At 41.2% G+C, this 72,089-nt stretch overlaps 2 protein-coding genes and 1 non-coding gene across 3 annotated transcripts; 2 read left to right on the top strand and 1 right to left on the bottom strand.

Moving 5' to 3' along the window:
- Positions 1 to 41,881: 41,881 nt before the first annotated feature.
- LOC121743491 lies at positions 41,882 to 46,105 on the top strand. The gene is made up of 3 exons (XM_042136797.1): positions 41,882 to 42,902; positions 44,488 to 45,030; positions 45,828 to 46,105. Exons 1-3 carry the CDS (start codon positions 42,066 to 42,068, stop codon positions 45,927 to 45,929), a joined length of 1,482 nt encoding a protein of 493 aa, XP_041992731.1. The 5' UTR covers positions 41,882 to 42,065; the 3' UTR covers positions 45,930 to 46,105.
- A 1,360-nt stretch (positions 46,106 to 47,465) lies between these two features.
- Positions 47,466 to 47,537, top strand: TRNAE-UUC. Its single transcript has one exon. It is a non-coding gene; the product is annotated as a tRNA-Glu (tRNA).
- A 16,963-nt stretch (positions 47,538 to 64,500) lies between these two features.
- LOC121745854 (lysine-specific demethylase 6B-like) lies at positions 64,501 to 65,601 on the bottom strand. Its single transcript, XM_042139801.1, has one exon. The coding sequence runs from the start codon at positions 65,599 to 65,601 to the stop codon at positions 64,501 to 64,503; it is 1,101 nt and encodes a 366-aa protein (XP_041995735.1).
- Positions 65,602 to 72,089: the final 6,488 nt, after the last annotated feature.

Below are 72,089 nucleotides of genomic sequence, written 5' to 3'. Positions count from 1 at the left end.
CTACTTATGACGCGCCTCAACCCAAACGACCTAGTGGAGGATCTAACGGAACGAAGATAGGAGGCGATACCGTTTCAGCGGAAGAACTAGGGAGGCCTATGCCTCAGATGCAGGATCCATTCTTCTTGGATGCTACACCAATTGTAGGAGATGAACCCGAAACCCTACTGACCAGGAAGGAACCTCATCGAGAGGAAGAGCCCAGAATGGAAGCCCAGACTCAGGAACTACCCCGGAAAGACTCCAAGAAGGTTGCTAAGGGACAAGTAGATGAGAAAAAAAGGGAGAAACCATTCCCATTCCGATTTGTTACAAAGAGGAAGAAAGAGAACCCGGTTGACTATTTGTCGATTTTTGGGAAGTTGGATGTCACCATACCATTTCTCCAAGCCGTGAAACTACCCCCTCTTGGGAAATTCATAAAGGACTTCATAGCCGGGAGAGCCCAGAAAGATGGCAAGATTATGGTGGAAGGGATAGCGTCAGCAATAGTGCAAGAGACGTTACCACCCAAGAGAGCCGACCCAGGTATGTTTACCTTACCAATAACTGTTGGAGATGTGAAGGTCGAACATGCAATGTGTGATTTGGGGGCGTCTATAAATGTCATGCCATTGTCTATCTACAACCGGTTGAAGGGAGTGAGGCTGTCAAGTACTAGAGTATTGATCCAACTGGCTGATAGGTCATGCATAAGTCCGGAGGGGGTTTTAGAGGATGTATTAGTTAGAGTGCATGATTTTACATACCCTGCTGATTTTTATGTGATCAAAATGAGTGAGCATGAAGCGAGGGAGTCTAGTGGAGTCTTGTTAGGAAGACCATTTTTGAGAACGGCCAAGACGATCGTGGATATGGCTGAGGGGACTATTTGCATTGATTTTCATGGGGAGAAGTTTAGCTTTGATATAAATGATGCCATGAAGAAACCTATTGATTCTGAAAATCTATGTTATGTTGATGTGATTGACCCTTTAGTCCAAGATTTTCTTGAGACCGAACTATTGCAGGAGAGACTCCAGGCTTTAGATGTTTATGAACAGGCTGACGTAGAAGCTGCTGCATGGTGTGATCTGATCAGTAGCCAGGGGTTGACCGATGAAGAAATTGAAGGAGCAATCAAGGATTTTTGTCAAAAGTCAGAGTTCATAGGAGCCGCAGGGGCTCAGCTACCAGTCAGTATAGAAGAACCATCAGAAGGAGATTTAGAAAAAGGGGAAGAGTCCGAGAAAAACCCCCTAACCGAAGACACACTTCCACCCCAAGTTGAGCTGAAGAAGTTACCCTCGAATTTGAAGTATGCCTTCCTCGGAGGTGAGGACTCCTATCCAGTGATCATCAGCAGCAGCCTTACGAAGGAACAAGAAGCTAGGCTACTGACCGTGCTGAGCAAGAACAAGAAGGCGATTGGATGGAGTCTTACAGATTTAGTTGGAATTAGCCCCGACGTCTGCATGCACCATATTAGGCTGGAAGAGGGAGCAAAGGCACATCGAGATGCCCAAAGGAAAGTAAACCCTAACATGCGAGAGGAAATATTGAAGGAAATCTTGAAGTTGTTGTCGCTAGGGATTATCTATTCAGTGCCGGACAGTGAGTGGGTCAGCCCGATCCACATGGTTCCAAAGAAGTCGGGAATCCAAGTCGTCCAAAATGAGAGGAATGAGCTGATTCCAACGAGGCTAGTCACGGGTTGGCGAATGTGCATCGATTACCGCAAGCTGAACAATGCAACAAGGAAGGATCACTTCCCTCTGCCTTTTATCGACCAGATGTTGGAGCGACTCGCTGGGAAGAAGTACTTTTGCTTCTTGGATGGGTACAGCGGATATTTCCAAATCTACGTGGATCCTGAAGACCAGGATAAGACCACCTTCACTTGCCCATTCGGAACTTATGCATACCGGCGCATGCCTTTCGGCCTATGCAACGCTCCAGGTACGTTTCAACGTTGCATGATGAGCATATTTTCTGATTTGATTGAGGATTGCATAGAGATATTCATGGATGACTTTACAGTCTACGGAGACTCGTTCGATTCTTGCCTTCATCATTTGGATATAGTTCATGAGAGATGTCAAGCGAAGAGTTTGGTTTTGAACTTTGAGAAGTGCCATTTTATGGTCGCCGAAGGGATTGTTCTGGGACACGTGGTCTCGGAAAGGGGAATCCAGGTGGATCGAGCAAAGGTGGACGTTATATCTAAATTACCGTTCCCTACTGATCAGAAGGGGATTAGGGGTTTTCTGGGGCATGCCGGATTTTATCGACGATTTATTAAGGATTTCTCCAAAATCGCCCAACCCCTTACCAGGCTACTTCAAAATGACGTGGAGTTCGTTTTTGATGAGCAATGCAAGGCTGCTTTCAATCTTCTCAAGGAAAAGCTGATATCCGCACCTATCATACGGGCTCCTGACTGGGACCATCCTTTCGAAGTAATGTGCGATGCCAGCGACTTTGCGGTAGGGGTCGTGCTGGGTCAGAAGATCGATGGGAAGAGGTACGTAATTTTTTATGCGTCCAAGACTTTGAATCAAGCCCAGCGGAATTACGATACCACTGAAAAGGAGATGCTGGCAGTGGTGTATTCTTTCGAGAAGTTCCGGCCATATGTGTTGGGATCCAAGGTCATAGTATATACTGACCATGCAGCCATTAAGTATCTGATTGCCAAGAAGGAATCCAAACCACGCTTGATCCGATGGGTACTCTTGTTACAAGAATTTGATTGGGAGGTGGAAGATAAGAGAGGAGTCGAGAACAAGGTGGCAGACCATTTGAGCAGAATAATGCAAGATGGAAACAGTGACGAAGTGCATGATAAGTTTCCAGAGGAACATTTATGTGAGGTGATTTTTGCGCCCAGGAAAATTGATTGGGAAGAAGTGTACAAACTTACTGGTCAGAATGATACAGCAAAAGGAAAGGAGAAGGTAGGGCAGGAGCCATGGTATGCGGACCTGGCCAACTACCTAGTAACTGGAGAACTTCCAGAAGCACCAAGTGTTACCAAGGCACAAAGGATGAAGATCAAGAGTGAAGCAAAATACTACTTTTGGGACGACCCCTACCTATGGAGGGTAGGATCCGATCAAGTGATAAGAAGGTGCATTCCTGACTGGGAGCAGCGGGATGTTCTAACCCACTGCCATTCGTTAGCATGCGGAGGACATTTCGGATCCAAGAAGACGGCAAGGAAGATTATGGATAGCGGCTTTTATTGGCCAACACTCAACAAAGATGCGTACGAGTTCTGCAGAAGTTGCGAGCGTTGCCAACTGACCGGTGGAATATCTGCCCGGGACGAAATGCCGCAGGTACCCATAATAGTTTGCGAGCTATTCGACATATGGGGAATGGATTTCATGGGGCCTTTTCCTTCGTCCTATGGCAATCTGTATATCCTAGTCGCGGTAGATTACGTCTCCAAATGGGTAGAAGCCAAGGCCACAAGTACGTGTGAAGCAAAGGAGGTGGCCAAGTTCTTAAAGAGTCAACCCCCATAGGCATGTCCCCTTACCGGATCGTTTTTGGGAAGATGTGCCATTTACCGGTTGGGATCGAGCATCGAGCATACTGGGCAGTACAGAAGGTGAATATGGATGCTACAGCCTGCGAAGAGGAAAGGAAGCTGCAGCTGCAGGAGCTTGAGGAACTTAGATTGGAGTCATTCGACTCAGCCATGTGGTACAAGGAGCGAACCAAACTGTGGCATGATCGAAATCTGAGAACTAAGGAGCTCCACGTTGGCCAGAAAGTACTACTCTTCCAGTCAAGATTGAAGCTCATGCCAGGGAAACTCAAGTCCAAATGGACAGGACCTTACATCATAACTGCACTCAGATCCAATGGAGCAGTAGAAATTTCAAGGAGTTTTCCTAACTCGGAACCTTTCATAGTAAATGGACATAGGTTGAAAATATTCAGGGAGAATAGCGAAGTGGGTGTAGTGGATGAAATTCCACTGCAAACACTTACATCGGTTTCATACTGATCAGTAAGATAGGAATTTGGAATTCCACATGGCTAGTTCCATTTTGATAATTTTCTGCGTATACTGGCCAAGTAGGATTCCAAATTACCCAAGAAAGGTGTAAATATTGTAAATACGTAATTAGTCTTTGCATGTCAGATAAATTCTAAGAAAATCCAAAAATATTTTCGGGCCTTAAATTTAATTTGGAGTACACATTGACCAAGAGACTACCTATTTGGTGCTATTTCAATTCTAATTTAAGAGCCCATTTGAATTATTTCCCTTATTAGGCAAGTAATGGTAGGTTTCGAGAAAAGACGAAATTTTGAATTAAGACTTATGCAGCTTTTGCAGGGTGGCAGCGGCTGGAGTGGCGTGGAGCAGAGAGATGTAGACGCGATAGCCAATCAGGGGCCAGCATTCCTAACCGCCTTCCGTCCAAGCGTCGCGACCGGCAACTCCCTATAGCCGGTTGTAACCACCTGCAACTGCTATCTCTCGCTTAAATTAAACGACCGTCCCAAACTTTATCCCTCACAAACCCTCATTTTCAAATTCCCTTTTTTTCAAGAGATATTATCCCATACTCTCTCAAGAAAGCGTAAATCACAAACCCTCATTTTCTTCCATTTTCTCCCAGATATCAAGACCAAATTCCACTCTTTACAAGCCCTAATTTTCAGCCATGGGGAAGAAAGCATTTGCTACCAAAATCAAACCGCCCTCAAAGAAAACCAGTGAGGAAGGAAACCTTGAAATACCACCACCACTAAACCCACAACGTCCCGCGCCAACACAACAAGCCCCGCCGATGGTCTCTCTGGATGCAATGGCGGAGTTTCTCCGATTGCAGGATCCGAATAGGAATTGGGCAGCGGAGCTAGAGTATTTTAACCAAGGTAGAGGGCAAGGGAGCGGAGCCGGAGCAACTCATGCGGCAACCATGCCAGTAACCACTACGCAACCCTTGACCCCTATTTCATCTACATTGCCGATTCCGTCGATGATTCCCCAAGAAAGCAACCCCCCAACTGAAGCCGAAATGACAGAGACGGAAGGAATTTTTCCGACGACCCAGGAAGTCGAACTTGAGGATCTCGAGGCCATTGCGGCTTATTATGCCTCTGATGAAGAAGAAAGAGCGGAAAGGCTGAGAAGGGAGCAACAAGACCAGGAAGGGGGAGAAGGAATTGAGGAGACGCCAGAAGTGGAAGCGGTTCGCCAAGAAGTAATTAGGGAGGAGATCGACCTGAATAAGTCGGCCCAAAAGCGCGGCCTCATGACGGAAACGGAGTTTGAATCAATAGTGGAAGAGGTGAATCGCAGGGAAGATACTGCTCTAATGGCTGAGGGTCTAGACCTCGCATCGAGGGCAGTAGGAGAGGATGAACAAGCTTTTACAGAACCCATACCGAAGGATAAGGCATCCCAGTCAGTAGGGGAAGAGGAGAGGGAAGAACAGAGTGAAGAGAAAGGGCCAGAGCCAGTTGATACCCAAGTGGAAGCAGGGGATGATCGAATGCAAGTAGATGAGGAGAGACCAACCGTAGACACTCAAGTACCGGAAGCTGTGGCGCCTCCCGTCTTAAAACCCCACCCAGTGAAGCGGCAATTGGTTCTGAAGACACGGGTATCTCAGCGATGCCTGGGCAAAAGAGCAGCCAGCAAGGCCAAGACAAACACGGCTGAGAACCCAGTAGAGATCGAGAGCGAGGAAGAACAAGCCACTCCAACGAAGGCAGGGGGTGAACCTGCACAGCCTACTGCTCAGGAGGAAGAAGCACAATATCAGCGAGCCAGAAAGAGGAAAGGGAAGGCTCCAATCCAGAAGAAAGCAGTAACAAAGAGGTCCAGGGCAGCAAACACAGGAATTGTGATTACCGAAGCTTCTCAGAGGATCCCATCGAGCCGGCAAGAGCAGAGTGATAGTGAGTATGAGATTAGTGAGGAGTCTGAATCCGATAGCGATACGACCATGGAAGATGAGGAGTACAAGAAGCAGCAACTCCCTAACGATCATCGGGAACTATTGCATCCACCTGCAGAACCACTCCGATATAAGCGTTGGACGGTGGAGCTCACAGATGACGTGGTGGAGGGGATGCAATTTTTTGACTCCAAGGAGCTCCAATCCATCTATCGCACCAAGAACGCAAAAGGCAAGAAGGTTAAGTGTGGAAAGGTAATTCATCTCCCCTCGTTAGATGAATTGAAGGTTCGGGAATCGTTTCTCGCCCTTTTCCACGAATTGGGTTTTGAATGGCTGTTAAGGAATGAGAATTTGAATGTTCCGGTCGATTTGGCCAAAGAATTTTTCGCGACCTTTCGATTCAAGGTCACAACGGATTTGGATGTAGAGTGCATCAGTTTCAGAGTATTTGGAGGAGAGATTAGGATGAATTTGATTGAATGGATCGTTCGGCTAGGGATATGCAGTTTGGAGGAGGCCATAGGCCCCGAGTGGAGAGATAGGGAGTGGGGGATTCCCCGCAGGCATGTGGACTTTGAGCCCCAGGTAGCTTGGGAAGAGCTTACTCACCCCGGGGCAGGACAGTTTCAGTCCACTATCTCCCGATCTATCCATCTCAACGATCCTAATCTACGCCTGGTTCAACTCTTCTTGGGTTACAACCTTTTAGGACAGTCGAATTCGGCAGTCCGGACATCGTTGACGGAATTGTATCTTATGTGGTGTGCCAAGAGAGGCAAGAAGTTGCACTTAGGGTTCTGGACTGCATACACATGTCACCTCATCGCTACCCACCCAGCACGGAATATTTCCCTCTGCCATATATTGGGAATCTTTGTGAGAAACAACGTCACCGTTTCAGAGGACGAAGACTTAACCCCCTTGACGATGGTGGACGCCCCAGGATTGTTTGATACCCCCCTATTCGTCCGGACGAATGCGGTATACATGAGGCAAGGCGTGCCACACTTCTACGCGATGGGAGAGGAAGCTACACCCACTGCTCGGTTGGCAGCAGCTCATGAAGCACCGGCACACGACCAGAGACAAGAGGGGATGGAAAAAGCTGTGGAGAAGATAGCGGAGGGAAGCAGACAGATAAGGGCAGAAATGATCGGATTGGCATCGGACCAGGAACAGCGTCAAGCCAGAATGGAGAAGGAAATGGATGAAGTTAGAGAGGAGAATAAACAATTGAAAGCAGAGATGGTCAAGCTAGCGGCAGTAGTGGAACGGGTGTTGAAGGAATCTGCGGGGCAGAGGATACTGACCCAGAGGCAAGCGTCTATGGAAGTGATCGTGACTAATTTAGGAGAGGAGAACCGCAAGATACAGACGGAGATGAATAGGATGTTGTCCGTGATCGACAATATCCTAGAGGAGGTGAGCCACCAGAGGGCGGCCGAAGCTATGAGAGTAAGGGGCAGTGTAGCCCAGGATACCGGACCAAGCGGCCATGCTGGCCAGGATGTTGAACCACAAGCCCCAGAGACCGTAGTGAAGGAGCAAGAGGAAGAGAAAGCCGAGGTGCCGGCAACTGCCGAGGAGCCGGCAAAGGATGATGAGAACCAAGCTGGAATGGAGACAGACCAACCGGAGGACCAACCGATAGAACGACCTGCACCACCTGCCCCACGAAGGAGCAGGAGACTCCGATAGACCCCCCCTACTGACCAAGTGAAACGAGGATTTTGTTTTAACACGTGTGCACAGAAATAGATCACTGCAAGCGCTTGGTCAAGACACCACGCTCCTTAAATCCACTAGAGCACAAGGTCTAGGAACTTAAGAGAACATAAAGTGCTTGGTCGTTGGACACACATCGACTCCCCTTCAAAAAAATATAAATCCCTCAACCCGAATACTATGAATTAGTATAGGGAAGTGGGGTCGATCCCACAGAGATGGACTCGCAAAGTAGTGCTCAGAGACTTTGGACAGACAAATGGCTGCTGCCACGCAACAAAAGGGTTGAGAATTTTAAACTAACTCTAGACCTAGGCAGAAAATGTAAATGCTAGACCTAGGACATGTTAAACTTGTAAATTCAGACTTCGACAACAAGAAACATAACCACTTCCTAGACAGTGTAAACAACTACCTAATCTAGCTAAACAGAATATGACTGAAAGTGGGGACCATAATTCCAAAAATGGCAAGTACGGAAAGAACTGCAGATTAACAAACTCTGACGCTAGCTCGCAGCAAAATGCATCCTCTCAACCGAATTAAACTTGCAGATGAACAAAACAGAGCAAAAAGCGAGATTCGACAGAATATAGAGATTTGGTCGTCGTTATCTTGCTGCAACTCGGAAAAACATCAGATCTGCGTACACTAGACGGAATGAAAGTAAAATACGTAAACTAAGCATGAAAATCAGATCGAAACTACTCAGATTCACGTCAGAATACTCGATCCACTCCGGATCCAAGACATCCGAACCCAACAACCAACAAATCCAGCAAATCCAACCAAAATTCTTCCACAATCCAACTCCAATCTCCCGGATCTGACCATTAACCTACAATAACTCAGTAAACAGCTGCGAAACGCATCCAACTCAGACAATTTAAAACTCCAAAATCTCAATAAGCGAAACGATCAAACCAGAAATCAACACAATCGCCATAACGGAAAATCAAACTTGCATTTAAACCAGAAACTATTCGGTGAAAACAGCGAACCGAGCTTCGAACAACGAAGCTCGGCAGAGTAAGTAAAATGCGGAAAGCGGAAAATAAATTGTTTCTTCGCTCCTAACAAGAGCGGTGTTACACCATATCGGAAGCTAAGATGAAACCCGAACGTGCGAACTGAGATCTCCTCAAAACTAGTATCAAGTGTGTGTGTGGGAAAGTGAACTAAGCAACAGGCTGTGTGAGGTCTCCCCCGAGAGGATCCCTCCAGCTTGCATGCTTCTGCCTTTTATAGATGCGGACATAGCCCTTGAGTCTTCGTAGAAATCCCTATTCTACCCTTCAACTCTGGAGCTTCCTCCGTCGAGCAATTCTCTTCATAATTGTTCACTAAATCGCCAGTTCCTCGACCTTGTGATTTTTTGGTCTTCTTTCCTGGACCTGGCGAATTCCTTCACACACCTGGCTTAAAACGTGCGTTAGTCCTAGTAAAATCACGAATTAAATCCCTAGACCCATGCATGAAATTAGCCTTATCAAACTGCTCACACTTAAACCATGCTTGTCCTCAAGTATGAAAGACAAGAAAAAGAAATAAGGCGAATTTCAATGCACGCCCCCCCCCCAAGTACTATTCTACAAACAAAACAGACTCCTAGACCTAGACAACTACAACACGAAACACATAAAAATCACAAAAGAAAAGAAAACACATAAGCGCATAAACTGGTATTTTCCTAGCAGCCATCCCCACAAGTTTAAGGTCAATCCAAGCGTTTACAGCCTCAGATTCCTCCCCCTCCCTTCTTCTGTCTAGTCAAGTTGTCAGTTCGTCAAGATAACCTTCTGACTTCCCAATTGTTAGATTCACTCGATCACTCATTCCTCACCAGGGATGTTAGGATCGGATCGCTCTTAAGTTAAAGTTACTCCACTGATGCATCGGGTTATGAGAGTTTCTCCTTCCTACCGTCTCCTTTTTATTCCTGGGTCTGGTTACTACTGCTTCCTGCCCTTAATTTTTTTTTTTTTTTTTTTTTTTTTTCCCTGGACTTCGTCCAGCTTATACCTCCGGTTTTATTATTTTAACTCCTCCCCTGGACTTCGTCCAGCTTATACCTCCGGTTCCTGGACTTCGTCCAGCTTATACCTCCTTTTCCTGGACTTCGTCCAGCTTATACCTCCTTTTCCTGGACTTCGTCCAGCTTATACCTCCTTTATTCTCTACTCCCTAAGCATCAAGTGGTAGCCCATTCTTTTTACAAGTTAGCTCAAAGTGTATAGGCTTATAACTCGCTCTTATAGTAGGGCTGCACAACTGGGTTATCTAAGGCATCCTCTATCGTTCTTACTTCATCCAACTGACTTTGATTTATTAAGAGAAAAGGATTCACAATTTAGCATGTATTTTCTCTTCAATTACTCTCCCTAAGGGGCTTTTTGCTATTTATTTTACCAGTTATGCAAACACGAAACCTAAAAAAAACTTCTACAAACTCCTAGACCTAACAGAATATGTACAAGACACTAACTGCACTAACTGCGTCCCCCCTCCCACTTCATTTATGCTTGTCCCCAAACAATCCGTATGAAGTGGAAAACAGGCCAGTTAGTGGCGACATGAAACGAACTCAACAAAACACAAACTTCTCACACTTAGACCAAGCATTGGGCTAAGTGGGAGAAGGAACAACATACAACACAAAACATGTTATGACATATAACCCCTTCTCACACTTAGACCAATGCTTGGTCTAAGTGGAAGGGTTCAACACATATATACAGAACCTAGCATGCTGGCAGGTAAAACAGAAATAAAACGAAAGAACTGTTAAATAAAAGAAAGAAAAAGTTACTTGGGTTTGAGGGGAAATTCAATTCGGTGTCTGGCCCCCGTGGGAGCCAAACTTTGGTGGCACCGTCGGCTGGGTCACCTTTGCTTTCTTCCTGGCCGGCATCTCCGACTTCTCTGGTCTGTCATCAGTAGGTCGGGGTATGGCTGTCCTCAGGATCACGGGTCTAGCGGAAGAGGGGGTGATGTGAGGCCTCGGGCCTTGTGATGGCTTCTGCGCGGATACACTTCCTGGACTTAGCGTTGTAATGTTGCCGCTAGACCCAGGAATAGTTTCTGATGCATCCGGGAACTTTTTGTGCAGCCATTTCAGCATGGTCGTCATCAAAGCAACACCCTCCGCCATCCTGTTGGTTTGCTCACTTGACGAAGCCACCCAATCGGTGATACGTCCCCTCAGGACTGCGGCCTCTTCCCTGCTTTTTCCGAATTCCCTTCGGATCTCAGTCATTTCCTTGCGTACCCCGTCGATTCCTTTCCTTACCTCCTCAACTTCTTTCTGAACTCCCTGAACCATCAGCCTGACTTCGTCCTCAGTGGCTTGATCCTTTACCTCCACACCATCGGGTTCCTGCTTGACTTGTGCCTCTGACTTACCGACCTCATAAAAACACACCTCCTTCCCTCGGGCGATCAGCAACCCCTTGTTGAAAAAAAAGTCGAAATTGAAGACTTCCGGGGCTGAGCACATCTTTACTACACGGTAGGCCTTGCTGATTTTAATTACAATGTTGCGCTGCAAATAGGCCCCGAGAAGATGGCACGTGTACAGATGCCTGGATGGGTTGGAGGTGACTTGATGGCAGGCTTGGGCTAACCAATAACCCAAATGAACTCGTACTCCTGTGGCCATGCACCACGTAAAGTATAGGTCGGCGGTCGTCAGGGCGTTGTTGGCAGTGCCCATCAAGTTGTAGCTAACAAAAGTTTGGGCGAATCGCAGGACCCGATTTTCTATATGGTGTGCCTTCGAAAAACTTGTTTTAAATTGACCCACTCTTGAGTGAGTCAAGAACTCCCACGCACCTTGTGCCTGAAATCCTGGCGTCAACTTCGGCGGACCAACCATTCTGTCGTTCCACAGGCCCTCATCATCTTCTGTTCTCGTTAGCAAGCCCATCCACAGCGTCCACTCCCGGATACTCATCCTATGTTCTTCATTAAAAAGCCTGAAAGCTATGGAATCCGTATCCAAATCGGCGGTGGATTTGAACCGGAAGGTGGAAAAGAATTCACGGGCCGCGTCGACTGGAACTTCGAAAGTGCTGTGCTTTAGTAACCAATCAAAACCGATTGCATCTATATACCCCCTGAACTCATCGTTAGAGCTAATATGTTTGAGTTCCGCCGGGTGGTACATTTTTCCGGACTTCGCCACCTTTCCCTCAGCACTCTTTTCCTTGTATATGGCCACACGTTTTGGATCGTCAAATCTTCTCATATCGTCTAGCAGCTCTTTTGTAATCCAAATCTCCGTCGGCTCAAAGTTCAGTACATCCTCGTCTTGCTCCTCCTCTGAATCACTGGACCTGGCAGGATTCTCGGGCTCTGTGGCGTATGGTACCTTGGCGGGTGGAGGAAGTGGGGATTCAGTAGATTTCCCCCTCTCCTTCTCGGTCGAGGAGGAAGCAATTTGTTTCCCTTTCCTCTTCTTAGCCCTCGCGCGGCGCCCCTCTTCGTCACTCTCCCTTCCACTCGGCCTGGGGGAGTCTTCCTGCGCAGACACGGCTGTCGCTAGGTCCAGCGTATCCTTTTCCTTTTGTTGGGCAGATACGTCAATGTCATCAAGAATACTCCGACGTGTCCGTCTCCTTGTTTCCCTTAGATTAAGCTGCGAATCGGCCTCCTCAGAGACCTCAGTTAAATCCACTATCATGTTGAGTCCTGCATCGACAGTTTCTTGAGCACCCTCAGAATCGAGTGCTCCACTTTCCTCTGCTAACAATGGGGTTGCCCCCGTGATATAAACAGGGGTTTCTAACCCCGTAAGATTTCCTTCAGGTTGGGCTTCAGTGCCCACAGATTTGTCGGGAGTCCTTCCCGCATCAACATCTTCCTCAGTAAATTGGGCTTCATCGCCCCCAACTACGTCTAGGGTTTCCTTTTCTACATCCTTCTCAGAATTTAGGGCTTCTCCGCCCACTTGAACATCATCATCATCAACAACGGCATCCCTCTCAACAGACGCCTCCAGAACAGGGGTTTCCCCCTCAACCCTACTAACAGTAATAGCGGTGTCCTCAACTACCGCAACAAGAGCATCTACCCCCCCAACAACACTCTCCACCAAATTCACAGCAGAAATATCAAGGTTTACTCCCTCTGAAACACCATCACCTCCAAACTTTAAAACAGGGGTTTCCTTCTGAGAATCAGAACCTAACCTGGGTTCACTTACGGCCAATAACGTCAGTCCCGCGGCCAGATCTGTCTCTACTTCGCGAATCTCCGCAATGGGTGATCCTGGAACGGCGGGCACTGCATCGTCCTCCGGCCTGGTGGCGGTTTCTGGGACTGTGTCCTGGGCAGAGGTGGTTTCTTCTGGAATAATGGTAGCAGCCTCCGGTGCGGTTTCTTGTACAGCAGTGGGTGGTGTCTCGACAACCTCCGGTTGTGTCACGGTGGTTGTTGGAACGGCTGGCATGGGTTGTCCCATTGCAAACATCGCGAACGCTTGCATCGCTTTATCGGCCCCTCCGAACTTCTGAAATAGTTCATTCATGAACTCCGCCGCACTCTTCTCGGCGGATCCAGAAGCGCTGCTGGTTCCTTGTTGGTTATCCATGGTATTCTGCAGAAAATTTTGAAAAGAACTTGGGCGAAATTTTCAGATTAGGGTTAGAGAGAGATTGAAATTTGGGGTTTTTGATTTGGGAGAGAGAATATTTGGAGAGAGAATGAGTAATGAAAAAAATAAAGAAGGCCAAAACCGATCATAGTGTAGGCATTGGAGAGGACAGTTTCCCTTTGCAGGCGGGTGCAGGTGGTGACGCTAGCGATTCCCCATAAAGTGCTCTTTGAAATCCGGACCGGTGCCAACTCCCTCCAAAACTCTTTTACCCCACAATTCCTTGCTCAAGTAAATTCCTTCTGCCAAAACACACTAAAAGAAAACATCAAACTAAAAAAACAAATATGAAACGCCAAACTCCCCGGGTCTAGGATATGACAGCATCAAAAACATTCCCGATGGGTCTGGTGTTTCGAAAATATTTTTGGAAGAATAAAATTTTTTATTTGTTTGGATTTTTCTTGATTTAAAGAAAGCAATTAAATATTTACAAAATTGTTGTCAAGTGTTCTCAAAATTTCCTGGATCAGGGTATGGTCAAACTTTTAATTACTAGACCCAGGAGATATTTTAAAAACACTTCCTTCCTAGACTGGTTAGGTGATATCAAAGAGTGCGCGTAGTGGCACTTCATCCACTACACACAACTCTGAGCTATCCCTAAAGACCTTTATCCTATGTCCATTGACAAGAAAAGGTATGGAATTTGGTGCACTTCCCTGGATTTCAACTGCTCCGTTTGCTCGAAGTCCCATGATGATGTAAGGCCCAATCCATTTAGACTTTAACTTTCCAGGCATCAACTTGAGCTTGGATTGAAACAAAAGGACTTTCTGTCCTACCCTGAGTTCCTTGACCCGGAGATTTTTATCATGCCAAAGCTTAGTTTTTTCCTTATACCACATGGCAGATTCATAAGACTCAAGCCGTAACTCTTCCAGTTCCTGGAGCTGCATCTTCCTCTCTTCTTCACAAGCCTGCGGATTCATGTTGATCTCTTTGACCGCCCAGTATGCTCTGTGTTCGATTCCCACGGGTAAGTGGCACATTTTTCCGAATACCAACCTATATGGTGACATACCAATAGGTGTCTTATAAGCTGTCCTATAAGCCCATAATGCATCATCCAGTCTCTTACTCCAATCCTTCCTAGACGGGTTCACCGTTTTTTCGAGAATGGCCTTTATCTCCCTATTTGATATTTCTGCCTGGCCGTTGGACTGAGGATGATAAGGTGTAGACAACCTATGGTGGACTCCGTATTTCTTCATGAGAGCCTCTATTGTACGGTTCTTAAAATGGGTTCCTTGGTCTGAGATGACAGCCCTAGGGATCTCGTACCTGTTGAAAATGTTAGACCGCAGAAATTTGGCTACTTCCACAGCTTCGCAGGAGGTCGTAGCTTTTGCCTCTATCCATTTCGAAACGTAGTCCACCGCCACAAGTATGTATGTATTCCCATATGAAGATGGAAATGGACCCATAAAGTCCATACCCCAAACATCGAAAATCTCACAAACAATCACCGGAACTTGTGGCATTTCGTCCCTTCTAGAAATTCCTCCAATCTGCTGACACCTTTCGCAATTCTGGCAGAATTCGAATGCATCCTTATGTAATGTAGGCCAGTAGAAACCACTGTCTAGAACCTTCCTTGCAGTCTTCCTAGGTCCAAAGTGACCCCCACAAGCTAAAGCATGGCAATGATTCAGCACATCCCTTTGCTCCCACTCCGGAATGCATCTCCTAATTACCTGGTCAGCTCCCATTTTCCACAAATACGGATCGTCCCAAAAGTAGTATTTGGCTTCACTTTTTAATTTCATCTTCTGGGCCCGGGAAATTTCGTCGGAACTGGGCACTTCTCTAGTGACCAAGTAATTTGCTAGATCAGCGAACCATGGCTCTGCATTCGCCTGGCATTTCCTTTTTTCAGCATCTCCTGGACCTGTTGCTGCCATTACTTCTTCCCAATTGATAGGTCTAGGAGAATCGTTAAAATAATAAAGATGTTCTTCCGGGAACGCATCAGGTATTGCTTCATCCGTCTCACCTTGGTAAATGCGACTCAGGTGATCAGCCACCTTGTTCTCCGTCCCCTTCTTGTCTCTGACTTCCCAGTTAAACTCCTGTAACAGTAACACCCATCGGATCAACCTTGGCTTAGACTCCTTCTTTGCCAGTAAGTACTTTATCGCAGCGTGATCTGTGAAGACTATCACCCTCGACCCGAGCAGATATGGTCGGAATTTTTCAAAAGAGTACACGACTGCCAACATTTCCTTCTCCGTGGTGTCGTAATTTTTCTGGGCTTGATTTAGCGTTTTTGACGCATAGAAAATCACGTAACTTTTTCCGTCAACTCTTTGACCTAGCACCGCCCCTACTGCATAGTCACTCGCATCGCACATGATTTCAAACGGCAAACCCCAATCAGGTGCTCTGATGATGGGGGCAGATACTAATCTGTCCTTCAGCAGCTGAAAAGCCTTAATGCACCCCTCATTAAAAACAAACTCAACATCGTTATGCAACAGATGAGTGAGTGGCTGAGCAATTTTGGCAAAATCCTTTATAAATCTCCTGTAGAATCCTGCGTGACCTAGGTATCCCCTCACTTCCTTTTGATTTGTCGGGTGGGGCAGTTTTGATATCACGTCCACTTTTGCTTGGTCCACCTGTATGCCCCTTTCCGATACTACATGCCCCAGGACAATTCCTTCAGGGACCATGAAGTGGCATTTCTCGAAATTCAAAACCAAGTGCTTCTCTTGACATCTTCTCAGCACTACATCCAAGCTCGCCAGACATGAATCAAATGAATCCCCGTATACAGTGAAGTCGTCCATAAAGATCTCGATGCAATCTTCCAGCAGGTCTGAGAAAATACTCATCATACATCGTTGAAAAGTGCCTGGTGCATTGCAAAGGCCAAACGGCATTCTCCGATATGCATACGTTCCGAACGGACACGTGAAAGTTGTCTTCTCCTGGTCCTCGGGGTCCACGTAAATTTGGAAATACCCACTATATCCGTCCAAGAAACAGAAATATTGCTTGCCTGCTAATCTCTCCAGCATCTGGTCAATGAACGGAAGGGGAAAATGGTCTTTCTTGGTTGCCTCATTCAATTTTCTGTAGTCAATGCACATCCTCCAACCGGTGACTAGCCTGGTCGGTACCAACTCATTCTTGTCGTTCTTGACAACCTGGATTCCCGACTTTTTGGGTACCATGTGTACTGGGCTAACCCATTCACTGTCTGGTATGGAATAAATGATTCCTAGGGATAACAACTTCAATACCTCCTTCAATACCTCTTCCCTCATATTGGGATTCAATTTGCGTTGAGGGTCTCTGCAGGGTTTCGCTCCTTCATTTAATCGAATGTGATGCATGCACAGATCAGGGCTAATCCCTACCAAGTCAGAAAGTGTCCAACCAATAGCGTTCTTGTTCCTTCGGATGACTTTCAGCAGCTCCTCTTCCTGTTCCTTGATCAAGTTGCTGTTGATAATCACCGGAAAAGTCTCATTCGCCTCAAGGTAAGCATACTTTAGGCCTGGCGGAAGTGTTTTCAACTCCTTCTTGGGAACATCTTTTTCCTGGGGCAGGGGGTTCTTTTCTGCTGCTCCAGTCGTCATCCCCTTAGTCGATCCAGGAAGATCTTCCTTGCTTGCCCCATAAAGTGTCTCCCTCGATCTGGCTAGCTCGGGCTTGGTGCAAAATTCCAGAATTGCTTCTGCTAGCTCTTCATCTGACAACTTGCTCGTATTCATTGCTTGGCACCAACTGGCCACCTCCCTATCAACAGCATGACTCATCTCTGAGTTCTCAATCTGTCCCTGCATTAATTCAGTCTCGAGGTATTCCTGGACCAAGGGGTTAATGATATCTACAGAATGCAAATTTTCAACATCAAGTGGCTTCTTCATTGCCTCATCTATGCTGAATGTATATTTATCCCCATTGTAATCGAGACAGATAGTACCATCAAAGACATCAATGATAGTCTTAGCAGTTCGCAGGAAAGGTCTCCCCAATAATACTCCGCCAGACTCTACAGACTCATTATCGCTCATCTTAATCACATGGAAGTCAGCCGGGTACAGGAAGTCGTGTACCTTGACTATTACGTTCTCGAGCACTCCTTCAGGGCAGATGCATGACCTGTCCGCCAATTGGATCACAACCTTCGTATCCACCATACCTACTCCCACTAACCTCTTGTATATGGACAGGGGTAACACATTTATGGATGCTCCCAAGTCACATATAGCATGCTCAATTTTTACATCGCCGATGGAAATAGGCAAGGTGAACATACCTGGGTCATTGCATTTCGAAGGCATCCTCCGCTTCTGAATTACCGCGGACACATTCTCGCCTATCAAGATTTTTCCACTAGGTCTAGCCTTCCCAGCTATAAACTCTTTGATGAACTTGCTGAAAACTGGCATTTTCAAAGCCTGTAAGAAGGGTAGATTTATCTCCAGTTTCCCGAAAATATCCATAAGATCCACTGGCTCATCCTTCTTTTTCTTTGCCTCTCCTCGGTTTGGGAAAGGTTTTGGTCGTTTCCCGGTTCCGGAACATTCACCTGCTGAAGATTCATCGACTCCTTTTTTCTCTACCAATTCCGGTTCTGGATCTAGGAAAAATGGTTCGATTGTCCTGGGCAGCCGTTTCTCTAAATCTCCTGCCTGAAGTTCATCTCTAACTGCAGGGTTGCTTTCAACCGAGTTTCTTGATTCAGTGGTTTTTTCCTCTGTTTCCTTATCCTTAATGGGGGTCGTGACCTCTCTGTACCTCATGACCGGCCCTTCGTACTCCTTCCCAGATCTCAGCGTGATCTGGCTAATATTGGCTTTGTCAGGTGGTCTTACCGATGCAGGAATCTTGCCCTCGTTTCCCCGCATATCACTCAAGGAAGTAGCTATTTGAGACAACTGTTTGGCCAACATATCCATTGCCGCCTTCTGTTCTTGCTGCGCATCCTGAAGCTTGTGGACCACATCATTGTTCGACTGTAAATTGTTCTGAATGTGCTGCTGGGAACTAACGAGGTCGTGAACCATCTCATCAAGGTTCCTTGATCTAGAGCTTGGGTGGGGGATAGGGAGTGGGGGATTCCCCGCAGGCATGTGGACTTTGAGCCCCAGGTAGCTTGGGAAGAGCTTACTCACCCCGGGGCAGGACAGTTTCAGTCCACTATCTCCCGATCTATCCATCTCAACGATCCTAATCTACGCCTGGTTCAACTCTTCTTGGGTTACAACCTTTTAGGACAGTCGAATTCGGCAGTCCGGACATCGTTGACGGAATTGTATCTTATGTGGTGTGCCAAGAGAGGCAAGAAGTTGCACTTAGGGTTCTGGACTGCATACACATGTCACCTCATCGCTACCCACCCAGCACGGAATATTTCCCTCTGCCATATATTGGGAATCTTTGTGAGAAACAACGTCACCGTTTCAGAGGACGAAGACTTAACCCCCTTGACGATGGTGGACGCCCCAGGATTGTTTGATACCCCCCTATTCGTCCGGACGAATGCGGTATACATGAGGCAAGGCGTGCCACACTTCTACGCGATGGGAGAGGAAGCTACACCCACTGCTCGGTTGGCAGCAGCTCATGAAGCACCGGCACACGACCAGAGACAAGAGGGGATGGAAAAAGCTGTGGAGAAGATAGCGGAGGGAAGCAGACAGATAAGGGCAGAAATGATCGGATTGGCATCGGACCAGGAACAGCGTCAAGCCAGAATGGAGAAGGAAATGGATGAAGTTAGAGAGGAGAATAAACAATTGAAAGCAGAGATGGTCAAGCTAGCGGCAGTAGTGGAACGGGTGTTGAAGGAATCTGCGGGGCAGAGGATACTGACCCAGAGGCAAGCGTCTATGGAAGTGATCGTGACTAATTTAGGAGAGGAGAACCGCAAGATACAGACGGAGATGAATAGGATGTTGTCCGTGATCGACAATATCCTAGAGGAGGTGAGCCACCAGAGGGCGGCCGAAGCTATGAGAGTAAGGGGCAGTGTAGCCCAGGATACCGGACCAAGCGGCCATGCTGGCCAGGATGTTGAACCACAAGCCCCAGAGACCGTAGTGAAGGAGCAAGAGGAAGAGAAAGCCGAGGTGCCGGCAACTGCCGAGGAGCCGGCAAAGGATGATGAGAACCAAGCTGGAATGGAGACAGACCAACCGGAGGACCAACCGATAGAACGACCTGCACCACCTGCCCCACGAAGGAGCAGGAGACTCCGATAGACCCCCCCTACTGACCAAGTGAAACGAGGATTTTGTTTTAACACGTGTGCACAGAAATAGATCACTGCAAGCGCTTGGTCAAGACACCACGCTCCTTAAATCCACTAGAGCACAAGGTCTAGGAACTTAAGAGAACATAAAGTGCTTGGTCGTTGGACACACATCGACTCCCCTTCAAAAAAATATAAATCCCTCAACCCGAATACTATGAATTAGTATAGGGAAGTGGGGTCGATCCCACAGAGATGGACTCGCAAAGTAGTGCTCAGAGACTTTGGACAGACAAATGGCTGCTGCCACGCAACAAAAGGGTTGAGAATTTTAAACTAACTCTAGACCTAGGCAGAAAATGTAAATGCTAGACCTAGGACATGTTAAACTTGTAAATTCAGACTTCGACAACAAGAAACATAACCACTTCCTAGACAGTGTAAACAACTACCTAATCTAGCTAAACAGAATATGACTGAAAGTGGGGACCATAATTCCAAAAATGGCAAGTACGGAAAGAACTGCAGATTAACAAACTCTGACGCTAGCTCGCAGCAAAATGCATCCTCTCAACCGAATTAAACTTGCAGATGAACAAAACAGAGCAAAAAGCGAGATTCGACAGAATATAGAGATTTGGTCGTCGTTATCTTGCTGCAACTCGGAAAAACATCAGATCTGCGTACACTAGACGGAATGAAAGTAAAATACGTAAACTAAGCATGAAAATCAGATCGAAACTACTCAGATTCACGTCAGAATACTCGATCCACTCCGGATCCAAGACATCCGAACCCAACAACCAACAAATCCAGCAAATCCAACCAAAATTCTTCCACAATCCAACTCCAATCTCCCGGATCTGACCATTAACCTACAATAACTCAGTAAACAGCTGCGAAACGCATCCAACTCAGACAATTTAAAACTCCAAAATCTCAATAAGCGAAACGATCAAACCAGAAATCAACACAATCGCCATAACGGAAAATCAAACTTGCATTTAAACCAGAAACTATTCGGTGAAAACAGCGAACCGAGCTTCGAACAACGAAGCTCGGCAGAGTAAGTAAAATGCGGAAAGCGGAAAATAAATTGTTTCTTCGCTCCTAACAAGAGCGGTGTTACACCATATCGGAAGCTAAGATGAAACCCGAACGTGCGAACTGAGATCTCCTCAAAACTAGTATCAAGTGTGTGTGTGGGAAAGTGAACTAAGCAACAGGCTGTGGTGAGGTCTCCCCCGAGAGGATCCCTCCAGCTTGCATGCTTCTGCCTTTTATAGATGCGGACATAGCCCTTGAGTCTTCGTAGAAATCCCTATTCTACCCTTCAACTCTGGAGCTTCCTCCGTCGAGCAATTTTCTTCATAATTGTTCACTAAATCGCCAGTTCCTCGACCTTGTGATTTTTTGGTCTTCTTTCCTGGACCTGGCGAATTCCTTCACACACCTGGCTTAAAACGTGCGTTAGTCCTAGTAAAATCACGAATTAAATCCCTAGACCCATGCATGAAATTAGCCTTATCACCAAGTTAGTTTTTTTTTTCAGTTTCAGTTTTTTCTTTTAACTTTTCGTATTGTTGTTTTGAGTTGGTTTTTGTTTAGGTAGTATAATTTGTGTTTGCGCGCAAACCCCACTTCATAACACTTAGCCTATTCCATAGTCTAAGTGTGAGAAGTTAAGGGTTTGTTTCTTTAGAGCATGTTTTCTTTGTTTTGATGTCGCGTGCATGTTAGCTCACACTTAGCCCATTGCATGGTCTAAGTGTGAGGAGTTTGTATATATGTGTTTGTGGTTATGTTTTGTTGATCTCTGTATAGGTGATAAAACCTCTCTCACTTAACCTATTCCATAGGCTAAGCGTGAGAAGTTTTTGTTTTAGTTTTGCTGTTTGTTGTCTGTGTGCCATCGTACTGGCCATTACCTTTTCCACTTCACAGCCTTATCTGAGGGTAGACACTTGTGAAGTGAGAGGGGGGACGCAATGGCCAGTAGGATGTATGTATATATGTGTAGTCTTTGTGTTCGTGCTTTTGTTCTGTTTTGTTAGGTCTAGTTTTATGTTGTGTGTGATTGGGCTTAAAACTCAACCGTCTTGAGCTGAAGGTGAGGGGAATTGAGGGAGATAGGACATGCTGGAAAACCTAAACCATCCCCGTTAGTACCTCCTAGTCAGGATAGATGAGGTGAGTATGAGAGAAAAGCCCATACTTAGAGCCAAACACGAAAGCCCTCTAAAAATGTGAGTTATAAGCCTTAAAGTGGAACCACTTTCCACATATATTGGAAAGAAAAGAGAGGCTGCCACAATTCGCCTAGGGTGAAGTGATCACGGGTAGCAAATACTGAAGGCAGTAGGAGCCCCCCCCGTTTAAAAAAAAAAAAAAAAAAAAAAAACCGCCTTTAGAACCCTTTCTTCTTAACCTTTTATATACCCAGATAAACACCCCAGCCGACAGGGACTGTGTAAGGCATGAAACAAATGGAGCTTACTGGCCAGGAAGAAGTGCGGAAAAGCAGAAACCAGCTGGGCGAAAAAGTTAGAAGAAAATCGACCAGGGAGTCATTCCCAGTCCAAAAAAGAGAAGAAGGAATAAGGGTGGCGAAGCCACGAAATAAAAAAAGAAAAGAAAAGAGGGAACCGAGAAAATGAAGAAAATGGTCAGAAAGATTTGACCACAAAAAAAGAGATGAATGAAGGAATAAGGGTGGCGAAGCCACAAGATGCTACTGACCAGTGGAGACCAAAGCCAGAAGCGCCAACTAAAGAAAGCAACTGATCAGAAGCCTAATATACACAGTTTCCCCCCGCATAAATAGAAATTTTGAACCTTAGAGCCTTAGGAACATCCACCGAAAACATTACAAGCCAACAACCCCGTTACAAGCCTATAAGTCCTTCAGTAGCCGCTCGTGGAATCTAAGTCCGAAGCAATTGTGGTGAGCATAATGAGAGAATGCAGTCCTAACATTCCTGGTGAGGTATGAGAGACTGAGCGAACCTAGTGTTGGGCCGAGAGTGTGGGCGATCTTGACAAACAGATATACTGACTGGAAGAGAAAAGGGGGGTGGCAGAAGTTCAAGGCTGTCTAAGGCCGGATTGCACCTGATCCAGAGGGGAGGGATGGTTGAAAATATAGCCCGATCTATGTGTTTTCAGTCTTTTATGTGTTTATGTTTCTCTGTGTTTGTTTGTGTTTTCTTTGCGTCATAGTTTAGAGTCTAAGTTAGGTAGAGTCGGTCAGGGGAGTAACCAGGCTAGAATTCGACTTATTCTTTTCTTTGTTTGTTCTTCACGCTTGAGGACAAGCCTGTGGTAAGTGTGAGCAGTTTGATAAGTCGTATTCTAGGCCTTGGTTACGGGTCAGTATGATGTGCTTAATTGATTATATTTGCAAAACAGTTGTTTAAAGTGTGCAGGTTAAGCATTCTAGCCAGTAGGGAAGTTTCGGAATGTTCAGGTGAAGGAGGCGCCAGCATGATCTCATACTGATCAGTATTCGTGCTAAAACGGCTTGAGATGGAGAAGACGGATAGCTGGGACGGATTACCCACAATTAAGGGCAAAGAAGTCAAATTGCAACGAGGATTTACCCTAAAATCAAGGGTAGCCTCCCTATAAAAGGAAGCCAAATTGGAGAGAGAGGAGATTCACATAGACACATTCACTCATTCACCACCATCTTTAGGTAGAAAGTTTTCTCGGTAGTTTCAGTCTTTCAGCCGTGTCCCGCTTCTTGCCTCGCCGTAGCCATGATCACTTGACGTGCAGATGTTCCCAGAATTCCAGTCATCGTCCATTCCAGCCAGCAAAATCGTAGTTTAGAGTCTCATCGCCCGGAGTGGCAAAACACTTTTACATTGCTTTCGTAGTTTTAAATTTCTCGCTTTCCTTACGTTGGATCTTGTTTGCCTTTGGATATTTTCTGCTTTTGAAGTACTTTGTTGAAGATCCGAACGTGTTTATGCTATGAAGTTGATTTCCGTTTCGTTTATTGTGGTGTTTCTTTATTCCCTTGCCTAGTTAGCTTAGATCTAAAGTTTCTCGGTGTTTAAAGTGCTGAATCTCTCAATTCCGTTTACGTAACAAATTTCTTTAGGATAGATAAACAAGTACTGTTTGATCGGAAAGTAGATCGTTGCATGCAAAGCTTAGTTTTAATTTCTGATTCGTTCTTTCATGTTGACCAGTATGCAGAAGTCCACTTTCAGTGTTTGATTTCAGATTTGATTTCTTAGTTTTGGATCTGTGTTTGTGAGTTGTTAATCTGAGTTTTCCGTGTTGAATCTGGAATTGTTATCTGAATTTTGGAAGTGTTTGTTGAAGAAGATGATGTCTATTTCAATTGGAGGGGACCACTTACTTTTCGAGATGCTTTTGCTTTTGTCCTTCACTTTTAGTTGAGCCATGTCGCCTAGTCATCAAACTTCCACTACACTCTGAATATTCTGTTTAGCCCAAAATAGAAACCCGTACCTTCCAAATATTTTCTGTTACAAAATTGTCTCCCCATTCCACGTACACAGTTACATTCCAAATGTTTTCCTTACCGTCTGACCAGTAGAACACCTCCTTTAAGTTCCAGCCTAGGTAGAAACTCAACCCAAGCGTGGTAGCTAACCAAATCTTCCAAATTGTCACCGCGGTAGTTTAAGAACGCACCATCTCTGTGGGATTCGACCCTTACCACCACTATACTGATCAGTAGAAGTGGGTTGAGGAATCTTTGAAACCAAGGTCTAGGTTAGTTAGGATCTCTATCCTGATCAGTAGGATATATCCTTGCTTGAACGACACCTACGCACCTTAGGTCCTTTCAATTTCCTTCGTTGCTCTGAATATGTTATAGGGTGAATTGTGGATACTTTGATGATTTTTACGGTTTAATTTATGTGTGATTCTTGTTTATGAATTGTTTAATCATTCTACTAATCGTGAGACGACTAGATAGGTAGAATTTTGTAGCCATTATTCTATTGCCTCTTTAGCATAGATTTTGGTCGTACACATATGCAAGGAACTCGAGATTTGATACTTGTTCAGAGAGATAATCTCGAGTGGATCGATAGTTTTCATCTATAAATTTGGTTTGGTGTCTGTTGCGCTTCCGCGTGGGCATTAAGTTAAAATGAGTTAATTATCGTGTTTGACAATTGAAGAAACTAATCTAAAGCTTGCTACGCGACCTAGTGGTGGTGATAGGTTAGTGAGTAGAACTTGGGAGACGTGTTCAACTTATCCTAGGTATACAATTCTCTTGAAGTGTTCAGCGGATAGGGAGCGTAAAACAAACTTAATCCTCTTAAGCATAGTCTTGATCGTAATAATCCATCGAAGTATCCCAATTCGTATGCCCGAGACATATAGGAGCAATGCTTTCTTCTTATCTTATTTTCTAAATTTTGTATTTTGTTTATCGTTGTGTGATTTATCATCTCTTTATCATATTTTATTTTATCAATCTCGAATTAAATAACCTACGCCTCCCTGTGGTTCGACACTCTTTTACTACAACTACATCTGTACTCTTGCAGATAGGTTGTAATTTTAGAGTCAATTTATTAAACTTGTGTGAACTGTACCATTAATATAAAAGCTCGAAAATTACACATCAAGGAGGTTGTTAACGGAAATTGGCTACCCACCTACGAGGAAAAGTCAATTATTTTGCGACAACAAAGCAGCAATCAGCATCTCAGAAAATCCGGTGCAACATGACAGAACTAAACATGTGGAAGTTGACTGCCACTTCATTAAAGAAAATCTCGAGGCAGGTACCATTGAGTTCCCATTTGTACGATCAGAAGAACAGTTGGCAGACATCTTGACCAAGGCAGTGTTGGGGTTTGGAGCCCCTTGCACAGCGAAAGTTATGCATTCACAAACAAATCATAATTAAAGATCTATTTGACCGATTATGGGATCAATTAACTACATGTTAAACACAGAATTGCATCCAAAAACGCACATAATTCATGTACAAGGAATTAAAACCTAAAACATGAATTTCTACGGTTTAGAATTACCGATCTGATTCTCCAAAGAATCATCGATTGCTTGCACCTTCTCCACGTGATGTTCTTCGTACTCAACCACGAACCTTCTAATCTGTATCCCGAACTCAGATAATGACCTTTGGGTGGGCAAAGCTTGTCAGAATCGAAAAGGACTTGATTAGAAATAGGACAAAATATCAGTTTTGTCAAAAATTGATTTTTCGTCCACTCCCACAGGGGAGCACGAAAATTAACACTTAATTTTTCAATAATCTCCTTTCTAATCTCCTTTTATATAGAGTTATGATGGGCCAGATTAGGGATCCATGGAGGTTGGACTTGGGCCAAACCTGTTGGACTTTTACTAATTAAATTGAGCCCCAATTTAATACAAGTCCAATAGAATATTATTATCATCCACTATAGTATAATAATATTGACTGCCCGTCCAATCCCAAATTACGAGTAATCCGGGCTTTACCTCTTTAACTTATTATTTCCCGTGTTTAAGATATAAATATCCATTAATTAATTTAAGTCTGCTATTTGACTTTAATTAATTAATATCTTTTTCCAAGAGTTGTCTAGTTCAAAATATTTATTTATTATTCTGGAATAAATTCCAACCGGCCGGGTTTCTGAATAATAAAACCTTTTTCGAACACCTCTTGAGGATATTATCAAACTGGACTCACCCAGCACACGATTCATTGCAATAACAATACTAGCACCTCTAGACATTAATCACCACTACCCAAGATATCAGGATTCTTGGATTGCGAAAAATCCGCACCATTTGATAAATCAAAGTAGTGCATAATCAATATCGTATGCTCAATGTTATATCAACAATGATTAAGAAATAACAATCACCGAGACCTCGTCTTTCAGTAAATAGCAAGAAAGACTTATCTCAACTGTTAGATCCTTCAGTGCTATACCACACCAGTGTCATTTATTTCCTAAGGTAAGGAAAAATGCGGACTGACACTGCAACCTTTCACGATATGTAGCCAAAGCCTATCTGGGTTGTGAAATTCTATTTCTCTTCTACAAAGGACCGACTGCGTCACCTTCTGTGAACGTCGTTCACGACCAGTCTACTATGCAGAAGAATTAGACTTATTTGCTTCTTATACATTTAAATGTTTGAGAACATCTTATAAATGCATAAGCAAACACCAATGCGATAAAATTAATTATTCTCGCCTTGGGTTAAAAGTGGATTGTAGAGTTTATTGTATACAAGCAATTCTATCCGTGCAACATGCTCGAAATATGCTTTTCAGTATACCAATCCTAACAATCTCCCACTTATACTCAAAATCATGCTTTCGAGTATACCCACAGCCAAAACTCTCCCACTTATACTCTAAGCAGGTCTCGGGCCATGATACATCGAACTACCGTACTTTTCACCTCATGTGTAAAACATGTTGCCATATAGGCATTTTGTGAAAAGTTCTGCCAGGTTGTTCTCTGATGATATCTTGGAAACCATAACGTCTTGCTGCGCACTTAATCCTTAATTAATTTCATACTTCATCTCTATGTGATTACTTAGCTTTATCAGATCGTGTTTCCCTCGAGTTAGACATATGACTAGAGCAATTATAAAAAAATATAATACTCATACACATACTCAGAATCACGGTCAAAGCTATTAGGATGTTACTAAGATGAACAACTACCTTAGTAGTTTCCGATGAAACCACACTTGTAATTTTCATGATGGAGTCTATGATTTGATCAACACTCCTTCATGTCTCAGTATTCAACTCCTAAAGTGAACACATAGTCAGAGGATGACTCGATCACCGATCAATTATAAAATCGAGTCGATGTAACCTAAAGGACATAACATGGATGTCTGGCAAACTAGAGCATACTGTTTAGTCTTCTTCAAGTACTATAGTATATTCTTTACCCAATCCAATGTCCTTGGCCATGGTTAAAATGATATCATGCTTCTATGCCAACGGCAAACCTAATATCTAACTTAATACACTTCATAGCATATATAAGACTTCCAATTATGGAACTTGTCTCATTCTTCTTGATCTCATTCAATGTCGAAAAACACTTGACTAGAGACAAAATAATTCCGTCTAGAAAAGAAAAACTTTTTCTTGGAATTTTCAATGCTAAAGTGTCTAAGTATTGTGTAGACGTAGGATTCTTTAAGAAAACATACATTCTTTTTCTAGCAATCTAATGACACAGATGCTTAGAATGTAACTAGATTATCTTAAATCCATCATCCTTAAACTGGGTAGACGACCAGTTTCCTACGCTAGATAACCCTCTTAGTTGTTTATCAACTTTTATAGATGTCATCATCGTAGAGTACCAAGAATATTAAATATAGTGCACTTTCAACTTTCTTGCCCTGTATTACATAACCATTAAGATGTTCCATGCAGATGACCTCCTCAAGACTTCTACTTAAAGAAAACTGTCTTGACAATCATAGTACATACATCCTAATTTATGTAGGCTACAATAGACAATATACAGATCGACTTAGGCAAAAATGGCAGGCGAGAATATAATTCTCTCTGGGTATAACCCTTTGCCATTTTTCTAGCCTTCTGAGATCCATGCTTACACTTGCAGGTCCACTAGCTCCCACTGACTGAAATAGTCTATGGGTAGTATCGCAAGTCTTGCAAACATTCTTGTCTATTTAAGATTGTTATTCAGAATCTATCATCTTATCAAGAATGATTATCTGAATAAGTCATTGCGTCCTTGTAGTTACAGGGATTAAGTTCAAGTTGATCTAAGACTAAGTCTTAAGACTCTTTTAGACCCATGAACTTATTATGTTCGCAAAGAACGCTCCCACTACGACACGACTCTTACAACCTTAGGTACAAACGTTGATTTTCTTAGTGCATAAGTTTCTAATGGTATGACTTCTTGGTTAAGATGGAAAATAGATATTCTCATTATCTTGAGAATTATCATGTTTGTTAGGCTTGTAGTTCTCCTCATAATCTTCATCAAGGAATCTAGTATTCGTGTAAACAAACACATATCTTGCCGTGAAGATTATAGAACTTGTACCTTTTCTATCATTTGGGACAAGCTTAAAACATACCTCGTTCACAACTCCAATTACATGGATACCTTTTCCAAAACATGTGTTGGAATAACTCCACACCTTGAGATGTGCTGGACTAAACTTGCCTCTAGTCCACAACTCGTGTGTTGTAGAAGGTACTGATGTTATGATAGTTTCTTTAAGGTATAACTCGTTGTTTCCAACGTATATCCCATCAATGATAAGGTGTTATTGAGTAAAATTGTTCACTTATCGAACTTGTCTTCGATAGACTTCGATATCTTCTTATATGACTATCCCATTCTTTAGAAGAATGCTTGGAGTAGTCAACTAGGATTTAACTCCCACTACTGATCTTAACTCATTTGCTCGTCTCCTATGGTGTAAAGCATTGAGACTTACTAGTCTTTCTATGTTGCATAGTATTCTGAATCCTTTGAACCACCAAAGGATTCTAACTTATAGTGCATCAACCAGACTTACTTGACCTTCAAGCTATTTAACAAACAAGTTGTTAAAATCTCGATAGTCACTTGAGTTAGACAAAATCAGTTTGAACAATTACTAAGTACTTTCTTGGCCTTATGATTAAGTACCATAAATACTTTATCATTCATTGTTTAAGAAGTTGAACTGTGGTGTTAAACTCAATCTTTTTGCAATTATATTGTTTAGATACTATGATGTATAATTTGTTTTTCTATGGTACCATGATAGATATTCGATCCACATTTCTCAATGATGCAAGCATTATCAAATGACATCGAACATCATTTAATCATTAACACGTTTAGAAACTGAAACTGAATTCTTTTCAAACTAAACTGTACCAATAAAACAAAGTCTACATCAAAACAAAACAATAAAGTGAGCATAAAAAATAGCTCCCACTGCAACAACTGCCCAACTGGATCTAGATCTCTCTTTTAGAAATTGCATTGTTATCTAAGTCATTGTCCTTCTGTAGAAGAGGTCAATCCGACTCACAATGCATCTTCTCTTTTGCTTTTTCACCCAATTTTTCGTGCCTTTATAGCTTTCATTGATTGCAATTCAGCTCTTTCCTCTTTCCATTGCTAGTCTTCTGTTCGATTGAACTAAGACATAGGAAAGATGCAGCCTTGATGAATTCGTCAGCTATCATGTTATCTTTCTCCAATAGTAATTAAGTGAATATAATGCTTAAGGTTTCCAACTTTTCAGTAACAACCTTCATATAATCACTTCCTATTACATTTGGCGATGAACTGAGTGTAGAAAATATTTGAGTAACTGAATCAGAAGATTCCTCAAAACATTCTATCTCTTGTGGATATTCCAATAGAATCTGGACAACGTCCTTATTGGATATCTCATTATCATCAATAAAAACCAAGACTTGTCTCACTACTTAAAAGAAAGTAGTTTGATCTTCTTCCTCAAAGAACTTGTCAAGTACATGCATAAAATGCATTCTCAAACTTTCTTTGTGGAATTTTGTCGAGGAAATGGAGGACATGAATTGGTGAGTACAAACTTTAAGTTTTCAGCAATGAGAATCTTATTCATTTACATTTCCAGTCTACATAATTTTGGCCTTTGAGTTTGATTTCATTAAGGTTCGCAGACATTATTAAGAATTTGGCTGAGAAGAAATAAAACTATTTATCACATACTATGCTTGATACATAATTGCAAACAACCACAAAACAATGTATGTATCTCGCAACTGTCAAAACCAAAATAAGTACGCCTCTAGGGAGGTCATACAAATTCGGATTCCAACAATTTCCTGGTCACAATACCGACGGATAGTCCAGAGACCACTAAGGTGGCATGGCCGCCAAATATTGCCCAAGCATTTACCATAAATATTTGCATCTAGGAATTTCATTTCTGTTCATACTCCTTCTAGGGAAAGTCGTACGCCACTAACAAAATTCCATAGCTATCTTATAAATATGTTTAAACACATGAACTTGCAATTTCACAGGATTATGGCTCCCACTAGGGTGGGTCGCGATAATATTAGAAACTCGATTCTAGTTTAAACAATTTACTATTAAGAAGTCTAATCTTATGAACTTGCTATTTCGTAGGATTATTGCTCCCACTAAGGCGAGTCGCGATAATATTAGAAACTGCTTCATATATAGACCAATTTATGGAGACCATATACAACACACTGTTGTAATTATCGCTTAGTCATTTTAAACATGGTTTTTGCATAATTATCACATAAGTAGAAAGGACAGATAATCCACTTAAACCAGATTAACACCAAATAAACAGATAAATCTATTTACTTCATGGTAATTAATCACACTGGATAATTATTGAAATTATTTAATAAATCTAGGGAGATTTAAATAAATAATTAATTCCTTATCTTATCCAAAATATGAATTTCGGATTTGATAAATTTATCTTGGATAATGACTATCCAAATTAATTTAGGATTTATCTAGATAGAGTTGAATCTATCTAAATCCTTTTTGGGATTATTCTAGATTTTATAAGAATAAAATCAAATCCTTAAATTCAAGATAAGAATGATCTTAGATTATCATTATCAAAATTGTACTAGGATATTTCAGGATAGAAACAAATCTATCCAAATCCATAAGATAAAATCCAATCACTCTAAGATTTAAGAAAATCTTAAATTATTTAGAATAAGAAACTAGAATATATCATATCTATTAGGATTTATTCTAGATAAAATTAACTTTATCAAAATCCAATTAGATTAGGATTATCTTGTATTATCTTTATCCAAATTTATCTAGGATATTTTCTAAATAGAAATAAATCTATTTATATCCATAAAATTAGGATAAACTAGAATTAATATTAATTAATTCAACTAGAATTTAACTAGATATAACTAAATCTATCTTAAATCCAAAAGATAATACAATACTGGATTAATAATTATCTAAATCTACTTAGATATATTCTAGATAGATATGAATCTATCAATATCTATAAGATATAGATAAACTTAATTATCTAAATCACAGGGATATTTTCTTAATAGAATTAAATCTATAAATATCCACAAGATAAAGATAAACATGGATTTTAATATCCAAATCTACTAAGATGTATTCTAGATAGATATAAATCTATCAATATCAACAAGATACGGATAAACTTAATTAAAATTTATCTTAGTCTATCTAGGATTTATTCACATAGAATTAAATCTATATAAATCCATAAGACAAAATAAAATTAATTATTATCCAAATATATCTAGGATTTATCTAGATAGAATCAAATCTATCCAAGTCCATAAAATAAGGATAAAATCCAAACATAATTAATTATTTATCTAGTCTATCTTGGATTTATTTACATAGAATTAAATCCTACAAAAATCCATAAGACAAAATAAAATAAAATTAATTATTATTATCCTAATTTATCTAGGATTTATCTAGATAGAATTTAATCTATACAAATCCATAAATCCATAAAATAAGGATAAATATCTCATTAATCCATACTTTAATTAAAAAAATTAAATTTTAGATAATCCAATCAAATTGATATTATTCAAAACTTATTCTAAATTTTATCTTGAAATTAACTCTAAAATTAGTTCCAAAGGTTAGGAAACCCTAACTAATTTCAAAATTTTCTCCAAATTAGTTCCTAGGATTAGGGAAACCCTAACTAATTTGGAAAGCTGCGCTGCCACAAGCCCCGAAACGCCACCGACGAGCTCCCACTCGGACCGCAGCTGCTGTCACAGCAGCCGCTGCTGTAACGACGCTATGGTTGCATCTTCACCGCAGCCATCTTGCTGCTTAACTGAGTCATCGGACTCCCATTGATTGGCGTACTGCCGTGTTCAAATTGAGCAGCCTCTGCTGCACGTCTTGCCGCAATTGATTCATGAACCACCGACAACAATTATCGCGGTGCGAAATGATTTGGTTTCAACATCCAAAGATTACATCGCAAGATTCTTGAAAGCAATCATTACATAAAACCATACATATGCAATCAAATAATCCATGAATCAAAATTTCATGCAGCATCGATTACAAAAAGATGATTATTATATGTAATCATCACATATTAAAATTGACTCAACTACAAAAAGTCGCGCTATGAACCATGGAAAAAAAATTTCTCCATACGATCAAATTAGGTGGATCGCGACTTCAAGAACTCAATCAATTAAATAAAAACAATCATTATAACTAATGATTTCAGCGTGAAACAATTCTCCGTTGTTGCTCATATCACCCTCGAAACATTCGACGCAAGTAACAACACAAAAACGAAGAAACATATGCATCAAGCAACCAATTCACATAGCATGAAATTAATCCACATAATCAGAGCCAAAAATTGGCTCTGATACCAATTGTTGGGGTTTGGAGCCCCTTGCACAGCGAAAGTTATGCATTCACAAACAAATCATAATTAAAGATCTATTTGACCGATTATGGGATCAATTAACTACGTGTTAAACCTAGAATTGCATCCAAAAACGCACATAATTCATGTAAAAGGAATTAAAACCTAAAACATGAATTTCTACGGTTTAGAATTACCGATCTGATTCTCCAAAGAATCATCGATTGCTTGCACCTTCTCCACGTGATGTTCTTCGTACTCAACCACGAACCTTCTAATCTGTATCCCGAACTCAGATAATGACCTTTGGGTGGGCAAAGCTTGTCAGAATCGAAAAGGACTTGATTAGAAAGAAGACAAAATATCAGTTTTGTCAAAAATCGATTTTTCGTCCACTCCCACAGGGGAGCACGAAAATTAACACTTAATTTTTCAATAATCTCCTTTCTAATCTCCCTTTTATATAGAGTTATGATGGGCCAGATTAGGGATCCATGGAGGTTGGACTTGGGCCAAACCTGTTGGACTTTTACTAATTAAATTGAGCCCCAATTTAATACAAGTCCAATTGAATATTATTATCATCCACTATAGTATAATAATATTGACTGCCCGTCCAATCCCAAATTACGAGTAATCCGGGCTTTACCTCTTTAACTTATTATTTCCCGTGTTTAAGATATAAATATCCATTAATTAATTTAAGTCTGCTATTTGACTTTAATTAATTAATATCTTTTTCCAAGAGTTGTCTAGTTCAAAATATTTATTTATTATTCTGGAATAAATTCCAACCGGCCGGGTTTCTGAATAATAAAACCTTTTTCGAACACCTCTTGAGGATATTATGAAACTGGACTCACCCAGCACACGATTCATTGCAATAACAATACTAGCACCTCTAGACATTAATCACCACTACCCAAGATATCAGGATTCTTGGATTGCGAAAAATCCGCACCATTTGATAAATCAAAGTAGTGCATAATCAATATCGTATGCTCAATGTTATATCAACAATGATTAAGAAATAACAATCACCGAGACCTCGTCTTTCAGTAAATAGCAAGAAAGACTTATCTCAACTGTTAGATCCTTCAGTGCTATACCACACCAGTGTCATTTATTTCCTAAGGTAAGGAAACATGCGGACTGACACTGCAACCTTTCACGATATGTAGCCAAAGCCTATCTGGGTTGTGAAATTCTATTTCTCTTCTACAAAGGACCGACTGCGTCACCTTCTGTGAACGTCGTTCACGACCAGTCTACTATGCAGAAGAATTAGACTTATTTGCTTCTTATACATTTAAATGTTTGAGAACATCTTATAAATGCATAAGCAAACACCAATGCGATAAAATTAATTATTCTCGCCTTGGGTTAAAAGTGGATTGTAGAGTTTATTGTATACAAGCAATTCTATCCGTGCAACATGCTCGAAATATGTTTTTCAGTATACCAATCCTAACAGGCAGTTCATCCGAAAGCTTTCAAGGAGATTTTAGGCAAGTTGAGTATCGGAGATACCGTTTCTCAACTTGAGGGGGAGTGTCAAACCATATCAAAAGAGAATATCCCACAAAGATAGAAGATTACACAAAATCAGTGATAGACTAGCATTGATTACATTGTATTAATTCCTAGAATAGATTGATTACAATTTATTGTAATTAGCATAGATAGGGAAATAACTTCCCTATAAATCAAGGGGCTGTAAATCATTGATTCATCAAACAATACAAGATAATCTTCTACTCCCAATTCCTTTCGCCAATATACAAATCATCTCCTCTCTCGATAACCATCTCTAAGAATGTGTAGGTTAACTGCGTGTATTCTTAGTATTCGTAAGAGTTTAATAAAGTAGTTAAATAATGGGTAAATATCCATTTAAATCACTAGGTTTGGTCAAATCCGGTCTATCCCATAAAGTTTGAAATCCGCTAATTAAATCACGATGTTTCAATTTTTCTAGTTTATCCCATGAGTCGAATTTTAGGTGGAATTTTTGTTGACGTGGACAGAGATTTCAAGATGGATTGGGATTTAAATCACGAAAAAGATGCTTGTGTAATCCAAACTGTAATCACATGGAGCTTGATCTTAAAGTTGGATTGAGATTTCAAGATGGATTTTAAACTTTGTGGGATAAACTAAAAAAAATGAAACTTCGTGATTTAATTATTAGATTTTAAACTTTGTGGGATAGACCAGATTTTTGACCAAATTTGGTGATTTAAATGGCTATTTACCCTTAAATAATTACATGTGTAGGTTAACTGCATTTTTTTCTTTCAATTCCGCAATGAGAATAATAAAATAGTTATGTAATACTCCTTTCGTCCTAAAAAAATAGACCAGTTTCATCATTTTGTATCGTTCCGCAAAATTAGACCAAATGTAAATATAGAAAGTTTTTAACCAAATACACACTACTAATAATATGAATTTCACGATCCAACTAAAACTACTTCCATTACTTTTTCTCATCTCTTTTTTACTTTATAAATTGCATATTAAATCTATGTTATATAGTAGTAATATGTTTAGCTATTTTAAGGGGACATGGAAGTAAAAATTACAAGTCTCCCGAGTGAAGAAAATCCAAGAAAATCCAACTCTCCTATTAGGTTTCTCATTTAAATATTTGTAAAATTCGACCCATTAAAATCAACGTGACTCTCATTAAATTTTTATAAAACTCAACCCATTAAAATCAACGTGACTTTTGATTAGGATATGAGCATTTAGATTTTCCATTGTCACACTATAATTCACCACCACATTATCATTTTTTTTCTACGTAGGTCACAATTTGCACAATTGTATGATTCTCCCCATGCCCTTTACCACCTCTCACACTACTTTGATCTATCTATCAAAATACATATAATTCACAGCTCTCACACTAATTTTATCTATCTATAAAAATACATAATATAATAAATTGGTAACTAATAATATTATAGCAATTAAATTTACAATTCCAATAAGAAATGCATAATTAATACGGACAATTATTATTATTTATAAAATTAATGATTATAATACTTGAAATTAAAAATGAATTTTAATTGTTTATACAACTTAGATTTTCTAATGTGCAATTTTACACGGGTGGTTCAGTTTTGGTTTGCTATAAGTATTAACGGTTATTTATACACTGGTTCATATATATATATAGGGAGGGATGTATTCGTTTCCTTTTTGTATCTTTTGTTCTTTGTTCTTTTTAATCTCAGCCCCACGATTTTATCATCCGACGGTTAGATTGGTGTCACGTGTCATTTAATAATGCAGATTTTCAATTGAATAATCCACACCGACTAATAATACACCATTATTGTGTAATAATGCAGATCATCTGGACCGTTGATGAATGAGATCTAACGGCCCATATTAAGAAGAATAAAGGATCTAAGGGATGAATAGGAGAATAACGTTCCCCATAGGGATATATATATATCTATAGGGATATATATATATATATATAGGTTAGCGATAAAGATATAACTAATTTTAAGTGTATAACTAGAGAACAAATCTCACCCACACATCTTAATGGAACAAATATTATTTATTTTAATTATATAAAATAGACCAAGGGTATTTTTGAAAATTACATTATGAGATTTAAATCAATTAAGCGGTTTCCTTTCCTTCTCCTTCCAAATCTGCGACCAAGTGCGGCGAGGGAGGTGAGGAACATGGCGGCGCGGCGCGGTTTCCTTTCCTTCTACTTCCAAATCTGCGACCAAGTGCGGCGAGGGAGGTGAGGAACACGGCGGCGGCGGCGCGGTTTCCTTTCCTTCTCCTTCCAAATCTGCGACTAAGTGCGGCGAGGGAGGTGAGGAACACGGCGGCGGCAGCACGGAGGTGGAGTCGTTGGGAAACCCCCATTTCTTTAATTATATAAAATAGACCAAGGAATTTTAGATCCAAATACCTGATCAACATCATCAAGCAGTTTCTGTGCCTATGAAAGGGACGAGTTTAAAGCAGAGTTTGGAGAAATTGAGGGTTTCTGAGAAGATGAATTTGAAAAAATTGAGCGAAGAAGTGGATGGGGCGGAGAGTGATTCGAGTTCGGATCTGTTTGATTTGCCTAATCATGAATTGGATTTCTTTTCGAGTAGCTTGCCTGTTTACGAGACTAATCATATGGAAAGTATTAGAATTGGAATGCCTATTTCCAGCGCAACATAAAGGAGTAGAATCTTTTTGGGAAATGTGAACCATGCATGAATCATTTTTAGCATCACTCTTAACATGATTTTACTTCACTGTTGTTTACAAAACACATCACTCTTAGCATGATTTTACTTCACTGTTGTTTACAAAACACATCACTCTTAGCATGATTTTACTTCACTCTTGTTTACAAAACACATCACTCCTAGCATGATTTTACTTCACTCTTGTTTACAAAACACATCACTCTTAGCATGATTTTACTTCACTCTTGTTTACAAAACACATCACTCTTAGCATGATTTTACTTCATTGTTATTTACAAAACACATCACTCTTATTATGATTTTACTTCACTGATGTTTACAAAACACATCACTCTTATTATGATTTTACTTCACTGTTGTTTACAAAACACATCACTCTTATTATGATTTTACTTCACTGATGTTTACAAAACACATCACTCTTATTATGATTTTACTTCACTGTTGTTTACAAAACACATCACTCTTAGCATGATTTTACTTCACTATTGTTTACAAAACACATCACTCTTAGCATGGTTTTACTTCACTGTTATTTACAAAACACATCACTCTTATTATGATTTTACTTCACTGATGTTTACAAAACACATCACTATTATTATGATTTTACTTCACTGTTGTTTACAAAACACATCACTCTTAGTATGATTTTACTTCACTCTTGTTTACAAAACACATCACTCTTAGCATGATTTTACTTCACTCTTGTTTACAAAACACATCACTCTTAGCATGATTTTACTTCACTCTTGTTTAGAAAACACATCACTCTTAGCATGATTTTACTTCACTGTTATTTACAAAACACGTCACTCTTATTATGATTTTACTTCACTGTTGTTTACAAAACACATCACTCTTATTATGATTTTACTGCACTGATGTTTACAAAACACATCACTCTTATTATGATTTTACTTCACTGTTGTTTACAAAACACATCACTCTTAGTATGTTGTTTACAAAACACATCATTGTTGTTGGGAGTCCATCTCAAATCATTACTCCCATTTCAATTTTCACTCCAATTCCATTGAAGCTCTTAAATAAAGAAGAAGTAGAATTAAATAAAGAAGCAAGTCGTCCATTACAGTAGTACTAATATTTAGTGAAATTACATTAAGCAATTTTCACAGAAATTTTGACAAGGCAGGAACAATTTATAATTTGATAGAGCACAAGTGATGATGTCAAAAAGGCTGTGAAAAGCGAGTGCATAAGTAAGAGAGACTAGGCGAAGAGGGAATAGAGGGCGTTCCAGATGTTGGTGAAGGCGCGGACAATGGTGTCGTGATAGTAAGGGTAATTAAAGTGTAGGAAGCAGTTGAGGAGGTGCTTCAGCTCCTCTTTCGCGTAAATCTCCTTCTCCAGAATCATTTGCAGTATCGACTGCCGGAATCCAGATACGGATCGTCCGATTCCTTCGCCCAACAGCATGCTCCCCTCCACCTCCTTCAGCGAGTTTTAATTTTCCAGAACAGAGAAGAGGTGAAGAAAGAAGAAGAAATTGCGGTTGTTTTTCAAATGAAATCAATTTGGCGACCGAACCTGATTTTGGTATCAAGCTTTTACAAAATTACCATAATACCCCCGCCTTGTTATTATGGAGTAAATTTGTGATTGAGAGAGCTAATTTATCCTTAAATTAGAAAATTACATGTATTAATATCAGCCCTTGATTTTCTTGATCTTGTGGCTATGATTTGTTCTCTAATTATAGATTTAAGGGGCTCTTGCCCTAGATCACTACTCTATCTCTCTCAATATATATATAACCTTGGGTCTGTTTGATAGAAGCCTACTTGATAGTACTAGTTTATATCAATACTAAAAAAAACTTCTTATCCAAAATTGTAAATTGACCCACTTTTATAATTTAACAAGTTTTTATCTTTTATAAGATTTATTCTCTACTAACAATATTTTATCACTTTTAATTATTTCTTAAATATTTTAATTTGACATTAGAACCCTATTGTCTCCAAAATTTCTACTTCTAAACTTTCTTCATGTTTTTACTATGCTAACTGCTAGACTATTTATTTGGCATTAAGGTTCTTGAGAACGGAAAAATTAAGCAAGAAATCTGTATGGCAGATAATATCTAGACAACTTTGATTTTTTTTGTCAACCAAATAGGTGAAAGTAATTAAAGAGCCCTAACAACACGTTCAATTCAATGTTTCAAGGGCACTAATATCTCAATTAAATTTGAGAAAGGTAAGTTTTGACTACTGAACAATTACTTGCAAACCATTTAAACAATTCCATGAATAATCTTTAATGGGTCTTTTACTATTTAATTCTAAACCATTTAAATCATCCCACGTATCATGAATCTTCTCTTCAGTTTATCTTTTACGATTTAATTATGAAACAGTAAAATCTATGTATACTTTGATGTAATCAAACCATTACTTTTAGCCACTATTATTATCTAAAAAGAATATGACTGATACCTAAATACATACTATTTAGTATTTTAAATCTTCGGTTCGTAAAAACATCGGAATTCATTTCCGATAATCCAGGACCCACTTTAGAGACATAATACAAATATAACATCATATATTTTAGAAATAATTCAAAATAAACTCTGAATCTTTGAATGATATTGTAATTTGTAGTAATGAATATCGGTCCAAATTTGGAAAAGATTCAAAAAAGATCCAACTTGATACTAGTAGCAAATCAAAACTACGTACATCTTTTGATTGTCACGTTAATTCAAATTTTGCCATGTTAGATTCAAAATGAAATTTAATCGTGTGATTTTCATAATTAGAGGCTAAGAGCATTTTCAACTATTTACACTAAAACTCATCTTATTTTAGTGTAAATGTTATATGATTTTTTTTAAATTTTATTTTATATCATTTTCAATTATTTATACTCCCTCCGTTCATCACTAGGAGTCTTCATTTAAGTCCCGCACGGGATTTATAAAAATATAAAGGAAAATAGATGAAAAAAAAGGGGAATGTGTGACCCATTTTCATATATTAGTTTTTATAATAATAAAATTTGAGTAGAATGACTTAGTGGAATGTATGGTCTACTTACCATTTATAGGAAAAGTGAACCGAAACTTCTAATAGCAGACGCACTAAAACGGTAAATTGGGAATTCTAATAGCATGGAGGGAGTACTAAATTCAAAACCATTTCAATGTAATTGTCATATCAAGTAATTTTACTCAAAATATTTACACCAATTTCATATTAGAAACAATATTTTTTATCCACCAAATTCTTATACTCACAAAATCTCAAAAAGTGATTTGGATATGTTAGTGCAAACGCAAAATAAAAATAAAAACTCCTTGTAACATCCCAACATGTAATGGACTTTGAGATGTCATTGGAGCTGTTTCTAACTTTGTTGAATTTTCAAATATTATTGCATTATTATTTTACTCCAATAACTAATATTCCATATATTTCTTGTTAATAGAGACATTTCTTTTTAACATGATGTTTAAGAATAGTGTGTTAAATGGATGGTGAAAAAAGTAAGAGAGAATAAAGTAAAAGAGATAAATATGAAACAAAGTAAAAGGGATAATTATTTTTACCAAAAAATAGAAAATGATTTAATTAACTTGGAACTTTTCAAAATAGAAAAATGACTCAATTGACTTGAGATAGATTTTGTTGCAAATCTAAAAAGAAAGGTGTATTTTTTTCATAAACATAAAATGAGATAGATTTCGTAATAGTTTAAGTCGAATCAGAATTGCTGAATTTTTGTTCCCTAAGAGCATCCGCAATGTCGCCCGTCCCGACGGACGTCCGACCGGCTTGCCGGACGTCCGCCATTAGGCGAGAGAGGCACGGATACGGACGTCCGTTGCGGACACCGGAGTTCCGCGGCGTTCCCGGGACGTCCGTGCGGACGTCCGCCATTGCGTTGACACGACGGACGTCCCGATTTTTTATTTAAAAAAAAACTCTATATATGTTAGGGAGATTTTTAAGGAGTTTCGAACATTGTAAATCAGTTCTTCGACTATCAGAAATTATATTTTCGGATGAATTTTCTACACAACAACTTTAATGGAAATAAAATATTTCCAAGGGGCAGAGCCCCTTGGACCCCGCTACTCAGGGGCGCTGCCCCCGAACCCCCCGTCTAATCATAATGAATTCAAACAAGCGTGCACTCCGCACTTCCAAACTTATATGATGTCTCATTATGACAATATTGATAAATCAAGTTAATCCAATTACACTAAAAAAGCCAACAATATATACAACTCGTTGAACTATGTATTTTTGTTTTAACTATGTATTTTTTTTAGAAATTATGTATGTTTTTTTTAATAATTATGTAATTTTTTTTAAAATAAAGTGGTTGTTTTTTCTCCGTATTCTTGTTAAAAATTTAATTTTGTAAATTATTTAATTTGGTGAATTTGTGAATTTTTATTATTGTGGGAAGTCTGTCGGAATGTCCTTGGGGATGTCCGCCACTGTGCAGTGAGAAGTCCTTATGACGTGGCAGTGCAGTGGAATGTCCTTATGAAGTGGTAGGAGGTGTTTTTGGGATGTCCGCGGGGATGTACGCGGGGACATCCGCACCACTGCGGACGCCGTTAGGTAATAAGTATAGCTCTAAATTTCAAGAAATTTGAATAAAAAAAAGACTAGATTCGCGTTTAGAAGAATATAAGAAATGAAAATGAAGTCGATAAGAAAGTGATACACAATACCTTAATCTTGGTTAAATGCGTCAATCAAGTCAACTCCACTACTCCACTGCGGTCCTGCCAAACTCCATCTCTCTCTCACTCTCTCTCTAAATTTAAACACGCCATGTGAAAATCCACTCAAAACCGACCTCCCCAAACGCAATAAATCACTCTTGGTTTTTTTTGGTTGTGAATTTTTTTTCCAATTCAAGCGATGTCGCCGGAGTCGAATATTCCGGGTCATGACCCGTTTAAAGCCCTCAAACTCATCATACCCAAAGACAAAACCCGCGACGCCCTCACCATATCCCTGAAGGCGGCGATGGCCACAATCCTAATCCTCTCCATCTCCCTCGCCGCATTCTCCGCCGTCTACAGCCAGACCCAACCCGACTTCTTCACCTGGCCCGAACCCGACACCGACCTGTACACGGCCCTCTTCGACTCTGACGACTCCCCCACCAACGTGAGCCACCTCGCCTTCGGCATCGGCGGTTCCACCGCCACGTGGCCGAAACGCGCGCGCTATTCCGACCTCTGGTGGGAGGCCGGCGCCACGCGCGGCTACGTCTTCCTGGAGAAGGACCCGGGAGGGTCCGGGTCGGGTCGACCCGGGATTGGGAACCGGGTCTCGTCGGAGTGGCGGCGGTTCCGGCGGAAGGTGGGGTCGGAGGCGGCGGTGAGGATCGCGCGGGTCGGGTCGGATCTGTTCCGGGTCGGGCTGCCGGGGGTAAGGTGGTTCGTGATGGGGGACGACGACACGGTGTTCTTCCCGGAAAACCTGGCGGCGGTGCTGGGGAGGCACGATCACCGGCGGATGGTGTACGTGGGCGGGAACTCGGAGAGCGTGGAGCAGGATGTGATGCATGGCTACGACATGGCGTTCGGCGGCGGGGGATTCGCCGTGAGCTACCCACTCGCGGCGGAGCTCGCCGCGGCTATGGACGGATGCCTCAATCGCTACCACTACTTCTACGGGTCGGATCAGCGGGTTTGGGCCTGCATCGGCGAACTCGGAGTCGGGCTGACCCGCGAACCCGGTTTTCACCAGGTATTTTCCTAATTTAGTTTATTTTAATTTAAAGCAATTGTGAGACCAGGCGTTCTGGATGACACGTGTCTACAAATAGAATTGGAACAATTTTGTTAGGTGCTTCCTATAAGTAACTAAGCCCTGCTCTCTACCTATGTTTTTTTCTGGGATTAGTGTCTGTTTACAGTGATTTAATTGTCATTTAAGAAATCTGAATATTTGAGTAGAAGGTCAAATTATGATGACTTTATGAACATTGAAAAGGGGAATTAGCCGTAAACTTGGTTGCAGAATATTGGTGGTGACAAAGACACGTGGCTGAATTTGGAAGGCTGTAACCTGCCACGTATATTCTCTTTCTTTAACTGGCCGGCTTTTACGGCTGGCCTTGTGTTGTTTGTTAGCTTTTGACATAAAAATGAACGCAACTTAATTATACTCCCTCCGTCCCCCAATTTGAGTCACTCTTTGACTCGGCACGAGTTTTAAGGAAAAGTTTGAATGTGTGGTGTAATAAATGGAACCAGGTAGTGAAATGTGGGGCCCCTTTGACTTTTGGTGTAATGAAGGGTAATTTTGATGTCCAAAAATGGTAAGTGGGAAGAGTGACTCTTATTGGGGGACGGCCCAAAATGGAAAATAGTGACTCAAATTGGGGGACGGAGGGAGTATTTCTTTGCTATTACTATTTCAATACATAGTCTGTATAGGTTATTAAATTTTCTATATACTTTAAAACAATGTATTCTAATTTTAAAGGTACAAATGGAGTGATTAGGTAGAGATGGTGGTGGGAACTTGAATTGGTTAATCACTTTGCTGAATAGTGTGTTTGGTAAATGTATAGGCCATAGGTCCTATGTGTCGAAAACGTGATGTGTTTTACCGCACTTAAAATTTCGTAAACATGCGGTTTCATGTACTTTATTTGTTCTTATTCTTGACATTAAAATATATGATCCCTCCATCCATTTAAAATAGTCCGGTGGACGCCACATATTTAAAATGAAATTGGTATAATATGAATGAGAAACAGATGAAATGGATAAAATATGAGAGATAAAGATAAAAAGTGATAACTTTTCATTTTTTGTATGTGAAATGAGACTATTTTTGTTATGTTTTCAACTCTAAAAGAATGAATGAATACTACATTTTCCATTTTGGTCCGTCTCATAAAAATATCCATTTTCTATTTTTGGTATCATAAAAATAGCCATTTTCTATTTTTGGTAACTTTTTTCTCTCTAATAAGGTTAGTCCTATTATCCGCTAACAATACTCTAATTACTTTTTCTTTCTATCTCTTTTACTTTATTAATTGTGCATTAAAACTCGTATTGCCCCAAATGTCCTTATTTATTTGTATTGGATGGAGGGAGTATACAAACTTAAATCACAAACTCTAATGATTTTGGGAAAAGTTGAAATGGCATTGGAATGGTCACTTCCTTCTTGATCTCCAGTTCATTGCAGACTCCGGTATGGTATAAGAAAACCGGATCGATATCTGGTTGTCGAGTTTCCTGATCATTGAACATCTATTGCTGTTATATTGCTTGGACAGTAGATGTGAACTCTTCCAATTCTATGATTCTTTCAGATTGACATCAGAGGGGATGCTTTCGGGATCCTAGCAGCACATCCGTTGGCGCCTCTGGTTTCTCTTCACCATCTCGACTCTGTCAACTCCTTGTTCCCGAACCAGACTCAGCTCGAGTCCGTTAGCACCCTGATGAAAGCCTACAAGGCCGATCCTCCCAGAATCCTGCAGCAATGCTTTTGCTACCATCGCAAATACAAATGGTCCGTCTCAGTCTCGTGGGGCTATGCAGTGCAGATATTCCCCGCTACGCTCACAGCCAAAGAGTTGGAAACGCCTCAACGGACTTTCAAAACGTGGAGGTCTTGGAGCGACGGGCCCTTCACTTTCAACACGCGGCCTGTGAGCAGTGACCCCTGCCAACGGCCCGTTGTCTTCTTTCTGAACTCTGTTGAGGAGGAGGGAACGGAGAAAACAGTCACGACTTACAGAAAGGTCAAGCCTCAGGCCGTGAATAAATGTAACAAGGACTACGCTCGTGCTGTGGCCATTGAAAACGTCGTGGTCTTGGCGACCAAAATGGAGCAGCGGGAGTGGGATCTGGTTAGTACGTCTTGTCTTCTTCTTGAATTTTAGTCGATTGCTATCGTTTGCTCCCTCCGTCCGCCATTAGGAGTCCCGGTTTACCATTTTAGTCTGTTCACCATTAAGTGTCCCGGTTTACTTTTACTATAAATGGTAGGTAGACCTCATTTTCCACTCACATTCTATTATAAAACTAATATAAAAAATGGACCCCACATTTCACTTTCAGTGCTTACTCACTTTACTTTACATTTATTAAAACCCATGATGAACTCACTCAAATGATACTCTTAACGCGGACAAAGGGAGTACTATATTAGTGCTGATTATGGATCATAGTTATTATAAAAATGAGCTTCTTTTATTGAAAGTATTCTTCATTATGTGTTGAAAGTGCTCTAAGTGTGTTGTAGCTATCAGTAATGAGTCGTTCCCATTTAAAAACTAATGATTTTTTTGGAGAAATCACATACCACTAGATAATGGGCTTTGACACATTGCTGCTAAAATTCTTAGTTGGTGATGGGATTTTATAATCTATAACTAAAAATTATAATCTAAAATTAAAGTATAGTTAAATATTAATTAGTTTATTTTATTTTGAGCTTGTATGTCCCATAAAACAATGCTATGTTTATAATTGTTGGGATTGTAATTAAGATTGAAAATTTGTGTATAAAACTCTATTGTCATAAATTCAATGAGCATCATGATTGAAGTTATCTAGGAGTACTACTTATTTTAATACTTGAATGGTTTGGTTGTATTTTTGCGGTCTGATTTGGTTAGTGATGAAGCAATTTGTGAATTTGCAGAGCCCAAGGAGGCAGTGTTGCGACATTGATGGAAATTTAGGACATCGAACGATGAGAATTAGGATTAGAAGATGTAGACATTCGGAGACTATAACGATATGAGGTTAGCTTAGCATCCAAAATAATTAGCATACACTTTGTAAATAATTGGCAGACAAGGGTCACCATTTTATAATTTCTGTATAATAGATTTATAGATATATATAGATAGATTAAGTACTTTGGAGCAGGGAGAAAGTGAGTTTCTTTTAATATATGTTTTTATGATCTAGAATTTATACCGCATCTTAAGGAAATGATTATTCAGGAGTATTAATTAACTAGGTTTGTAAATCCAATTCTTTGGTGACTGGAAGAGAAACATTTACTATTTCAGTTTACTCAGTTCTAATTTTGGGCAGTCTACTAAAATTAGTTTTTTTTTTCTTCTGTTTATGGTAAATTTATTTCTCTAATGAGGATAATCTAATTTTTTTACTACTTCTTTCTTTTCCTTAAAATAGATTTTTTTTCAGTTTTGGTTCGTTTCCTTAAAATAGAAACTCTCCATTTTAGAAAAGCCCCTACAATCTACTTATATTAATTCTACTATCTTTTCTCATCATTTCTCCTACTTTATTTTAATTTTCTCATTCTCCTTCTCACTTCTTACTTAACCAATTTGAATCAAAATGTGTATTATTACCAAAGTTCTTATTTTAAAGAAATAGAACAAAAAATAGAAGGAATATATCCTTTTCTTATTTTATCAATTTATAAAAATTCATGTTGTCCACCTGATGTAATATTTACAACAAATTGAGAAGTGAAAGGAATTCCGTAACATTTTTAACCTAGAATTAATAATACAAAATGAATGACGTTAACTAATATTTCATCCATCCCATAAGAATATGTATATTTTTCTTTTTAGAACATTCACAATGGATGCCCTAGTGGTTGTCATATCAGCATGTCTCTTCTTTCTGTAATGGTGAGGTTCTAGTGGAAGCCCTATCAAAAATTTGCATTTAAATTTTAATATTATTTTTTATGTTTATACATTATAAATAGCAAAATTAGACACTAAACTAAAGAACTAGCAAAAAAATACATTACTTAATTTAAAAAAAATTACAACGAAAATACTTAAAAAGAGGTACAATTTCAACGACCACTACGTGTCCAAACTTCTTCAACCATGTCGTTCATGAGTTGAAGATAAGCTTGTTGGTTGCGCATGTTCTCCCGAGCTTGCAATCTCTCACTGACTCCATATGGTAAACCTCGAATGACCGGCGGGGTTGCATGACCTGCGATCGATTCAGCTTAATCGTCGGACCAATTTACAGCTCTTGCACCTTCATTGTGAATAATCATGTTGTGCAAGATGATGCACGCGTACATGACATTGGAGATATGATGCCTGTACCAGGAACGAGTCGGGCCTTTCACTATTGCCCAACGTGCTTGAAGCACACCGAATCCTCGCTCCACGTCCTTCCGTGCAGACTCTTGCTGTTGTGCAAAAAGGGCTCTCTTCGCATCCGTTGGGCAGGAGATCGTCTTCAAGAAAACTGGCCATCTCGGGTATAAGCCGTCGGCTAAGTAGTACCCCATGTGATGCTGTCGTCCGTTGGCAGTGAACCCGATAACCGGACCGTTGTCGTCCAGCGGTTAGGATATCTGGCTTTCACCCAGGAGACCCGGGTTCGATCCCCGACAACGGCGCCAAAAACTTGATGCACTTTTTATTAGCACTATAAATACCTACAAGTATACAGAGTAGGAATTGTATAGCTAAAGGTCAGTACCGGGATATCGAACATATGGAATATAATTGCAACTGACTATCATGTACTAAACGTCAAATATTATCTAGAGAAACAAGAGTTTTGGGGATTTTTTTTTACAAATAAAACAAGTAAAAGCAAGTAACCAACTAATTGCAAATAAATGACCAAGATAAAAGATAAGAGATAAGAGAATTCCAGGGATGTGCGTTCACTGTTATGGTTATACAAATTCCAACTACAACACCCTATCACAGTTCTTACTTTGATAGAACAAGTCACCTACCTTATGCTCATGCGATGCAAACGTTGATTACAAACATTAGGTTTGTCAATCCTAGATACGTAACTCCTAAAAGCTCCTAAAACCCTTGAAAAGTCCTCGCTCTCAATTAACAGTGCCGTTTTTAAGGAAGCTAATTGTAGTGTCTATTAAATGGATCTAACTCGCCAACCTTCTCTCACGATTATGTAGCAAGCTATATTAAATCATCACCGAATGTGTCACTCAAACGTGAAGTATTATGGAACAACTTAAGGAAGAAACAAAGTAAGAACAAACGGATGTTAAATAGAAATAGGAATTGTATAAACCAATAAAAGTTACTAACACATCCCTAGAATCCTATGAGTTTAGTTACACATAATTGAATAAACTAAAAACATAGATTGAAGGGAAGACAATGAAAGCATAAGAACTAAAGCAAATAAAACCTGAAGGTTGATCCCTTTTAGCCTTGATGATCTTCTTGAATGCTTCTCCAACCCCTTGCACAATGAAGTACTCTTAACTTTTGAACTCTTGAAATAATAGGCAAAGAGAAGGTCTAGATGAAGGATTAGGGTTGGAAGAGTAGCCTTGGGGGGCCCAATTTTGGAGGCTATGAATTTGTGAATATTATGAATGAGGTTATGAGGTATATATAGGCTTGAAAAAGGTTTAAACATGGTAAAAGGTGTCCTCCAAGTAATAGAGAAGATGAAATTTTCGTGCCTCATAGGTTAAGGAAAAGATTTGGCTTAACAAGGTAATAGTTTCTTTCCTTCCTTAAATTCCCGCCAGCACTTGACATCATTGCGCAGTCTTCGTAGAATAGCCATAACATTCTCCATAGAACTCCGATTGAGATGATCTTAGTACCATCGCGAAGCTCTTTCAAAGAAGAAGAGAATGGTATGTAGCACGCCCTGATAGGACTTCAGAATAGCCAGAAAAATGAATTTGAACACAGGATATTGTGCGGGACTGGGCCCAGCGGGCAGCTGGACAGCTCCAGAACTCTGTGGAATGGTTGCAGTGACCGCTGCATTGGGTGCGGCGGGCCGCTGGGTTGCGCTTCAGTTCCAACTTCCGAATTTTGACCTTTTTATGCTATTTTTCTGCTTTATTTTGCATATTTCTCACAAAACACGTCAAAATACCAAAATGGATAAAATATGCAAATAATGGACATGTAATGCAATTTTAATACTCAAAACGAACCAAATAATTGCCTTAAAACAATGCAAAATCCGAGCATATCAATCGTCTTCAAGAAAACTGGCCATCTCAGGTATATGCCGTCGGCTAAGTAGTACCCCATATGATACTGTCGTCCGTTGGCAGTGAACCTGATAATCGGACCGTTGCCATTGCATTGCTTGGTGAAGAGATTCAACGTGTTCAGCACGTTGATGTCGTTGTTTGACCCCACCACGCCAAAGTGAGCATGCCAGATCCAAAGACGGTGGTCAAAGATGGCTTCAAGGATCATCGTCGGGTGTGCACCCACTGTTGAATTGTCCTCTTCATGCTACCGTACAATTCTTCCACTCCCAGTGCATACAATCAGTGCTCCCTAACATTCCAGGAAAGTCGTGCACCCTATCGTGCATACTCATCAGGAACTGACAAAAATTTTTGCAAATATGTGGCGCCGAAGGAGTCAATCACGCCCTCACAAAATTTTGTCACACCCCCGGCCCGTTGTATCTACGACGTGAAGATACTCGTCGAACATGTCGGTCGTGGTGCCGTAGGCCAACTGACGAAGCGCAACAGTGCACTTCGTAAGCGGGGATAGACCGATTCTGTTGGCCGCATCGTGCCGCTGCTGGAAGTACTCATCGTGCGCCTCCATCGCGTGAACAATTCGGAGAAATAGTTCTCGCCGCATCCTAAACTGTTGGCGAAAAACCGTCGGTCCCCACCGGGCTCATCGGCAAAGTAGTCCTTGAACAGACGTTGATGAGCTAGGCCATGCTCTCGACGAACAGATGTTCGGTGGCGGATGGACCTCGGGACCTGCTCTTCGGCTTGCTCTTGCTCTTGTATTGCACGAATACCTGCGAGAATCTTGTTCCTGAAAGCAAACATTGCGCATTTCATAGCCCGATTTATATTTTCTCCGAGATTCATTTTGGAAAAGTGAGTGAAAGAGAGATGTTTGATTGGAGAGATGTTGTGTGAGGGTTGAGAGATGTGTGAGAAATGATTGAAAATAAGGTATATTTATAGATAGAAATTTTATAAAAAAATTGGAAAGGTGAAATCGGGCTCGGACGCGGCTCTGCAATGGGCGTCTGATGGATCGGGCGCCAGTGTGGGACCACCGTTCTTTCGGTCGAGATACTCGGGCGCCTGCAATGGATGCCTGATGGCGCCTGAGCCCGATCTCGCGCGATCGGGCGTCAGATCGGACATCCATTGTGGATGTTCTTAGTCTTTCCCACAAGAATATGTACTTTCTAATTTTGAAAACTCTTTTCTCTCTAGTGAGGTGAGACTCATTCTTCACTAACAATACTTTAATTACTTTTTCTCTCTACCTCTCTCTTACTTTATTAATTTTACATTTGAACCCGTACCGAACTCAAAGTGCATATTCTCGTGGGACGGAGGGAGTACTATAATGAAATATGAGTGATATTGATTGTTTTAAAAATTATTTGTTGATTATGTAGCTTTTTTTTTGATAAAAAATACTCCGTACTCAAAATAATTTAAGGATGGTGAGCAAAGAAAACAATGTACTCCTTCCGTTCCTTTATAGTTGAGTCATTTCCAAATATCTCTTACTTTATTTTTTCTCCACTTTGACTATTTATTATTATTTTTCCAAAACGAGTGCAGAAAATGAACTTTTTTCTCTCTTACTTTATTTTCTCTACTTTATTCACTTTTTACTTTATTCTATCCACCTTTTACACTCTCTTACTTTTTTATCTATTTATTTAATACAATCAACATCTCTTTCTTAAACTCCGTGTTGAAAAGTTTTGCCTCAACTATGGGGCAACGGAAGGAGTATTCTAGAGTACAGCACAACAACAAAGATACAAAAAATAAATGCAAATCAAACTGACAAGTTCAAGAGGGACAACTAATATGAATTTTTTAGGGATTCAAGAAACATTTGTTGCTCCGGACTTGTTCTTGCAGAAATACCAACAATCTAAACAAGAACCTTTTATTTTATATGAAATTGATCAAGGCAATGAAACAATAAAAAAGGTGGAAAAGAAGAAGATGGAACCCAATAGCTACTTTTATTTAAACAATAACCTAATTGCTCTACAAAACTAACAATACAAGAACTAGTAAAACATACCTTAACATTCAACCTAAGCCCGACAATAGATTAAAATGCAACTATAATAAATTATCTAAGATGAAGATGAGTGCTCTCAAATGGAGTCTTTGTTCTTATAAAATTTATTAAAGTTGCCCAAGAACAAACCCTAGGGTAGTATTTATACTAGGGTGGGAAAATAGTTTAGAAAAGCTAAAAACACAAGCCAAACTGCGTCTCCGGACAAGTATGGTGGGTCGCCGGGTTGGCATGGTCGCGAATCGAGACCCGCTGGTGAACTGCTTCAAAAATGTCGCACACATCTAGCGGGTCGCTAGGTTTGCATGCCTAGTGATGAGCATGCAGATGTGCAGGTGTCGTGTAAAGCAAGGGTGTATCCTACTGATCAGGATAGAAGCCCCAGCTAAGTCTGAACCTGGCTATCAAGAAATTCCTCAACCCACTTCTACTGATTAGTATAGTGGAGGTAAGGGTCGAATCCCACAGAGATGATGCGTTTGGGTAATTGTGGTGATATTCTGGAAGGGTTTGGTTATCTACCACGCTTGGGTTGAGATTCTACCTAGACAGGAATTAAAGGGTGTACTCTACTGACTGGGTGGTGTGAAAGTGAACGACATGTGGCTGTGTAGGTGAGAGTGGGGGACAAGGTGTTTAAGGGACATGTGGAAAGTAGATGGTTACTATAAAAGGCTAAACGGAATATCAGAGAATAACGGGCAGTTAGGTGGCTATTCTGTCAGATCTGTAGGGTACCAACATAAAAAGCAAAGGACAAAAGCAAAAAGTAACTAAAAAGCAAAGTGGTCCAAACTTGGATGTGAATCTTATCTTCTTCAACAAGAATGCAGAAATCAAACAAACTCAGATTCCATGAGTAACATTTTTCAGATTAACAACTTCACAACTCAGATCCACAAATTAGCGCTCTAAAACTTGAAAATCAAACGAACGAAATCAAGAACTACTCATACTGGATGACATGCAAGGTGGCAGAATAACGTAACTTAGATCTCACACTTAAACACTTCGGGAATTAAATCTAAACAACAAACTTAACTAACAACTCAGATCGAACAACTCCAAATGAAATCATGTTTTCAATACTTAGAAATTACTGCAACACTAGATCTGAGCTACCTAGGCAGAATGAAACAAATTCAAACAGAAAGAGATGCATAAAAACAACTTCATTGCATAAAACGTTTGGATCTCAACAAAACACTTCATAAGATTATAAGTACTGAAAATGCAGCAGATCCCACGAAAGAAAACAAGTAAAGGTTAATTAAAAAAATGAATAAAGATTGTTTTGCCACTCCGGGCGATGAAACTGCTACGACTACGAAATAGACTGGCTGGAACGATGGAAGGCAAATCTCCGGTGAACTGATGGAACTTCAGGTGACCATGGCTGTGGCGAGGAACGAGATGATGTAGGACAATGCTGAAGAAAACTGATCTACCGAGAGAAAATATTCTAACTAAGAGTGAAGTGTGTCGATCCTGTTTTCTCTCTCCAAGTGGCTTCCTTTTATAGGGAGGCCTGCCCTTCATTTTTAGGGTAGACTCTCTTCATGAAATGACTCTTTTGCCCTCGTTTGTGTTTGATCCTGTTAGGGTTTGTATACTAGAAATCACCTTTCGAGTGATTGAATACTGTAAAACTCTAATAATTATTTTCCAATGAATGCAACAGATTAATTTTGTCATAATGTTGTTATGTTTTACATTTAATCGATGTTTATTGCATATTTAAATGTATAAGCGAACATAACATAAGTCTAAGTCTTTGTTCTAGTAGACCGGTTGTGGGTTGCGCTCAATTTAAGGTACGCGGTCAGTTCTGAACAAAGAAAAATAAGAATTTCACAACCCAGATAGACCTAGACTACCTATCGTGAAAGGTTGCAATGTCAGTCCGATTATTTCGAAGCCTTATTGAAATATGATGACGTTGGTGTGGTATAGCACTGAATGGATCTAACAGCAAGACGAGTCTTTATGCTATCTACTGAAAGACGAGATCTTGATAATTAATTTCTTAATCAATGTACATTAGCATTGAGCATACGATATTGAGTATCTACTACTTTGACTTACCAAAGGTGCGGGTTTTTCGTCACCCAACGATCCAGATATATTGGGTAGTGGTGATCATTGTCTAGCGGTGCTAAGATTGCTATTATGTTGAATCGTGCGGTAGGAGAGTCTCGTTTGATAACATCCACAAGAGGAGCTCGAAACGAGGTTTTATTATTCGGAACCTAACTAGTTGGAGTTTAATTACTCTATGAATAATAAATAATAGTTTCTTGCTAAGTCCACTCTTGGAGAATAAAATATGTTAATTAATTAAGTCCATAGCAGACATTAATTAATTAATGGATGTTTCTATCTTAAGCGCGGGAAATGAATTAAACAAATAAAAGTAAACCCAGAATACTTGTAATTTCGGATTTGGAAAGGCAGTGCAATATTAATTCTGTAGTAGCTGCTTGTAATATTCCAATATAAGCTTATATTAAATTGTGGGTTCAATTTAATTAGTAAAAACCTAATTGGGTGAGGCCATGTCCAATTTCTTCCTTAGATCCCTGACTAGGCCCAATATGTGACTTTATAAATAAGAGAATAAAAGAGATAGAAAAAATAATTAAAAAAGCAAGAATTTTCGTCCCCTCTAGATAGAGAGAGAATTCGAAAATTGCTCCCTCAATGAGCTGAGTTCTGTCTTCATTATTCGAGTCCTAGTATTCTGGTGAGATTTGCCCACACAAATATCAGCATACAGTCCGGGACACCATCATCGATTCTTGATTGAATCAACGAGGTAAATTGGCTAATTCCGTAGTGAGCATGTTTTAGGGATTTTATTTGCTAAAGCATGTTTTAATTCAAGTTATGAGCATGATACATGTGATAATTACGCAAATAGAATTTGTCTAAATAATCAGCTGAATAGATCAAATTTATGTGATCAGATCTCATGGACGCTTCCGCTGCCAACCCCGTTAATTGGTATCAGAGCCAGTCTTTGGCTCTGATTATTTGGATTTAAATTTCACGAAATTCATGTATGCATATATTATTTGATTTCGAAGCATGTTCTTGGTGTTTTGTTTAATTTATTATGTATGATGAACTCAAAGAACTATCGAATCAAAGAACTTGAATTACTCGATCATACGAGACTTGTGATCCGTCGGCGCTCGCACCTAGACAAATTGCACCACGCGCGATCGTGAAATAGGGTTGTCGATTGAGTGGGAGCCAAGGGATCGCGATCACGGGGTGAAGCGCAGTCGAGCGTGGGCTCAAGCGCGACTCTGGCCGAGACCGCAAACCCCAGTCGGCCCCCGTGCCAAGACCGACGTGAAGGCTGGCATAGAGTGGTGGTTCGTCCGAGAACCACCGAGACACCAGGCGCCGAGAGCTGGAACCCTAGGCGGAAGGAAAGGGGGTCGGAGCTGGCCGAGAGTGGGCGTGCCACCGTGCGTGCCGCTGGCCGAGAGCTCACACTACCCCGACGGCTCGGATGGCCGAGACGGGCGTCTAGACGCTGGCCGAGAGGCGCGCGCCTGGCCGAGAAGCGTCGACACCCGACGGATCGACGCGCCGAGATGGGCGGGGGGCACATGGCCGAGAGGATGCGACACCCGATGAGCCAGGCAGCCGAGACACTGGCGCGCCACGGCCGAGACGCTTCATGCGTCGTGATCCGACGACGAGCTCGTCAGATTTTCGTCGTTCATCGTTCGTGCGAATCTCGTGCGATGAGATAACGGTGAAGGATTATTTTTATGATTATTTAATTATTTTATTAAAAGATATCATTAAAATATTATTATTTAATGGAAATAAAATCTTTTTGGAAGATTTACCTAGATTTTAGGAATATTTTTATTATTATCTATATCTATGGAAATAAATAATTTTATTTTATTCCTAGATGATATGGATGAGAAACATTTAATAGTGTCCTAATATTTTTCTAGATTTTAGGAATATTTTTATTATTATCTATATCTATGGTAATATATAATATTATTTTATTCCTAGATGATATGGATGAGAATAATTTAATAGTTTCCTAATACTTATATATCTAGAATCCTAATTAGGATAGATATGTATGAATACATTAAATAATAAATCTTCTCTTCCTAATCTTAAACGTGGAAATAATTTGAATTTAATTTTTCATGGCTTATTAAGAATTAAATAATTTAATTATTTTAGATATATCTTATAGTAGACATGAATAAGAATTAAATACTGGAACATTATTTTCTTAATGGAAGACGCCAACTATAAATAAAGGATTCAATTATCCAGCATATTAAATTCCAACAGAATTTAATTAAGCCTTAATCTGCCTCAAGGCTAAGGATAATTGAATAAAAACCATAACCCAAAATATCTAAGCTATAATTACGAACTCAACGTTTGTATATGGTCTCCACCAATTGATCTGTAATTTATGAAGCTGTTTCCAATATTATCGTCACCTGCACTGTGGGGACAATAATCCTAGGAAATAGCGAGTTCATAAGGCGGACTTCTCAAATGTAAATAGTATGAACTAGAATGTGGTTTCCAATATTATCGCCACCTGCACTGTGGAGACAATAATCATAAGAAACTACGAGATTCAGAAGTTCACACAGAATTTATGGGATAGCTTGATCTTGTTAGCAGCACACGAGCATTGTTATGGAAGTGTGTTGTAGAAAAGAGACTAAAGAGGTGGTCTTGCTTAGCCAACATTAGGCGACCATGCCACTCTGTGGTGTCTGGACTATTCGTCGGTGTTGTGACCAGTAAAAATTGTAAGATTTTAATGCGTATTAACTTTCTCTATAGGATACAAAATTTTAATTTTACTGTTGTAAGATTTTGAAAAGTTTTATGGTTAATCTAATCAAACTTCTTACATAAGTTTATGACAAATGGTAAATATTCTGTGTTGCAGTGCAAATCAAATCGTCAATATGTCGTTCAATCCTGTTTCTGCAATACTTAAGAAAAACAAACTCGAGGACCAAAATTACATAGAATGGAAACAAAATTTGAACATCGTTCTCACAGCAGATGAGTACATCTTTATACTCACAACCCCGCGACCTCCAGTGCCACCAGCTAACGCCGCGGCAGGAGTCAGAGATGCACAGACGGTGGCATAAGGCGGATGAGATGGCTAAGTGCTATATGTTGGCATCTATGTCATCAGTACTCAAGCATCAGCATTCAGCCATGGAAACTGCCGCCGAGATCATGGAGAATCTCAAGAATCTTTTTGGTACTCAGAATCGAACGGCTAAGTCTCAAGCCTTTCGGAGTATCATGTCGAAGACTATGAAGGAAGGCTCGTCTGTGAGGGACCATGTCCTCGAGATGATGGGCCACCTCAACCAAATTGAGGTCTTGGGAGGGACGATCGATCCCGACTCCCAGGTGACTATTATCCTTCAAAGTCTTCCCCCTAGCTTCCAGCAGTTCAAGCTCAACTTCGAGATGAACAAAAGGAACTACACCTTGGCAAAGCTGTTGACTGAACTTCAGTCGGCAGAGGACCTTATGGTCCAGGCTAAGGCGGCCATGATGACTTCGGCGCCTCGTTCCTCTGGCTTCAAGCCTAGCGCAGGAAAAAGGCAGGCACCGAATTCAGGATCGTCCAAGATAGCTAAGGGAAAGAAGAAGAAGAGGGCAAACAAGAAGCCCACGAGGAAGTGTTTCAAGTGCGGAGAGAAGAGGCATTGGAAGCCAGATTGTCCTAAAAAGGGCAAGGCTACAGGTATGCACCAAGCTTTAGTAGTCGAGTCATGTTTGGCTTCGAAGTCTACTTACACTTGGGTTATTGACACTGGAGCCACTGATCATATTTGTTTTGATCCTGACTTAATGCAGGTGACAAGACGGCTACGTGATCGTGAGATCGAGGTCCAGCTGGGCGACGCTACAAAAGTGGCGGCCGTAGCAGTGGGAGACATTTATTTGCGTATTGGTAATGATAGATTTTTTATTTTGAAGAATGTTTTGTTGATACCTTCTTTTAGAAGAAATTTAATTTCAGTTTCTAAATTAGTTTTTGATGGATACTCGATTTCTTTTAATGACAATTGCATTATTAAGAAAGATGGCTCTTATATCTGTCGTGGTATCATGGAAAACAATCTGTACACAATCACATCTACACAGTTTAATAATCGTAAATCAGAACTCAATACAACATCGAAAATTTCAAAGAAACGAAAGGAACCTTTAAGTTCAATGAACGAAACGTACTTATGGCACCTTAGACTTGGTCATGCCAATGAAAGGATGATCCATTCTCTTGTTCAACAAGATCTTATTAGAGATCTAGAGGAGGAACCTTTTCATAAGTGTGAGTCATGCTTAGAAGGCAAGATGACCAAGAGGCCTTTTCAGGCTAAGGACAATAGGGCCAAGGAAGTACTTGAGCTCGTTCATTCCGATGTATGTGGTCCAATTTCTACTGAGGCAAGAGGTGGTTTTCGATACTTCATCACATTTATTGATGACTTCTTAAAAATTGGATACGTCTATTTGATGCGCCACAAGTCAGAGTCTTTTGATAAGTTCAAGGACTTTAAGACTCTTGTGGAGAAGTATCATGGTAAGAGTATCAAAAGCCTACGATCTGATCGTGGAGGCGAGTACCTCAGTGCTGAGTTTTTGGACTACTTGTCGGAGTCGGGAATTGAATCCCAACTGACTGCGCCGGGCACGCCCCAGCAGAACGGCGTGGCTGAAAGAAGGAACATGACCTTATTGAACATGGTCCGATCGATGATGAGTTATGCATGGCTACCTACTTCGTTTTGGGGACATGCCTTGCTTTCTGCAAGCCATATTTTAGACAATTTACCATCAAAATCCGTACATACTACTCCTTATGAGTTGTGGACTGGGTGCAAGCCCAATCTAGCACATCTCAAGATTTGGGGTTGCCCGGCTCATGTATTGGAAAAAGATCCAACTAAGCTAGGATCAAGGACGGAGGTATGTTTGTTTATAGGGTACCCCAGAGGAACGAAAGCTTATGAATTCTTTAGTCTCCGAGATAAGAAAGTTATTGTGAGCACTCACGCCACATTCTTAGAGGAAGACTATGTAATGAATCATAAACCCAGCGGTTGATGAACTAACTTCTGTCACAAATTCCATTAACCAAGAAAGAGTACCAAGTGTACAAACAATTCCAGAAACTTCAACTTCTATTCCGAGAATTGTAGTGCCGCGCCGCAGTGGGAGGGTCTCACATGAGCCCGAAAGATACATTGGTTTGGGGGAATCTATGGATCACTCCTCAGACAGCAATGTATTAGATCCCTGGAACTTTGCGGAAGCGCAGGCAGATGTCGATCATTGCGAATGGGTGAAAGCAATGGATTCGGAACTACAATCTATGATAGACAAAGACATCTACGATTTGTCCGTCCTACCCGAAGGCTGTACTGCCATTGGGAGCAAGTGGATATATAAACGTAAACGTGGACCCGATGGACGAGTTAAAGTCTTCAAGGCAAGACTAGTGGCTAAGGGGTATACCCAAAAGGAAGGTGTCGATTACGACGAGACTTTCTCCCCAGTGGCCATGCTCAAATCGATCTGGATACTATTGTCTATAGTAGCTTATATGGATTAGGATGTATGGCAGATGGACGTTAAGACTGCGTTTCTAAATGGCGGTCTTGAGGAGACCATCTACATGGAACCACCCGAAGGTTATGCCATAAAGGGCAAGGAACACATGGTTTGGAAGCTTAAGAAGGCCATTTATGGCCTTAAGCAAGCATCTAGATCATGGAACTAGTGTTTCGATCAAACTGCTTGCAAATTTGGATTCGAAAAATGCCCAAGTGAAAGCTGTGTGTACAAGAAGGTTGAAAAGGGGAATGTAGTGTTCTTAGTTTTATATGTAGATGACATTCTTCTAATTGGAAACAATAAAAAGATGTTGTCATCAGTATGAATATGGTTGTCAAACCAGTTCGAGATGAAGGATATGGGAGACGCGGGACACATCCTCGGGATCAAGGTTCTTAGGAATCGAGAAAAGAAGATGTTGTGCTTATCTCAAGAACCTTACATCGAAACAATACTTAGTCGCTTTAGCATGCAGGATGCCAAGAAAGGTTTCTTACCTTTTAGACATGGCATCCATCTATCTCAAGAGATGTGCCCCAAAACGTCGTCTGAGATACAAGCAATGAGAAGGATTCCATATGCTTCGGCAGTTGGAAGTCTCATGTATGCTATGCTTCGTACGAGGCCTGATATTTGCTTTGTTGTTGGCATGGTGGCAAGATATCAGTCGAATCCGGGCCAAGGACATTGGACTGCTATAAAGAACACACTCAAGTACCTTAAACGGACTAAGGACTATGCTCTAGTTTACAATGCAGCCGAGCTATGTCCTTTGGGATATACTGACTCGGACTTTCAAGCTGATCAGAACTCGAGAAAATCTACTTCAGGATATGTGTTCACCTTAGGAGGTGGAGCCGTAATTTGGAAGAGTGTGAATCAGAAATGCATCGCGGACTCGACCATGGAAGCCGAGTATGTGGCCGCTTCGGAGGCTGCAAAAGAGGCGGTATGGTTCAAGAACTTCCTTATGGATCTAGGTGTGGTTGCGAATCTGCCCACGAGCATCACGGTTTATTGTGACAATTCTGGTGCTGTGGCAAATTCGAAGGAACCAAGAGCTCACAAAGCGAGCAAACACATAGAGCGGAAGTATCATATCATAAGGGATATAGTGCAGAGAGGAGATATACAAGTGGTCAAGATTGCGTCAGAGAACAACCTGGCAGATCCTTTTACAAAGGCATTGGCGGTAAAACCGTTCGAGGGCCACGTTGAAGGGATGGTAGTTCGACTCATTCAAGACCTCAACTCGCTTTCAGTATAAGTGGGAGAAATTTGATGTGTGCACACTATTTTGTATACTCGAAAGGTGTTTTGAGTATAAGTGGGAGATTGTTAGGGTTTGTATACTAGAAATCACCTTTCGAGTGATTGAATACTGTAAAACTCTAATAATTATTTTCCAATGAATGCAACAGATTAATTTTGTCATAATGTTGTTATGTTTTACATTTAATGGATGTTTATGGCATATTTAAATGTATAAGCAAACATAACATAAGTCTAAGTCTTTGTTCTAGTAGACCGGTTGTGGGCTGTGCTCAATTTAAGGTACGCGGTCAGTTCTGAACAAAGAAAAATAAGAATTTCACAACCCAGATAGACCTAGACTACCTATCGTGAAAGGTTGCAATGTCAGTCCGATTATTTCTAAGCCTTATTAAAATATGATGACGTTGGTGTGGTATAGCACTGAATGGATCTAACAGCAAGACGAGTCTTTATGCTATCTACTGAAAGACGAGGTCTGGATAATTAATTTCTTAATCAATGTACATTAGCATTGAGCATACGATATTGAGTATCTACTACTTTGACTTACCAAAGGTGTGGATTTTTCGTCACCCAACGATCCAGGTATATTGGGTAGTGGTGATCATTGTCTAGCGGGTTTTATTATTCGGAACCTAACTAGTTGGAGTTTAATTACTCTATGAATAATAAATAAGGGTTTTTGCTAAGTCCACTCTTGGAGAATAAAATATGTTAATTAATTAAGTCCATAACAGACATTAATTAATTAATGGATGTTTCTATCTTAAGCGCGGGAAATGAATTAAACAAATAAAAGGAAACCCGAAATACTTGTAATTTCGGATTTGGAAAGGCATTGCAATATTACTTCTGTAGTAGCTGCTTGTAATATTCCAATATAAGCTTATATTAAATTGTGGGTTTAATTTAATTAGTAAAAAGCTAATTGGGTGAGGCCATGTCCAAATTCTTCCTTAGATCCCTGACTGGGCCCAATATGTGACTTTATAAATCGGAGAATAAAAGAGACATAAAAAATAATTAAAAAAGCAAGAATTTTCGTCCCCCTCTAGATAGAGAGAGAATTCGAAAATTGCTTCCTCCGTGAGCTGAGTCCTGTCTTCATTATTCGAGTCCTAGTATTCTGGTGAGATTTGCCCACACAAATATCAGCATATAGTCCGGGACACCAGTCAGAAGATCAGAGGTCGAGTACTGAAGATCTTCACGTGGAGACGGAGCAAGCCATCATCGATTCTTGATTGAATCAACGAGGTAAATTGGCTAATTCCGTAGTGAGCATGTTTTAGGGATTTTATTTGCTAAAGCATGTTTTAATTCAAGTTATGAGCATGATACATGTGATAATTACGCGAATAGAATTTGTCTAAATAATCTGCTGAATAGATCAAATTTATGTGATCGGATCTCATGGACGCTTCCACTGCCAACCCCGTCAGATCCGTCCTAGCAATCCTTCTTCTCCATCTCGAGCCTTTTCTGGCATGCATACTGATCAGTATTGCACCCTTCTGGCGCTCTTTTCACCTGAGTTATCCGAAACCCTTCCTACTGACTGGAACCCTTTCTCTGCACACTTTAGCAACTGTTTTGCAGATATAATCCAATTATGCACGTATACTGACCAGTAACCAAGGCCTAGAATGCGACTTATCAAACTGCTCACACTTATCTCATGTTTGTCCTCAAGCGTGAAGAACAAACAAAAAGAAATAAGTCGAATTCTAGCTTGGTTACACCCCTGACCGACTCTATCTTAAACTAGACTCTAAACTTTGACGCAAAGAAAAACACATACATGACGGATGAACACATAAACACAAACACTAAACACTTAAACACATTGATCGGGTTCCATTTTCAACCATCCCTCCCCTTGGGATTAGGTGCAATCCGGCCTTAGACAACCTTGAACTTCTGCCGCCTCCCTTTTCCTTCCCAGTCCGTATATCTGCTTGTCAAGATCACCCAAACTCTCGGCCAAACAACAGATTCACTTAGTCACTCATTCCTCACCGGGGATGTTAGGACTGTTTTCTCTCAAAATGCTGAACCACAGATGCTTCAGACTCAGATCTCCCTCAATTCCCCTCACCGCTAGTTCGAGGCAGTTGAGTTTTAAGCCCAATCAACACGTATAAAAAAAACTTGACCTAGACAAACACTGACACGTATAGTTAACACAGATCACGCATATATACATGTCATACTGGCCATTGTATCCCCCCTCCCACTTCACAAGTGTCTGCCCTCGGATACGGCTGTGAAGTGGAAAATTGGAATGGCTAGTATGACCGACTTATAGACACAAAAACAAAACAAGAACAAAACATATTTAGGCTAAACTTCTCACACTTAGACTATGCAATAGGCTAAGTGTGAGTTAACATGCATACGACAAGTAAACAAACACATACTCATGCGCCAAAGTAGCAAACCCTGTACTTCTCACACTTAGACTATTGAATAGTCTAAGTATTGTGAATGGGGTTTGCAACACACATACTACACAAAAGTACTCTACCTAAAACAACAAATAAAACTGAAACTGAAAAAGATAAAGAAAAACTAACTGGTCAGTGGGGTGGGTGGTCATATAATTCTCTTGCTCCTCCGCGGGGCAGGGCTGGGTGCAAGAGGTTCTTCTGGTTCCTCCTCTTCGGTATCAGACTGGTCTCCCTCAGATCTCGCTGGTTCATTGGCACCTTCGTCCTCTGGTTTCTCTCCTTCCTTCTCGGTACCCTGTGGTGCATCGTCCTAGCCTCCATGGCTGCTTGTTCCAGTTCCCTTAACTGTCTTCCCTTTCTCTAACTCCTTCAGAATTTTTTATATCACTTTGGTCAGACGTGCCAATTCCGTTCTGGCTTGCCGGTTTTCCTCCGCTAACTCTGTCACTACTTTTTCCAAATTTGCTTGCCTTTGAGCTCGCATCTGTTCTCCCCGGCCTGCTGTCGCCCGCCCGGTAGAGATAGTCTCTTCTCCCATAGCGTAGAAACGCGGGACTCCCTCCCTGATGTAGACAGTATTTGTTCGGACGAAGAAGGGTGTATCAAACGGGCCAAGAGGATCCACCATATTCGAGGGGACAAATCGTCAGCCTCCACAATGGTGATGTTGTTCCTCACAAAGACTCCCAGCAGGTGGCACAGGGAAAGATTTCTAGCAGGATATGTAGTGATGAGATGGCACTGATAGGTTGTCCAAAAACCCAAATGTAATCTCCTTCCGCACTTGGCGCACCAAAGGAGGTAAAGTTCTGTCATCGACATCCGGAACGGCTGAATTTGACTGCCCTAGCAGATTGAAATCAAGATAGAGCTGAACCAGGCTCAGGATGGGGTTGTTGAAATGGATGGAGCGGGATATGGTGGATGAAAATTTCCCCGCATCTGGGTGAGTTAGTTCCACCCAAGCCTCCTGTTCAAAGTCGATATGGCGTCTAGGAATTCCCCTCTCTCTATTCCTCCAGTCCGACCCTATGGCCTCTTCCAAACTACACATCCCCAATCTGACCGTCCATTCAACCAAACTCATGCTCACCTCTTCTCCGAACAACCTAAAGCGTATTGACTCCTCGTTCAAATCGGTAGTAACCTTGAATCTGAAAGTTGTGAAAAATTCCTTCGCTAGCCTAACAGGGATATTCGTATCCCTATTCTCCAATAACCAATCAAATCCCAACGCACGTACATAAGATAGAAAAGGTTCACGGGCATCCAACTCATCGAGGGAAAGAAAATGGAGTACCTTTCCATACTTAACTTGCTTGCTTTCGTCATCCTTATCATCTAAAGCATCTTGGAGCTTTTTGGAGTTGAACAACTTCATCTCTTCCACCAGCTCATCTGTGAGTTCCACTGCCCGGCGCCTGTATCTCAGCCTGTCCACCGGAGGGTGTGTCAACTCCCGATGGTCATGTGGGAGATGCTTCTCGCTAAGTTCCTCATCTTCTAACGAGATGTCGCTTTCTGACCCTGACTCCTCACTGGCTATGTACTCGCTGTCACTTGTCTCCTGACGGTGTTGTGGGATTCCTTGCTCTGGCTCTCTGATCTCAATGCCGGTGTTACTCGTGCGTTGTTTCTTACCTCTTGGCCTGGTTGTCACAGGGGCTTTCCCCTTCCTTTTCCTTTCTTTACGGTATCTGTCCTCATCTTCGTTTTCATTCTTTTCTAGTTGCTCTTCTGCGGTTTGTGTTGAAGGCTTGTCCTGGGCAGTAGGCTGGGTCTCTACGCAGATATGGGTACTGTCATCTCTTGGCTCGTCATGACCTACTGACTCAGATGCGAGGTCCAGACCCTCAGCCATCTTATCAGTCTCCTCTCTCTGGTCACTCGGTGTGGGGGTGACCACTTCGGTTGCCGTCGAAGCATCTTCCTAGTTAGTAGTTGATAAGGATTCCTCCCCAGGTTTTGTAGGAGTAGTCCTTTCTTCTTCACTTGAAACCTCCACTGCATCCGCTGCTGTGTTTGCTTTCGCCTTGCTGGATGTCCATTTCCCTAGGCATCTTTGCGACACTCTCTTCGGCTTCGGCCGTTCCGCCTTAGGATCGCTCTTCAACACCAATTTCCTCTTAACTGCCTTCGGTTTCGACACCGGAGGTGCCACAGGCTCTGGCCCCTCTGTTCGTACTACGGTCTCATCCTTCTCGATGTGTGTATCACTCTCCCCTGCTTCTGGCTGGGGAGTCACTGACTTTGGCTCTTCTTCTCTGGTCTGCCTCTCTTCCACCTCGTCTTCTGGCTGGTGGGCTAGGCCTTCTGGGTCATTCCTTGTACTAGCTTCTTCACCATCTCCTACTGCCTCCGATGCGAGGTCCAGACCCTCAGCCATCTTGGCAGTGCCATCTTCCATCCTGGTCACCTTGTTCAAAAGCTCCTCAAACTCCTCATCAGTCATCAGGCCTTGCTTTCTGGCCGTTTCGTTCAGATCTATCTCCTCCCTTCCCATTCTTTGGGATACGGTTTCCACTACCGGTGTTCTCTCTGATTCATCTCCTTCCTCCCGACTCCTCTTCTCTTCGCCTTTTTTCCCTTCGGTCACTGCTGGATCTGAGTCATAATAGGCGCAAAGGGAGTCAAAATCCATTGGTTCAATATGAGGGAAGGGTTCCGAGTATTCTGAAGGTGCGGTCGTCGAGGGAGATCTCTTTTCTGGTGGAATTGTTGATGAAGGTGGAATGGAGGTTGGTGGGGTTGGTACTACCGGGGTTTCTGCGGTCAAGCTTGATTGGCCTCCGATTTGGCTAAAACCTGCCAACGCAGCCGCCCAATCTTTATTCGGGTCCTGCTGTCTGAGGAACTCCGCCAGTGCGTTCAAAGAAACCATCGTCGGAGCCTGTGGTGATGGTGGTCGCGGCTGTGGTTGTGGGTTTGGTGGCTGCTCTGTAATAGGCGGTGGTGTTTTGGGGGTTTCTTTACGGACGGTGGAAGTGAATTTACCGGAGGCTTGTTTGTGAGCCATTTTCTTCTTCCCCATGGTTGAACAGTGGTGGTTATCGGAGATGGGTTGTTTGGGTGTTGATTTCAGGGGAGATGGTGAATGCTTTGGGTGAGAGAATGTAGGTAAGGGTTTATGAGGTGAAGAGGAATGGGCGGTGGCTTTTTTTAGAGTAGAATGGAGCAGTTAAGGGTTTATAATCGGCTATAGGCGGTTTCTAGGTCACGCCGCTTCGTGTGGGAGACGGTTGGGAGCGCTGCCTCCTGATTGGACGTCGTCTGTCTTCCCTGCAAAAGCTGCGCCAAACACAAATTCAAATTTCGCCTTATCCTTTTCAACTTTCTCCCTTAAGCTTTTTCCCCCTATTTTCCAGAATGGTAACAAAGTAAAAAGGACACTTAAATACAATTGGGAGTTTCACCAAATTGAAATTCTGGTGGTCAGTACGTACTCCAAATTAATATTTAAGGTCCAAAAATATTTTTGGATTAAATTTTTTTTTAAGTTGCAAGCTGAAATTTAACTATTAACTACTACGTATTTACAATATTTACATTTTACTCTAGATAATTTGTAATTCTACTTGGCCAGCATATGCAAACTTCGCTTAAAAGAAAAACTAGCCCAGTGGAACTCTAAATTCACATCCCACTGGTCAGTATGCAACTTTAGTGTGTGGTTGCAGTGGAATCTCATCCACTACACCCACATCACTATTATCCCTAAACACCTTCAGCCTATGTCCATTCACGATAAAAGGTTTAGAGTTAGGAATACTCCCTGAAATCTCCACTGCTCCATTAGCAAGGAGTGCGGTTATGACATAAGGCCTTGTCCACTTCGATTTGAGCTTCCCAGGCATTAGCTTCAATCTCGACTGGAAGAGTAGTACTTTCTGGCCAACATGGAAGTCTTTGGTCCTTAGATTTATGTCGTGCCACAATTTAGTTCTCTCTTTATACCACATGGAGGAATCAAAAGATTCCAATCTAAGCTCCTCTAACTCCTGTAGCTGTAGCTTCCTTTCCTACTCACAGTCTTTAGCATCCATATTAACTTGATGTACTGCCCAGTATGCTCGATGTTCGATTCCCACTGGTAAGTGGCACATCTTCCCAAGAATGATTCGGTATGGGGACATTCCAGAATGTTCCCACTAGATGGGTTGACAGTTTTTTCCAGAATGTTCTTTATCTCTCGGTTAGAGATCTCCGCTTGGCCATTCGCTTGTGGGTGGTAGGGGCTTGATAATCTGTGGTGCACACCGTACTTCTTCATCAAGGCTTCGATAGTGCGGTTACAGAAGTGGGTTCCCTGATCGGATATGATGGCCCTTGGTACCCCGAACCGGCTGAAAATATTACTCTTGAGGAACTTGGCCACCTCTTTCGCCTCACAAGTGCTCGTGGCCTTGGCTTCTACCCACTTAGAGACGTAATCAACTACGACTAAAATATACAAGTTCCCATAGGACGAGGGAAAGGGACCCATGAAGTCCATCCCCCATATGTCGAACAACTCACAAACAATAATTGGGACTTGTGACATTTCATCTCGTGCAGAGATCCCACCGGTCAGTTGGCAACGTTCACAACTTCTACAGAATTCATAAGTATCTTTGTTGAGAGTTGGCCAATAAAAGCCACTGTCCAGAATCTTCCTTGCCGTTTTCTTGGGACCGAAGTGTCCTCCACATGCCAAAGAGTGGCAATGTGTCAATACGTCCCTCTGCTCCCAGTCAGGAATGCATCTTCTTATCACTTGATATGCTCCTACTTTCCAAAGGTACGGGTCGTCCCAAAAGTAGTATTTTACTTCACTTTTGATCTTCATTCTTTGAGCTTTGGTAATGTTTAGCACTTCTGGGAGTTCTCCTGAGACTAGGTAATTGGCTAGGTCCGCAAACCATGACTTCTGCCCTACTTTTTCCTTCCCTTTTGCTGTTGCATTCTGGCCAGTAAGCTTCATCACTTCTTCCCAGTCAATTTTTCTGATGGAAAAAATCACCTCACATAAGTGTTCCTCCGGGAACCGGTCGTGCATCTCCTCGCTGCTCACATCTTGCACTATCCGCTACTTTATTCTAGACTCATTTTTTCTCTTCCACTTCCCAATCGAATTCTTGTAACAGGAGTACCCACCGGATCAAGCGGGGCTTTGATTCTTTCTTGGAAATCACGTACTTAATGGCCGTATGGTCAATATACACGATGACCTTGGATCCTAACAAGTACTACCGAAACTTCTCGAATGAATACACCACGGCCATCATCTCCTTCTCAGTGGTGTCATAATTCCTTTGAGCTTGATTCAATGTTTTAGATGCATAGAAGATCACATACCTTTTTCCCTCGATCTTCTGACCCAGAACAGCTCCCACTGCGTAATCGCTGGCATCACACATCACTTCGAAAGGATGGTCCCAATCAGGAGCCCAGATGATTGGTGCGGATATCAGCTTTTCCTTGAGAAGATTGAAAGCAGTCTTGCACTGTTCATAAAAAATGAACTCCACCCCGTTTTGAAGAAGTCTGGTAAGGGGTTGGGCAATTTTGGCAAAGTCCTTAATAAATCGTCGATAAAATCCTGCATGCCCCAGAAAACCCCTTATTTCCTTCTGGTCAGTAGGGAAAGACAGTTTGGAAATGACGTCCACTTTAGCTTGATCCACCTGGATACCTCTCTCTGACACCACGTGTCCTAGGACGATCCCTTCTGTAACCATGAAATGACACTTCTCAAAGTTCAAGACTAGGCTCTTTGCTTGACACCTCTCCAGAACTACGTCCAAGTGATGAAGGCACGAGTCGAAAGAGTCACCGTAGACTGTAAAGTCATCCATGAATATCTCTATACACTCCTCGATCAGATCAGAAAATATGCTCATCAAACATCGTTGAAATGTACCGGGAGCGTTGCACAGACCGAATGGCATGCGTCTATAAGCGTAGGTTCCAAATGGGCAGGTGAAGGTGGTTTTGTCCTGGTCTTCAGGGTCCACGCAGATTTGAAAATACCTACTGTACCCATCTAAAAAACAGAAGTACTTCTTCCCAGCCAGTCGCTCCAACATCTGGTCGATGAACGGCAGGGGGAAGTGATCTTTCCTGGTTGCGGCATTCAGTTTGCGGTAATCAATGCACATCCGCCAACCAGGGACGAGCCTTGTTGGTATCAACTCATTCCTCTCATTTTGAACAACTTGGATCCCTGACTTCTTGGGGACCATGTGAATGGGGCTGACCCACTCGCTATCGGGCACCGAATAGATAATTCCCAACGACAGCAACTTCAAGATTACCTTCAATATCTCCTCCCACATGTTAGGGTTTACTTTCCTTTGCGAGTCTCGACGTGCTTTTGCTCCTTCTTCTAGCCTGATGTGGTGCATACAGACATCGGGGCTTATTCCCACCAAATCTGTAAGGCTCCATCCAACTGCTCTTTGTTCCTGCTCAGTACAGTTAGTAGTTTCGCCTCTTGCTCTTTCGTAAGGCTGCTCTAATTATCACCGGGTATGAATCTTCCACCCCGAGGAAAGCATACTTCAGGTTTGCTGGCAGTTTCTTCAACTCAACTTGTGGGAGAAGTGTGTCTGCGGTTAGAAGGCTCCTTGCAGCGTCCCCCTCCCTTTCTAACTCACCATCTGAACGTTCCTCTGTACTAACTGGTAGCTGAGCCCCAGCGGCTCCAATAAATTCTGATTTCTGATAAAATTCCTTAATCGCTCCTTCGATCTCTTCATCAGTCAACCCTTGGCTACTGATCAGATCGCACCATGCAGCCGCTTCTACATCAGCTTGTCCATACACATCCAAAGCTTGGAGTTTTTCCTGCAATAATTCGGTCTCAAGAAAATCTTGGACTAGGGGGTCAATTACATCAATATAACATAGATTTTCAGAATCGATAGGCTTTTTCATGGCCTCATTGATATCAAATGTGAATTTCTCTCCATGAAAATCAATGCAAACTGTCCCCTTAGCCATGTCCACGATTATCTTAGTTATTCTAAAAAACGGTCTCCCTAACAATATACCAGTAGACTCCCTAGCTTCAAACTCACTCATCTTGACCACATAGAAGTCAGCAGGATAAGTAAAATCATGTACTCTTACCAACACATTTTCTAGCACACCCTCAGGATTTATCCATGACCGATCAGCCAGTTGGATTAACACCCTAGTGTTTGACAACTTCACTCCATGCAACCGGTTATAGACTGATAATGGCATAACATTTATAGATGCTCCTAGATCACACATTGCATGCTCGATTTTTACATCTCCTATAGTTATAGGTAAAGTGAACATACCTGGATCGGCTCTCTTGGGCGGTAGCTTTTCCTGCACAATTGCTGACTCTATCCCTTCCACCATGATCTTTCCATCCTTCTGGGCTTTCCCGACTATGAACTCTTTGATAAATTTCCCAAGCGGGGGTAGCTTCACGGCTTGGAGGAATGGTATGGTGACATCTACCTTCCCAAAAATCGACAGGTAATCTACTGGTTCTCTTTCTTCATATTAGTCACGAAACGGTAAGGGAATGATTTTTTTCATTTCGCCTCGTCTACCGCTTCTTCAACAGCCCTTCCGGAGTCTTCCTTGGGCACATTCTGGGCTGGAGTTTCTTTCATGGGTTCTGTTCCTTTAGAGGGTCTTCCATGGGCAGTACGCCTTCGATTTCATCTTTTCCCAATAGTGTTTCATCTAAGAAAAACGGATCTTGCATCTGAGGCAGAGGTTTGTTTAGCTCTCCTTCCTAGACAACGTCTCTCATTAACTTTGTCCCACTAGGTTCTCCACTGGGTTTCCTCGGTTGGGGTCCCTCATAGGCAGTACCGGACCGCAGGGTGACTGAAAGGACCTTGGTGCGTAGGTGTCGTTCAAGCAATGATATATCCTACTGATCAGGATAGAGATCCTAACTAACCTAGACCTTGGTTTCAAAGATTCCTCAACCCACTTCTACTGATCAGTATAGTGGTGGTAAGGGTCGAATCCCACAGAGATGGTGCGTTCTTAAACTACCGCGGTGACAATTTGGAAGATTTGGTTAGCTACCACGCTTGGGTTGAGTTTCTACCTAGGCTGGAACTTAAAGGAGGTGTTCTACTGGTCAGACGGTAAGGAAAACATTTGGAATGTAACTGTGTACGTGGAATGGGGAGACAATTTTGTAACAGAAAAAATTTGGAAGGTACGGGTTTCTATTTTGGGCTAAACAGAATATTCAGAGTGTAGTGGAAGTTTGAAGACTAGGCTGACAGGGCTTAACTAAAAGTGAAGGACAAAAGCAAAAGCATCTCGAAAAGTAAGTGGTCCCCTCCAATTGAAATAGACATCATCTTCTTCAACAAACACTTCCAAAATTCAGATAACAATTCCAGATTCAACACGGAAAACTCAGATTAACAACTCACAAACACAGATCCAAAACTAAGAAATCAAATTTGAAATCAAACACTGAAACTGGACTTCTGCATACTGGTCAACATGAAAGAACGAATCAGAAATTAAAACTAAGCTTTGCATGCAACGATCTACTTTCCGATCAAACAGTACTTGTTTATCTATCCTAAAGAAATTAGTTACGTAAACGGAATTGAGAGATTCAGCACCTTAAACACCAAGAAACTTTAGATCTAAGCTAACTAGGCAAGGGAATAAAGAAACACCACAATAAACGAAACGGAAATCAACTTCATAGCATAAACACCTTCGGATCTTCAACAAAGTACTTCAAAAGCAGAAAATATCCAAAGGCAAACAAGATCCAACGTAAGGAAAGCGAGAAATTTAAAACTACGAAAGCAATGTAAAAGTGTTTTGCCACTCCGGGCGATGAGACTCTAAACTACGATCTTGCTGGCTGGAATGGACGATGACTGGAATTCTGGAAACATCTGAACGTCAAGTGTCATGGCTACGGCGAGGCAAGAAGCGGGACACGGCTGAAAGACTGAAACTACCGAGAAAACTTTCTACCTAAAGATGGTGGTGAATGAGTGGATGTGTCTATGTGAATGTCCTCTCTCTCCAATTTGGCTTCCTTTTATAGGGAGGCTACCCTTGATTTTAGGGTAAATCCTCGTTGCAATTTGACTTCTTTGCCCTTAATTGTGGGTAATCCGTCCCAGCTATCCGTCTTCTCCATCTCAAGCCGTTTTAGCACGAATACTGATCAGTATGAGATCATTCTGGCGCCTCCTTCACCTGAACATTCCGAAACTTCCCTACTGGCTAGAATGCTTAACCTGCACACTTTAAGCAACTGTTTTGCAAATATAATCAATTAAGCACATCATACTGACCCGTAACCAAGGCCTAGAATACGACTTATCAAACTGCTCACACTTACCACAGGCTTGTCCTCAAGCGTGAAGAACAAACAAAGAAAAGAATAAGTCGAATTCTAGCCTGGTTAATCCCATGACCGACTCTACCTAACTTAGACTCTAAACTATGACGCAAAGAAAAACACAAACAAACACAGAGAAACATAAACACATAAAAGACTGAAAA

This window comes from Salvia splendens, chromosome 8, assembly GCF_004379255.2.
Source record: "Salvia splendens isolate huo1 chromosome 8, SspV2, whole genome shotgun sequence".
In the NCBI taxonomy this organism is placed as follows: domain Eukaryota; kingdom Viridiplantae; phylum Streptophyta; class Magnoliopsida; order Lamiales; family Lamiaceae; genus Salvia; species Salvia splendens.
This window is presented reverse-complemented; position numbering and strand designations above follow the sequence as displayed.

Excerpts from the sequence above, each read along its gene's own strand:
- LOC121743491 (XM_042136797.1), top strand. The coding sequence starts at position 42,066 with ATGTCGCCGGAGTCGAATATTCCGGGTCATGACCCGTTTAAAGCCCTC. Across the intron at positions 42,903-44,487 it reads GCGAACCCGGTTTTCACCAG|ATTGACATCAGAGGGGATGC; the intron begins GTATTTTCCTAA and ends TGATTCTTTCAG. Across the intron at positions 45,031-45,827 it reads AGCAGCGGGAGTGGGATCTG|AGCCCAAGGAGGCAGTGTTG; the intron begins GTTAGTACGTCT and ends GTGAATTTGCAG.
- LOC121745854 (XM_042139801.1), bottom strand. The coding sequence starts at position 65,601 with ATGGGGAAGAAGAAAATGGCTCACAAACAAGCCTCCGGTAAATTCACT.